Source organism: Bubalus bubalis, chromosome 18, assembly GCF_019923935.1.
Source record: "Bubalus bubalis isolate 160015118507 breed Murrah chromosome 18, NDDB_SH_1, whole genome shotgun sequence".
Taxonomy (NCBI): domain Eukaryota; kingdom Metazoa; phylum Chordata; class Mammalia; order Artiodactyla; family Bovidae; genus Bubalus; species Bubalus bubalis.
Genome location: NC_059174.1, coordinates 51,227,912 through 51,294,847, shown reverse-complemented (window position 1 = coordinate 51,294,847; position 66,936 = coordinate 51,227,912). Strand labels below are relative to the sequence as shown.

Genomic DNA, 66,936 nt, shown 5'->3' with positions numbered 1-66,936 from the left:
AAGGTGATGAGGCAGCGGGTGCACTGCAGGGCCCCCAGGTGGCCTGAGGACGTGGGGCAGAGGTTGGGAGAGGCCAGCAGGTGTGGCGAGGGCCTCTCCCAGCCCCAGAATCATGCCGACAACCAGCATGCAGGACTGGACTCACTCTGTGCCAGGTGCTATGCCAGGCCTGGACGGCAGCCTTACTGGACCTGTTTTGTGAATGAGCAGACCGAGGCTGCAAAAGGTTAGGCAACTTGCTGACTGTCATGAGGCTGGGAAGTGAAATGGTGGAGTTAGGGCTGGAACCCAGGCAGTCTGCCCTTCTGACAGCTGTATGATTAGGGCACAGCCTCTGGAGCCAGACTGCCTGGAACTGACTCCCCTGGCAAGTAAAAACTGTTTTCATCTGGAAAATGGGGTAATCACTATATTAGTATCCACCTCATAGGGTTGTTGGAAGGAATAAATGAATGAACTTATAAATAGTGTTTAGAATGGTGCTACACAATGGTTTGCAATCATTATTGTTGGGAAAGAAGAAACCCCACAGCCAGGGGCTGGCCTGGCACAGCTAGGCCTTGGCATTCTCCTGGCGAGCATAAACAGTTCCACAGAGCACTGTCAAACAAGGCCGTGCTGTGACTGGGGCGAATCAAGACCACGCCATGGTGCCGTTCTGAACACAGACAAAACGTGAACATTGTCTGGGCCATGAGAAATGGCCAGACAGCCCCTTGTCCTGGCTTACGTGAGTGCCTGCTGCTGCTTGGCCAGTCAGAGCTGGAGCGTTCCCTTGTTCCTCCCTCCTCCTAGGTCAGATTTATTAAGTGAGCCAGCCATCTAAGAACCCCTGCTTCCTGGCAGCCTCTATCCAGAGCAAAACCCTTCTTGAACCCTTCCCCAATGTACCTACCACAAGCCCAGATCCTATAATAAGTCCTTTCTTATGAGATGCCCCACAGTGTATGTGCTTCCTCAGCACGATGAGCAATAAGCCCGATTTGCTCAACTCCACGTGTGTTCCTGGTGGTCTCCAGCTAGAGTGCTGACACTGGCTTTCACTGTTATCAATACTTAACCTCTCTTTGCCTCAGTTCCCTCACTTCATATGAAAGTGATAATTATCAGTTTCATAGAGTCTGTTAGGAGGACAGACTGAGACAAGTGTTAAAATCTTAGAATGCACCTAACACATAATAAGCATTCAGTAGAAGCTGTTGCTGTTCTCTGTCAAATTGGCTATCTTCATTAATATTAAGCTTTCCCCTTTTCTGCCATTAATCCTCATACCAGCCAGCCCTGTGAGGTGAGGAGTGGCCACCCCTTTTGACAGACAGGGAAACTGAGGTCCAAGGCACACTGAAAGTCTGGGGCAGGGTTGGGACTGGGGCTCACTGCTCTTCCCAGTCATTTCTCCCACCCCAAGCCTCTCTGGATGCCACTCTGCCTCTGAAGTGCATCCCTTTCATATTTATGTGGACAGAGCAGAGAGCTCTGCTCCTTGTTACCTCTGAGGGTAACAAGGGTCGGGGTCCTGAGAGGCCAGATCAGGGACCATTAACAGTTCCTTCCTAACGAGTAAGTCCCCACAATGCTTTGAACACTGAGATGCTATAGAAATCCTTTTAGCATCACAGCTGCTGCAACCCACCCTCTGGTCAGCAGTACTCACAGATGTCACCTCCCGGACTTCGGGAACTTCTCTTCTTGGACGAATCCTGCTGCTCCATGGTCTGTTTGGAGTGCCGGTCCTCCATGGTGACTGGGACCCCTCTGGTCAAGAGAGGAGCACGCATGGCAGAATAGTAAATCAAGTGAAGTCGCTTATCTATAGCCAAATTTAGAGGGCCCGCTAATCCTGTGATCTTTGACAGGCTTACTTTGCCAGTCTTTGACTTCCATGACATAACATCTCTTTGAATTCTAACCTGACAGCTCTCACTAGAGAATTCAACCTTCCAAAAGATTCAACTCCTCAGCTTTGTGACTTCTCTTAGCGCCTTCTCACTTGCGTGAGACCTCTGACCTATGCCTGCTACATCAAACTAACTCCTTGAACACAGAGCCAGGGACCCCTGATCTTTGGACACCAGCCTCATCCCCTTCTCTCCCACCTGTCTTGAGGCAGGTAGTGGTACCCACTCTTTAGCCCGCCTCCTCCCGGGAGACATCTTTCTCTGACATCCCGAAACTCATTCCATCCTGAGACCCCGCTCCCCACGCGCGCTTTCAGCCGTTGTGACCCGCTGCCCCCAAGCACTGCCCTCGGCTCCCTCCCGAGGCCAGTAGCCCAGGTCTCTGCTTTTCTCCAAGACAGCAGAGGGGCTGCCTTTCGTTGCGCCTGTCAGTTGCTCGTCACAGCGCCGTCACCCGAAGGGAAACGGGGTAGGGCCCACCGAGTCTCAAAGTCCCGAGGCTTTCCACGGCCTTTCGCCTGATGAGCCTTTCGAAGCCCGGATCTTGGACTGCCATCCGACTGCAATGATGCAGTCCCACCAAGTCGGTCCTCAAAATAATGCGAGGGGTCCTTCCCTGCACTGGGGTGCGTAATGATGACGTTGCAAGCAACGCTTGCCTGACAGACCGGTGCTTACTGCGCAAGCGTGTTAGGCGCTTCTGGCGCGCACGCGCTTTGGCTCCCTCATTGTTCTAGGACCTGCGACCGCTGAGAGAGGGGGAGCGCCCATCGGTCGTTCTGCGCAGGCGCCGCACAGGGCCGTCTCCCCGAGGTCAGGCTTTCAAGACACACCTCCTCCTAAAGGGAATGACGTCAGGTTAGAACCCCTGGAAAGCGTCTGGACGTCCCCGAATCCCGGCGCTCTAGCCTCTTAGGCCTCCGTCCCCGGACCCCAGAGCGGGGGCTTCTCAGGGGCAGACCAGCTGCTACCAACTGCGCCGTCCCTTGTGCTGGCTGTTGGCTCGGTTTGTGATTTGGAAGGGAGGAGTGAGGGGTTAAAAACATCTGTATCCCAGAGGGGGTTGGGAGCTGGAGGCCAATTTCTGAGTTTTTGAAGCGGAAAAGGAAAGCCATCCAGAAGGAGAGCGGACGGGACTCCCGGGTCCCTGGGGAATAGAGGCTGAGCGCCAGATTTCTGGCTGCCTGGGAGTGGTACCCGAGAACGAAAGAAAGGGACGGAATAATCGGCTGAAATGTGAGACCGAAGTAGGGAAGCTAGAAAAGAATAAGGTTGGGTGCTCCGTGACCCAGGTCTTCCTCTCTCCTTGCTTCCCAGCTATGCCTCCGCCGCGAGGTGACGTGACCGTCTTATTCCTGGGGCCTCCGGGCTCCGGAAAATCTGCGCTGATTGCAGCGCTGTGCGACAGAGATGTGGAGACGGTCGAGATCCCCGACGGCCGGCCGGATTCCGGGCTCCCCAGCCTGCGAGCTGCAGGCCCAGGCCTTTTCCTGGGCGAGCTGAGCTGCCCACCCGCAGAGCCGGGACCCTGGGCGGCGGAGGCCAACGTGCTGGTACTGGTGGTGCCAGGCCCGGAGGGCAATGAGGAGCCCTTGGCCCCGGCGCTGGGGGAGGCAGCACGGGCCGCCCTGGCCCGAGGGACCCCGCTGCTGGCTGTGCGGAATCTCCGACCCGAGGAGTCACAGAATGAAGCCCAGGCCCGGGATCAGACCGCGGCCCTGCTGGACAGCGCCGGGTTGGGCGCCGCGGCTCTCTTCCTGCCACGGACCGACTGCCTCAGCACCGACGGCTGCGAGGAGCTGGAGCGCCTGCGAGCGGCGCTGCGGAGCCAGGCCGAGGCGCTGCAGAGGTAAGCGCAGAGCTTCTGGGAGGGTGGAAGAGGCTGGAGCTTTATTTACTCTATGCCTCCACCCTAAGGTGTTCTTTGAGTCAGCCCGCAGCTTGGGACCAACCTTAAAGCGATATCTGCTGAAAGCCCTGCTCCAGATCCTGCCCTTGAGTGCAGGTCATGAGCTCCACGAAGCCCCACCTCAAGCTAGCGCTCTGTGCTTTTGTCATCTAGCCCCCATCCAAGGATCAGCTGGAAGTCCCAACCTGTCATCCAGCCTGCTCCTGCTAGCACTCTGAGGTCAAAAGTCCCGCTACCCTGCCAGAATTCTGGGAGGGGCCCGGACCTAAAGCCCAAACACTGCCCCCAAGCCAAGGTGTGAAGGAGGGCTGCATCCAAACGTGATCCCCGTGAAATTTGTACCCGAAGACTCCACTCTCCAGTCTTCACTTTCCTCCTCACCATCTGCTTGGTTCTCAAGGGATCGCAGTCTCCGGAGAGCCACACCCTCAGTGAGCTTTGTCTCTTAGGGGGCCCTCCCCCATTTCGTTTCTCTAATCCCCTCCCTTTTCTTTCTGTACCCACCCGCTGGCTATCTCCTGTCTTTTCTCTCCTCCCCCCTCCCCCCGCCCCACCCTAAGCGGCCTGGTCTCCTTTTGTAGAGGTTGAAAGAGCCTCGGGGAGGGGCAGCAGCTCCAAGCCCACCACCCTTCTTTTTTCCTTAGCCCCACGCCCTTGCTAAGGCCCCACTATTAAATGAGGCTTCTCCCCTCATTGGACTTTACACTCCTGCCAACACCTCTGTTCAAGAAAGAGCGCCCTTGGTGACCTTGCCCACCTAGAGCATTTAGTCCACGATTTTCTTTTAGTCCCTCAATCCATTCGGGATTCTTTTGCCCTAAGGCTCACTCTCTGTGAGTTTTGCCCCACTCAGCATGGCCTTTTCTTAATCCTGCAGGTCCTTTGGAAAGCCCAGCTCCCAAAGAGTGTAACCCCCGGGGAGACTTAGCCGGTTCCCCATTTTCAGCTCTGTTGGAAGCCAGATTTCAACCCAGCAGTCCCTCCCTTACTTTAGGCAATGATGGAGACCTGGGTTCCGTCCCTGGGTTGGAAAATCCCCTGGAGAAGGAAATGGCAACCCACTCCAGTATTCTTGCCTGGAAAATTCCATGGACGAAGGAGGCTGGTAGGCTACAGTCCATGGAATCGCAGAGTCCACACGACTTAGCCACTTTACTTTCCTTCCTAGCATCGGTGCCGTTAATCTGGCCCCTCCCTTTCAAACTCCACCTTGTCATTTTAGTCTGGTCGGACCCCCTAGGCTAGCTCTCCAGCCCCTCTTCTGCCCTTGACCCTATCCCTCCCTGTCCCCGCAGGCTCCTTCCACCAGCTCAGGATGGCTTCGAGGTATTGGGCGCTGCAGAGTTGGAGGCTGTGCGGGAGGCCTTTGAGACTGGGGGCCTGGAGGCGGCCCTGTCGTGGGTTCGGGCCGGCCTGGAGCGACTGGGCAGCGCACGCCTGGACCTGGCCGTGGCCGGTAGGGCTGACGTGGGCCTTGTGTTGGACGTGCTCCTCGGGTTAGATCCTGAAGATCCGGGTGCAGTGCCTGCTGCAGCGCCTGCGGGGCCCACGCCCTACCCGACCCCAGAGCGCCCCAACGTGGTGCTCTGGAGCGTGCCTCTGAGCTCCGCGGACACCACCGTCGCCCCGTACCCGACCACCCACTACGACGCTCTCATCCTCGTCACCCCTGGGGCACCCACTGAGAAGGACTGGGCCCAGGTCCGGCCCTTGGTGCTACCGGATACACCATTGGTCTGTGTGCGAACAGATGGCGAGGGCGAGGACCCAGAGTCTCTGGAAGAAGAGGAAAAGGCAGAGAAGTCTGGCAGCGAGAGCTTAGAGAACGCAGACGGAGAGGGGTTTGAGAATGCCCGCAGTGATGGAAAGGAGAACCGCGGCCCCAGATTGCAAAAGGGAGGCGGTGGGGAAGGTTCAGAGGAAGCAGGCACGGAGAGTTTGCAGCCAGTGGGCGTCAGCACGAAGAAATCCGGCAGCGGGGACTCGGAGCGCGCGGCTGCCCTGAGCCCCGAGGACGAAACCTGGGAGGTGCTAGAGGAGGCGCCGCCGCCCGTGTTCCCGCTGAGGCCGGGCGGGCTCCCGGGGCTGTGCGAGTGGCTGCGGCGCGCGCTCCCCGCGGCCCAGGCGGGGGCGCTGCTGCTCGCGCTGCCGCCCGCATCTCCCCGCGCGGCCCGGACCAAGGCTGCTGCGCTGCGGGCCGGGGCGTGGCGGCCGGCCCTGCTGGCTAGCCTGGCGGCGGCGGCGGCCCCAGTCCCAGGTCTGGGCTGGGCGTGCGACGTGGCGCTCCTGCGGGGTCAGCTAGCAGAGTGGCGGCGGGCGCTGGGGCTCGAACCCGCGGCGCTGGCCCGACGCGAGCGCGCGCTGGGCCTGGCTCCCGGGGAGTTGGCCAAGCGGACGCGCTTCCCGGGCCCGGTGACGCGAGCCGAAGTGGAGGCGAGGCTGGGCTCGTGGGCAGGCGAGGGCACCGCCGGGGGCGCGGCGCTGGGCGCGCTCTCTTTCCTGTGGCCGGCGGGCGGCGCTGCGGCCACCGGGGGCCTGGGCTACCGCGCGGCGCACGGCGTCCTGCTGCAGGCGCTGGACGAGATGCGCGCGGACGCCGAGGCAGTGCTGGCGCCGCAGGTGCCTGCGCAGTGAGAGCTGAGCTGAGGGCCGGGGCTTCCGGGTGTGCCCTGGGCCCCAGCTGCCTGGCTCTGCCAGGGCCGGAGGACTCAAGACCCGGTGAGAGGGAGAGGGCACGGGGTCCAGACTCTAGCATGGGATGTCTGGGCTTGAGATATCGCAGAGGGAGGGGTCCGCCAGTCAGAATCCTGGGTGCTTGAAGGGAATGAGGGCTCTGACTAGGGGTTGGAGTCTGGTCACCAGGATTCCTGGGTCCTGAAGGGAAATAGAGTTCTGAGGACGGGACTCCTGATTTCTCTGGGGACCATCAAACTACGGAACTCCTCAAAGGAGTTCAGGGTTTGGACTCCTGGAAGGGGGCTATCTTGGTCTCTCAAGAGTAGAAACTAGATCTAATAGGTGTCTAGTCCCCCTGCGGAGGAGGAGGTGGACGCCCTGATTGCTGATGAAGGCGGTCTCCTTCACACTAGGGATTCTGACATGGAGGAGGGGTGGTCTGGGTTCCCCAGGGAGCTGAAATCTTGGGCTTCTGAGCCACAAAGGTATATAAGATCTAGGTTTCCGGGGGTGGGGGAAGGACGGTTCTCTGGACTCTCAGAATGCCTGGCTCCCCAGAGGGCTGAGGTCTTTGCTTTCTAATTCATGGGTGGTGGAAGGTATCCATGTAGAGGAGGGAATCGGGTGCTGTGTGAGAGAGCTGGAGACCCTGTGGTCTTGGGAAACGGAGGGGTGTAATATTTGCCCCTCCAGAAGTTTGGGGGCGCAGATTTCTTTCCCCACTGTTGGGAGGAGGATGGTACCACAAAACACGAGAGGAAGCAAGAGTGTTCTGGGCATGGTTGGGCTGGGGAGTAGCCAGAGACCAGGAATGAGGCTTTCTGACTGTGGAAGGGTGGGAACCCATCCCTCAGAGGGAACTCCCCAGAATCCCTAATGGATTTGGATTCTGGTGGCTCCCCTCCTCTGAGTTTGACTGGAAGGGGATGTGACTGACCCCATTTTCAGGTGCTGGGCAATTATGGGGCTCTCTGGGGACTATCCCGCTCTCCCTTAGGGGTTTCTATCATTCTTGGGTCTTGGTTTCTTCTGTCATTAAGCCTGAACCATTTCTGGCCTTGCTATTTTGTATACCCGCCTTTTAGGAAACACAGCCGTACTGCTGGACTAATCCAAACACTTCCGTGTGGCTACCTCAGGTGTCCCCAAGAGAGACACAGAGAAGGCCTCAGTGAGCCAGGGGCCCACAGAACAGCCGGGCAGGTGTTCCAGCCCATGGGAATGTGTTGCAGGGAGGCAAAGGCAGAAACCACAGTGCCTGGGATGTTCTAGGCTGCCAGCTACCAGTAGAGGAGAAGCGACAAGTCACAGAACTCTTTAATGCCAAAAAGAGAGAATGGGGCGGGGTGGTGGTTGGGGGGGTGGGGGGGAGCACAGCTGAGAGGCCATCCAGCAGAATCTCTGTTACGTTAGATGGGGAAAGCAAAGCACAGAGAGGGCAGGCTCTAGGCCCAACAGCACACGGCAAGGTTCCTCCCTGCCTCTTTTCATTTCCTGCCCCCTCTCATCCTCATCTTCCTTCTGATGCTTGAGTGGGCCACCTGGGGTCATGCCTCAGGACCTTTATAGTTTCCGTTATTTCTGCCCAGAATGCTCTGCTCCCAGATCTACTTGCCAATCAGATCTCAGCACAAATGTCCCCTCAAGAGGGACCTTTCCTGACCATTATAACCGAAGTAGCTCACATCCAACCCTTATTATTCATCTCCACTGAGGTTTTTTTTCTTTTCCTTGCAGCAATTATGATTTTAGAAAATTATTTATTTACCTGTGTATTGGCTGTTATCCCCATGCGGTACCCTCAGCCCCTCAAATAGCGCCTGACATACAGAAGGGGCTTAGTAAATATTTAATTCATTCATCAGTGGCAGAACTAGGGCTGGGATTTAGGTCGTCAGCCTCTTGCCCCGAGACAGGGAAAAGGTGGGAGATGGAGGAGAAACAAGCATCTCCTAGGAGAGGAGACACCTGTCAGAGGTCAGGGGGCCCGGGCAGCCAGCACGGCTTTGCCATGTCACTCTGGGTGACCTGAGCCAGTGCCTTGTGTTCCCATCCGTGAAAGGAAAGGGCTGGAGAATGAGCATAAACACTTGCGAGACCCTATTTCCTTTGACAGCTGAAGACAAGCGTAACCAGTCTGAGGGGCAGGTAGCTAAGGGGTGGTACCCCCAGGTCTAACTAGAATTCTCACCACTGGCACAATTTGTCCCATCGAAGTTGAGGTAGCCCAGATAGGGGGAAAGCACTTTGCACTATACTGAATGGCTCCAGGCACTGTCCTCAAAGCTCTTTCAGCCTTAGGAAAATGTTCCTCATCCATCTCTATGATACCCAGCACAACACTGTCTCCCCACCTCAACTGTGGTTCAAGCCTCTGCATCAAGCCTGCATGCCATGGGCAGAAGCAGGAACACACAGAACAGCCAGTCCAGTAGAAACAGAACATCAGCCACATGTTTCATCACTCAGTTGTCTGACTCTGCAACCCCAGGGACTGCGGCCAACCAGACCCCTCTGTCCATGGAATTTTCCAGACAAGAATACTGGAGTGGGTCTCCATTTCCTTCTCCAGGGGATCTTCCCGACCCAGGGATCGAACCTGCGTCTCATGCATTGGCAGGTAGATTCTTGGCCCCTAAGCCACCTGGGAAGCTCATGAGCCACACAGGTAGCTTCAAGTATTCTAGTAGCCACATTGAAAAAGGAAAAGGGAACAGATACAGATGACACCAATTCTAACGTCTCACGTCAATATATCCAAAATATTATTTCAACATGTAATCAATATAGGAAAACACTTTTTTATGCTACGTCTTTGAAATCTGGTGTGTATTTCTGTTGCACATCTCAATTCAGATCAGAAATACTCGACCTCTATTTAGATTTCATGAAACTTACATTTGAAGAAGTCGATTCCTATACCCACGCTGTCCCAGTGATGTTGAATAGTTTTCCAATAATGAAGATGAGAAGCATTTTCTAAATTAATGAGAAGTAAGTTGCAGGTAAACTTTTCCCCCGTTGCACCACAAACATGGTGAGTAGACACAGCACTGGAGAAAAAAAACAACAACCTTAGTATCACCAGGAATTCTGTCTGCATTGCCCAAGGGCCAGACAGCCCTTTGACTATAAGGGTGGCCTTTTGCAAGTGAGTCATCAAGTGGAATCTACCCGCAGGGTTGTCCTGAGCATTCCATGTAGACATGTTTGTATCCTGTTCTCTCTTGTGTACAGTAATAGACTTGCAGCCCCTCCTGGAAGCCCTCAAACATTAGTCTCATTCCTGTGCCTTTGCTCAGGGTGCCCACCTCTCTTACACCATCTCTGACTTGGCCCTGTCTGACATCTCTACCCTATGCTTCTCTGCCCTCCCGCCAAGAGGACTCCTGCCTGAGATTGACTCTGAGAAAGCAAGACCCAGTTTTGTTTTCTTGTGTCACTGTCCCTCGTAGAGTGTGCTGATTGTGTTTAAGTAGTTGTATTTTGGCACCCTTGGGGGTCAACGACTGTCTTTTGGGAGTGGTTGCCTTTTAAATCATGACTTTTAAAGGGATTGAACTTTAGGCTCTGGAAGCAGTAAGCTGCCAGCGAGGCATCGGTCTCTGGGCGCATCCAAACAGAAAAGACTGAAGACTCACTTGTGGAGGGACAACTGGCTGCCTTCAGGGTGAGCCTACATGGCATCTGCAGGCTGGACGGCCCTTGAAGGCAGAAATTCTAGGAAACCTATGATGAATCTTGGTGTTGCCATCGCCAGAAGCAGAGGAGGAACAGAGCCTCATCAACTTAGATGAATTTCCTACTTGTCTGGATAATGATAGACTTGTGTCCATTGAGATGAGGAGCCATGAAGCCGGGAGACTCAAGGGTGGGTTGACCTGTGTGTGGTGCTTTTTGGAGGAGTGAATAAAAAAGTAGAAATTCCATTGTGTGTCTGTTCATTGCTGGTTTCAGAGGAGGGGGAAGATGCTTGGGATTCTGACTGTCAACTGGAAGCCTAGACCCCTGTGTCTGATGGAGGAGGGGTCCAACAGTGAGGCCTCCTGGGTCCCTGGAGAGGAGGGATGGTGAGGATGTGTGCAGGACAGAATTCCCTGGGCTGCAGTCCAGTGACTTTAAGAGTTTTGCCACCCTGGAGGAGGTGGGGTGGCCTAATAATTGTTTAACCTTGGGGGCTGTGATAGTAAACTTCTTAACTCTAGAACTAGCGTGGCCCATTAATGCCCCCAGTCTGTTCAGCATTTCTGCAGCCATGGCCTTGGATAGACCCTTCTGACTTTAGACCTGGTCTTTGGATCTGCTTGACTACTGGACTCACAGCAAATGTGATGCAAGCAGAAGCTTGACAAGTGCTCATGGATTGGGATGATCTCTCTTGCTGCCCTGGGGACCCCTGCCACCATGACCACATGGGGAAGTCCAGGCTAACCTGCACGGCGATTAGATAACATGTGGCCCAGTCAGCCAGGACACCCCAATTAGTGTTGGCCCTCTGAAAGAGAGCTGCCTAGCTGACCGGCAGCTGAGCCATCCTCCAGCTGATCCTAGACCAAATTGCCTACCCATGGAATGAGGTAAATACAAGACAGTTATTCTAGAGGCTTCTCTGGTGGTCCAGTGGTTATGAATCTGCCTTGCGATGCAGAGGATTGAAGTTCAATCCCTGGGGGGTAACAAGTTCCCAGATGCCACTGATCATCTGATCCTGGGAACTACAACTAGAGCGTCCATGTGCCACAAAAGGGGTCCTGCATGGCTGTGCTGCCAGTGCAGGGGGCCCAGATTTGATCCCTGGTCAAGGAACTAGATCCTACAATCCACAACTGAGGGTTCACATGCTACAGCTAAAGGTTTCCAATACCATCACTAAAGACTCCACATGCCAGAACTAACACCTGGTACAGCCAAACAAATTTTCTTTAAAAAGTAATCAAATTTATGTAATCCAAATAAATAAGTTTTCTTTTTAAAAAAAAGAAAAAGAATCTGCCTTGCAATGCAGGGAATTCAAGTTCAATCCCTAGTGGGGGAACTAAGATCCCACATGGCGCAGAGCAACTGAGCCTGTGAGCTGCAGCTACAGAGTCCATGCTCTGCAAGGAAGATCCTGCAAGAGTCGATGGAGGCCTTGTGAGCTGCAACTAAGACCCAATACAACCAAGTAAATAAAACTATATAAATATGTTTATATAGGCAATTATTCTAAGTGAGGTTTGGAGGGGCTTGTTATATAGCAAAGGATGGATAACTGATACAGGCGTGTCCCCTCTCTGAGATGTGGTCTCTTTCTCCCTCTCAACAGGACCCAGTGATTAAAATCTTAACCTCTGTCACTTTTTAGCTGCATGGGGATGTCCAATGTGATGTTCCTTCTCTGAACCTCAGGTTTTTCTGAAAACAGGGTTGAGAATAATAGTGCCTATCACAAGGAGTGGTTGTGAAGATAAAGTGGATCATTTTCAGTTCATGACCCTAAGAGATCATGTTGGTTACGAAACTTGTCTGGCAGGGGTGGGGGTGGGGCCAAAGGGGGCCAGACTGCTCTTCTTCCGCCTCTCCCCCTGGGGTTCACTAGGGCCATGGAAGGAGGAGCATCCTTCCCTACTCTACTGAGGTTGGCTTTAAACCATATGATTTACTTTACTCCATGGAATGTTAGCATCCCCAACCTCCTCAGGGACCTTTGGTGCACTTGGGCTTTCTGTCCCTGTCATCTGCCATGAGAAAGATATTAGCCAGGGAGCCACAGATCCCAGAAGACTGAAACCCCATGGAGGAGAACTAGAGTCCCTCTCCCAAACTGGAGCGAAACCCACAAGTTCATAACCTGAAACAGAGCCGCCCCAGATACCTACAAACCAGAAGAAGCAGAACGCATTTTGTTACAAGTCTCAATTTGGGGATGGTTTGTTATACAACATTATCATAGCGTTAATTGACTAATGTTCTTGTTCAGTCGCTCAGTTGTATCCAACTCTTTGCATCATCGTGGACTGCAGCACTCCAGACATCCCTGTCCTTCACCATCTCCAGGAGCTTGCTCAACTCATGTCCATTGAGTCATTGATGCCATCAAACCATCTCAGCCACTGTTGTCCCTTTCTCATCGTGCCTTCAATCTTTCCCTGCATCAGTCTTTTCTAGTGAGTCAGTTCTTCACATCAGGTGACCAGTGTATTGGAACTTCAGCATCAGTACTTCCAATGAATATTCAGGGTTGATTACCTTTAGGATTGACCGGTCTGATCTCCTTGCAGTCAAGAGACTCTGAAGAGATTTTTCCAATCAGATCAGATCAGATCAGTCGCTCAGTCGTGTCCGACTCTTTGCGACCCCATGAATCACAGCACTCCAGGCCTCCCTGTCCATCACCAACTCCCGGAGTTCACTCAGACTCATGTCCATCGAGTCAGTGATGCCATCCAGCCATCTCATCCTCTGTCGTCCCCTTCTCCTCCAGCCCCCAATCCCTTCCAGCATCAGAGTCTTTTCCAATGAGCCAACTCTTCAAATGAGGTGGCCAAAGTACTGGAGTTTCAGCTTTAGCATCATTCCTTCCAAAGAAATCCCAGGGCTGATCTCCTTCAGAATGGACTGGTTGGATCTCTTTGCAGTCCAAGGGACTCTCAAGAGTCTTCTCCAACACCACAGTTCAAAAGCATCAATTCTTCAGCACTCAGCCTTCTTCACAGTCCAACTCTCACATCCATACATGACCACTGGAAAAACCACAGCCTTGACTAGATGAACCTTTGTTGGCAAAGTAATGTCTCTGCTTTTGAATATACTATCTAGGTTGGTCATAACTTTCCTTCCAAGGAGTAAGCATCTTTTAATTTCATGGCTGCAGTCACCATCTGTAGTGATTTTGGAGCCCATAAAAATAAAGTCTGACACTGTTTCCACTGTTTCCACATCTATTTCCCATGAAGTGATGGGACCGGATGCCATGATCTTCATTTTCTGAATGTTGAGCTTTAAGCCAACTTTTTCACTCTCCACTTTCACTTTCATCAAGAGGCTTTTTAGTTCCTCTTCACTTTCTGCCATAAGGGTGGTGTCATCTGCATATCTGAGGTTATTGATATTTCTCCCGGCAATCTTGATTCCAGCTTGTGTTTCTTCCAATAGCACACTCCAAAAGGATCAGTTCTTTGGCACTCAGCATTCTTTGTGATCCAATTCTCACATCCATACATGGCTACTGGAAAAACCATAGCTTTGACTATATAGACCTTTGTCAGTAACACAACATTGTTGTTTTAAACCACTGAGTTTGGGGACTTCTTTGTTACCTTAGCATAATTCAGTCTATCCTGATAGATGCCAAGGTCTGCTGCTGCTGCTGCTGCTAAGTCGCTTCAGTCGTGTCTGACTCTGTGCGACCCCATAGATGGCAGCCCACCAGGCTTCCCTGTACCCGGGATTCTCCAGGCAAGAACACTGGAGTGGATTGCCACCTCCTTCTCCAATGCATGAAAGTGAGAAGTAAAAGTGAAGTTGCTCAGTCATGTCCGACTCTTAGCGACCCCATGGACTGCAGCCCACCAGGCTCCTCCGTCCATGGGATTTTCTAGGCAAAAGTACTGGAGTGGGGTGCCATTGCCTTCTCCGCCAAGGTCTAGCACCTGCCAACTAATGCCTACTCAGCTATTAAGTAAGTAAGTGGCAGCTATTAGGATAGTAGCTTTTGGCCAGACACATTGTCTCCAGAACCAACACTGTCTTAAAGGTGCTAGTGCCTCTACTCAGTCACTCAGTTGTGTTCAACTCTTTGTGACCCCATGGACTGCAGTCCGCGAGGCTCCTCTGCCCATGGGATTCTCCAGGCAAGAATGCTGGGGCCGCCATGCCCTCCTCCAGGGATCATCCCAACCCAGGGATCAAACCTGCCTCTCCTGCATTATTAGGCAGATTCTTTCCCATCTGAGCAACCAGGAGAGCCCCCTTTAAGGTGCTAGGCACTGCACTAAGTCCTTTTTTAGTTTTCTTTCATTTGACCATTCAAATAGCTCTGTGAGGTTATAAATATTAATATCCACCACTTACAAACATGAAACTGAGGCAAAAAGAGGTTAACCGGGAGAGGTGATCATGCACTCTGGAGTCTGACGCTCCCAACTGTTTGACCAAAGGCAAGTGACACCACAATCCGTGCCTCAGTTTGTTCCTCTGTAAAATGGGGACAATACTTTCAACCTCACAGAGTTGTGATTATGAAATGAGCTCTCTCGTGGAAAACACTTAGCATAGGGACCCAGCAGGAAGTAATCCCTTAACAAAAGGTAGCATCTTCCCTCTCCTCATTCCAAAGAGGGGGTTCGACAGGGTTGAGACCCCTGCTTTTTGCATCCCATCTCCCTGAAATGCATCACAGCACAAAGACTCAGCCTTGTTCTGTTGATTCGTTTAATTTATAGACACGTGGGAAGCTATAGCTGAGAAGGAATGGAGACCAAACACTACATGGGCCTCAGTTCTTCACTCAGCTTTGCCAGAAGCCTGGGGGCTTGGAAGACAGCTGATCTTGTTGATGGTCAGCAAATGAGAGCCTGAGGGCACCAGGGTCCCAGGCTTGATGTGGCAGGCGTTCTCCATAGCACATCCCTGGGAAGCAAATTTGACATCTGCTGGAGAGGATTTCAGACTAGAATCAGGATCTCCAATGCCTCCCCGCTCCCAATCCAGGGGTCATGCCCCAGCCACCTTCCTCCATTTCTCTGGAGCCACTTTCTCCCTAAGAATCTGGAATAATGAGGCTCCAGTTCTGGGACCCTCTGGGAACCCTGTGCCCTCCTCCTGAAATCCAGGTGCCCCTCACCAGGGTGCCTGAGGCCAGTCATGGTGACACAGCGGGTTTCTTCACCCAAACAGAACGTTTCCTCAGTCGGGGTACATGTTTCCTTGAGGAAGGTGGAGCAGGAAGGACACTGAAGGCCATTCTCTGTCAGATTTCTCCTGAATGCTGGGGAGGAGGGTGGAGGGTAAGGTGCACGGGGACATTAAGTCCTTTCCAACTTCACAACCAGCACGGGGACACCGGTCACTAACTGGCACTGCATTTTTAGAAAATAATATTTATTTGACTGGATCTTAGTTGCGCCCTGTGGAATCGAGTTCCCTGACCAGGGATCCAACCCCTGCATAGGGAGCATGGAGTCTTAGTCACTGCAGTTTACGGGAGAAGAAACCAAGGCTCAGCGCAAGGAAGACGCTTGCCTGGTGACAGCGCAGGTCAGTGACAGGTGCTCACAGATGGCTCTGGTGGGGGAGGGGTGGGCAGGGAGGGACTCTAGCCGTGGGGCTCAGCTGGGGCTTACCAGGCAGGGGATTGTGGTTGCAGCCATCGCTCTGGCAGCAGCACGTGTTGGACCCCATGTGTTCTCCGGAGCCACAGTGATGGAGAGGAATCCCGGGTCACACTCGCTGGATTTTGAGCACCCCTTGTAGCTGGTCACGTCCACGGAGCCCTCTGCATCATGAGGGTGGACAGAGGACTCAGGAGTCCTGGTCTGGACCCTGGTCCTGGGGTATTTCCATCACCTTACAGCTTCCCCAGCCCACTGCTGTCTAGAGAGGCCTCTTCCATCTCCCCAAAGTCATATACCCTTATCTGTCTGGGGCAAGGCCTGGAGGGTTGAGTATTGAACCCAACCCTTCCTCCCTTCGCCCCCGGCTGTGTTGGTCTCTCCTGAGTGGTCCCTTCAGCTCCACAGCCACCTCACTGCCATTCTCTAAAGGTCACACCTGGAGAGGTCTTTTCTAGGTAGGCCACCTATGACTACCCCCAGACCTGTGTGAAATGGTCTCTTCCAGCCTTCAGCCCTTCCCTGCCCCCTGGAATTCCTTCCACCATATCCTAGGATGCAGCCCTCAGCCACCACCCTGTAACACCCGTCTCCTTCTTCGTCTAAGATTTCCCAGGGTCACTCCCCAGACTTCCTACTTATGATCTCTTGCTGCCTTTCTTGGCTACTCTCAGGTCTTGCCTGAAATGGTCTCTTCCAGTCTCCCTGGCCTTCCCCCTCCCACCAAAGTTGGTCTCCTCCAGCCCTAGGGTTTCTGCTCTGTACCCCAAGAGCTTGGGTGGGTGGGTGCTCAGTCCTGTCTGTCTCTTTGCAAACTCATGGACTGAGTCCTTGGATTATCTGTCCTTATCTCTCTCTGTCTCTCTCTCTGTTCCAATGCTGGGGCTTCCCAGGTGGTGCAGTGGTAAAAACCCCCACTGCCAATGTAGGAGACACAAAATGCTGGTTCAATCCCTGGGTTGGAAAGATCCCCTGGAGGAGGAAATGGCAAGCCACTCCAGTATTCTTGCCTGGAAAATCCCACGGACAGAGGAGCCTGGTGGGCTATGCCTGATTACAGAGTCAACCTAATCACATTCTTTGCAACTCACCCGTCTTCTCTACACCCACCCCTACACCTTTTGCATATTAGATTCCCGCCCCCCACCAGGGATTTCACTCTTCCCCTGTGTCCTTTCCTAATCCCTTCTTGCCTAAGAAATTCTCTATATCTGCCCCTCCCCCATCATGTCTTTGGAGTCTCATTTTCAGAAATCCTTGGCAACAGTGGTTTCTGTCATTCCACTGGATTCTCTTTCCTCCTTTCCCTCTTTCTCGCCCCTTCTTCACTCAAAGGTTCCTCCCAGAGCATGGTAGTATCTGATACCCTGAAAGCACCCCCCACCTCCCCAGGATCTGACGCTATTCCCTACCCTCTTACTATTGTTAGTCTCAGTTGTGATGACGATGCAGGTGTCCTCGTCCTGGGCGCATGTCTTCGTTTCTCCAATGCATATGGCTCCATCCCTGATACACACCTCACGGCTTAGTGGGTACCCTGAGGTATAGAGAGAGAGGCTCTAGTCCAAGTGGTGTGGTCCCTGGGCCATGACTTCTGAGTCCAGAAGGGGATGGGGCGGAGGGTCTGAAGGAAGAGGGAAAGGTGTCTCCCTGGTTATTCACAAGAGGGACATTAGCCGCTGAACAGGGAACTATCTGAAGTTCCATCAGATACACTAGATTGCCGCCAGCAAGGCTGCTTCAAGGGGTGGACAGCAACTCCATCAAGGAGCAAGTTTACCTACTTACAGGGTTGGGGAATTTGGACACTAGGGCCCTCTGAGAAAGCTGGAGAATAGTAAGGAGTCCTGCTGAAGGTTTCCATGCGTTTTTTTTTTTTTTTTTATCCTTTAATTTTCTTTTTTCTATTTTAGGCTATTTTGGGTTGTCCTTGCTTCCTGTGGGTGTTTCTCCAGTTGTAGTGAGTGGGGGCTACTCTCTCATTGCGGTGCTTGGGCTTCTCATTTGTGGTGGCTCCTCCTGTTGCAGAGCACAGGCTCTAGAGCATGGGCTCAGTAGCTGTGGCACGAGGGCTTAGTTTGCCCAAGGCATGTGGAATATTCCTGGACCAGGGATCGAACCCATGTCACCTGCATTGGCAGGCAGATTCTCAACCACTGGACCACTGAGGAAGTCCTTCATGGACTTCTGTGAACCTTCAGGTCCAGCTGATTCTCAGAAGTGGGACCCTCTTCCTTGTGGGTACATTTAAGTCTGGTAGACAGCATAGTCACTCAGGCAGGGGTACCTGAGGCTGGGATCTGCAACCCAGGTCAAGAAGGAAGATCGAGGACTAGGAGGACAAGGGCCTGGCTCCTTGGTCCTGAGAGAGGAGGCAACTGGGGCCCAGACACAGGGGAACTGGGTCCTGGGGAAAGTGGAGTTGCCTGAATTGCATCTAAGGAAAGAAGACACTGGGGACCTGAACTCCTGAGAGTCCTGGGAGAAAGGAAATCTCTCCCCCTCACCTCACTTTTCTTTTTTCTAATCATACTCTTATCTGAATTCCTAGAATTCAGGTATTTTATTTTGAGACACTGTCAGAGGGGAGGGGAGCAGAGCCCATCCAAACCCTTCCTTTCTCAGAGATTTAAACCCACATGTTTTTGAACTCTTCCTCCCATGGGAACCCAGGCTTTCTCTTTTACCCTCTGCCTTTTCCATGAATCTGAATTCCCAGGACACCTCCTCTTTCCCCCTCACCCTCAAGGACCTGGCTAAATGCTCTCCCATTAGTCTTCATTTCAGGATTCCAGGAGTCCAGACCCCTAGTCACTTACCCAGACTCAGGAGGGTGCAGAGCAGCATGGGGGCTAGCAGGAAACTCTCAGGTTTTGTGTAAGGCTTCATGATGGTTGGATGAGTGAAGATGCAGTCCCAGGTCCCGAGCTCATCTTATAAGAAGGTGAGAAGGGGAGGGTCTGGATTTACCTTGCCCCCTGGCTAAGAAAGATGATGTAAGATCTGAGGGTAGGTCTCTGTAGCTCTGAGTGGGGGAGGTGGAACAAGAATCCAAAAGGAACATGGGCATCTTGTGCTCAGCCCCCTTCTCCATGGGGACCCCAGGAGTCTGGGCTTCCAAGCCTCTCTCCATCTTGTCTCATCCCCTTCATCCCCCTGTGCCCCCCCTCCCTCCTTTTTTTTTCTTACCTGAAGCCCAAGATCAGAATCAGGTCATTTTGTTTCCTGCAGGATAGAACAGTGCTAGGACTCAGATTCCCTCTCCCTTGTCTCTCTTCCCAAGGAGGTGCCCAGTGTGGTTGAGGCCCTACCAGGGAGCGCCCAGCAAGTCCAGGCTTGTTCTGCCGCAGCATGCTTGGCTCAATACCCCCTTTTCTGTGTTTGTTCTGTCTGCAGCTCCAACCCCACCCCAAGATGCATTTCTGGGTCTCTCAGAGACTGAACAGAGGGGTGCTTGTCAATGGGCCAGGATGCGCAAGGTACCAGAGGCCCAGAAACCGCATTGGAAAGCTGAGGCACAGTTGGAAGCACTCAAGGTTGGGTGTGTGTCTGTTTTGGAAACATACTTTGTGTTTTATTGAGATCCTTTACCTCAGGCACATGATCTTGAGACATCAGAGATTTTGTGTCGGTGTGTGTATTTTTTCATGTGTGTATGTATATTTTTTCGTGTGTGTGTGTGTATTTTTGGGGGTGTAATTTTATGTGTGTGTGGGGGGATGGGGGTGGCTGTGGGGAGGGTAGCCAGCCATAGGTAGAGGGGATCCTGTTGCGGTAGGCCCCTCAGTTCAGTTCAGTCACTCAGTCGTGTCCGACTCTTTGCGACCCCATGAATCGCAGCACGCCAAGCCTCCCTGTCCATCACCAACTCCCGGAGTTCACTCAAACTCACGTCCATTGAGTCAGTGATGCCATCCAGCCATCTCATCCTCTGTCGTCCCCTTCTCCTCCTGCCCCCTCCCAGCAGCAGAGTCTTTTCCAATGAGTCAACTCTTCACATGAGGTGGCCAAAGTACTGGAGTTTCAGCTTTAGCATCATTCCTTCCAAAGAAATCCCAGAGCTGATCTCCTTCAGAATGGACTGGTTGGATCTCCTTGCAGTCCAAGGGAACTCTCGAGTCTTTTCAAACACCACAGTTCAAAAGCATCAATTCTTTGTTGCTCAGCTTTCTTCACAGTCCAACTCTCACATCCATACATGACCACTGGAAAAACCATAGCCTCGACTAGACGGACCTTTGTTGGCAAAGTAATGTCTCTGCTTTTCAATATGCTATCTGCTGCTAAGTCACTTCAGTCGTGTCCGACTCTGTGCGACCCCATAGATGGCAGCCCACCAGGCTCCCCGTCCCTGGGATTCTCCAGGCAAGAACACTGGAGTGGGTTGCCATTTCCTTCTCCAATGCATGAAAGTGAAAAATGAAAGTGAAGTCGCTCAGTCGTGTCCAACCCTCAGCGACCCCATGGACTGCAGCCCACCTGGGATTTTCTAGGCAAGAGTACTGGAGTGGGGTGCCACTGCGTTCTCCAATATGCTATCTAGGTTGGTCATAACTTTTCTTCCAAGGAGTAAGTGTCTTTTAATTTTATGGCTGTAGTCACCATCTGCAGTGATTTTGGAGCCCCCAAAAAAGAAAGTCTGACACTGTTTCCACTGTTTCCCCATCTATTTCCCAGGAAGTGATGGGACCGGATGCCATGATCTTTGTTTTCTGAATGTTGGGTTTTAAGCCAACTTTTTCACTCTCCTCTTTCACTTTCATCAAGAGGCTTTTTAGTTCCTCTTCACTTTCTGCCATAAGGGTGGTGTTATCTGCATATCTGAGGTTACTGATATTTCTCCCGGCAATCTTGATTCTAGCTTGTGCTTCTTCCAGCTCAGCATTTCTCATAATGTACTCTGCATATAAGTTAAATAAGCAGGGTGACAATATACAGCCTTGACGTACTCCTTTTCCTATTTGGACCCAGTCTGTTGTTCCATGTCCAGTTCTAACTGTTGCTTCCTGACCTGCATACAAATTTCTCAAGAGGCACCTTGCAAAAATCCACTCAAGTTTTCTGTCCTCTTGCTTTCCAGGCTTCAGTTGGGGCGCCGAGGTTGGCGAATTTCTTCTGGGGACCAATCTTGAAGGCCGCATGGGTTGCTAGGATACCCTGGTGTGAAAGTTATCAGGAGAAAGGGGTAGAGAGCTGTTCGGAGAGAGGGAGGCGGGAAAAGATCATTGCTAGGGAACTCCGCGCCTCTCGCAGCTCTCCGGAGAGACACACTAGGCATGCGCAGTGGTGATGTGGCCCCTTGTGCGCTGCGGTTCGAAAGGCCTGGGCCTCGTGCGCTTGCGCAGTGAAGGCCTCCCAGGGCGCACCCGCTCTGAGCACCCTAAACTCAGCCCTTCTTGCATCTTGGTCAGGCGAAGCCCACACGACGGTGACATGCCCGAGATCGGCCTCTGCAATGTGGTGTCCGGCAGTAGCCAGGACTTAGTGAGAGACTGGCGTGGAGGAGATTGGAAGAAGTGAAGGAGGTCGTGAAGGGGCTCTGTGAAAACTTGTGGAATCTCAAAGGTGTTGAAAAAGAATCTGTATCTGGGCTGCCAAGAAAAAAAGAGTTTATTGGGGTTCTTAGGAATTAGAATTTGGGAGACACAAATTCCCGTAAAATTTAACAGTGTTGGCAGAGGGAGTCAGGGGCTTATGAGTACTGTGGTCAGCAGGTTATTAAAATTGTGTGGAGAGAATTATAATTGACAGTGACACATGTAATATTTGATACAAAGAAATGTTTGGCTTTAAAGAAGCTGTCATGAGTTACTGGAGGGTAAGGGTCTGATAGGCATCTTGAGTTTCTGGCATATAGTCCAGATGCCTGTGTGAATACAGTAAGTAGTCAAAAGGTCAGATTCCTTTGTGGCAGAGACCTGATTGGTCAGAAATGGCTACTCAGTAAGTGTCAGCTATTACAAATGTAAATATTTGGCCAAACACATCCTCTCTGGAACCACCACTGTCTTAATAGTGTGTTTGCTCAGTCACTCAGTTGGCTTTGATTCTTTATGACCCCGTGGACTGTAGCCCACCAGGCTCCTCTGTCCATGGGATTCTCCAGGCAAAAATAGAGTGGGTTGCCATGACCTACTCCAGGGGCTCTTCCCCAGCCCAGGGATTGAACCCCCATCTCCCGCATTGGCAGGCAGATTCTTTCCCATCTGAGCCACCAGGGAAGCCCCCTTCAAAATGCAAGTTACACCACAATCTGGGCCTCAGTTTGTTCCTCTGTAAAACGGGGGCAATACTTTCATCCTCACAGAGTTGTGATTATGAAATGAGGTACTGCATGGAAAACACTTAGCATGGGGACCAGGGAGGAAGTAACCCCTTAACAAAAGGTAGCATCTTCCCTCTTTTCCTTCCAAAGAGGGGGTTCCCCAGGGTGGAGATCCCAGCTTTTTCCATTCCATCTCCCAGAAATGCATCACATCATGAGGACTTACACTTGTTGTTTTAACTGGTTTAATTTATAGACACCTGGGAACCTGTCTGAGAACGAATGGAGACCAAACACCACATGGGCCTCAGTTCTTCACTCAGCCTTGCCAGAAGCCTGGGGGCTTCAAAGACAGCTGGTCTTCTTGATGGTAAACAAACGAGAGCCTGAGGGCACCAGTGTCCCAGGCTTGGTGTGGCAGGCGGTCTTGGTACCACAGCCCTGGACTGCAAGTTTGTCACTTGCTGGAGGGGATTTTAGACTAGAGTCAGGATCGCCAATGCCTCCCCACTCCTAGTCCAGGGTCATATGCCCCAGCCACCTTCTCCCCCAGATCTTTGGAGCCACTCTCTCCCTTAGAATCTGGAAGCATGAGGCTCCAGTTCTGGGCCTGTCTGGAACCCCTGTGCCCTCCTCCCGAATTCCAGGTGCCCCTTACCAGGCCGCACGAGGCCAGACACGGCGACACAGTGGGTTTCCTCGCCAACGCAGAGCGCTTCCGCAGTCGCAGTGCATGTTTCCATAAAGGCAGCGATGCAGGAAGGACACCGAAGGCCATTCTCTGTATGGTTTCTCACGAACGCTGAAGAGGAGGGTGGAGGGTAAGGCAATCGGAGACGAGAGTCCCTTTCCCAACCTTCCAACCACTCAGGGGACAGCAGTTGGTAAAGGACACTGCATTTTCAGAAAACAATCTTTATTTGGCTGTGTTGGATCTTAATTGCGGCCTGTGGAATCGAGTTCCCTGACCAGGGATCCAACCCCTGCATAGGAACCATGGAGGCTTAGTCAGTGGACCACCAGGGAAGTCCCTGGACACTGCAGTTTACAGGAGAAGAAACCGAGGCTCAGTGCAAGGAAGACGCTTGCCCCGGTGACAGCGCAGGTCAGTGACAGGTGCTCACAGTTGGCTCTGGCGGAGGAGGGGTGGGCAGGGAGGGACTCCAGCTGTGGGGCTCAGCTGGGGCTTACCGGGCAGGGGGTCCTGGTTGCAGCCATCCTTCTGGCAGCAGCGCCTCTTGGAGCCCATGTAGTTCTCAGGGTTCATGGTGATGCCGAAGAATCCGGACTCATACTGGCTGGATTTCGCACACCCCTTGTAGCTGGTCACCACCAAGGAGGCCTCTGCAGGATGGCCGTGGGCCGGGGGCTCAGTGGCCCCTGGTCTGGACCCTTGCCCTGCGGTGTCTCCCCCACCTTAGAGTTGCCCCAGCCCACTGCTGTCTAGAGCGGTCTCTTCCAGCTCCCCAATGTCAGACCCCCTTATTTGCCTGGGGTGTCGTCTAAATGGTTTATTAAGTACAGAACCCCTTTTCACACTGCCCCCGGCTGTGTTGGTCTCTCCTGAGTGGCCCCTTCAGCCCCATGGCCACCCCACTGCCATCCTGCAGGGGTTGCACCTGGAGTGGTCTTTTCCAGACCACCTATGATTAACCCCATGCCTGTGCGAAATGGTCATTTCCAGCTTTCAGCCCTCCCCTGACCCCTGGAATTCCTGCCACCAAATGCTGGGATGCGGCTGCCATCCCCACCCCCTGTAACACCTATTTCCTTCTGCATCTAAAGTGGTCTCTTCCAGGTTTCCCAGGGTCACTCCCCAGACCTCCTACAAATGGTCTCTTGTTGCCCTCCTTCGCTACTCTCAGGTCTTGCCTGAAGTGGTCTCTTCTGGTCTCGCTGGACTTCCCCCTCCCCAGCACAGAGTGATATCTTCCAGCCCTAGGGTTTCCACTCTTCACCCCACACTCGTGTGGGTGCAAGTGTGCTCAGTCATGTCTGACTCTTTGGGACCTCATAGATTGAGTCCAGGGGTCATCTGTCCTTATATACTCTCTCTGTATGCCAATATTGGGGCTTCCCAGGTGGTGCAGTGGTAAAGAACCCTCCTGCCAATGCAGGAGATGAAAGAGACGTGGGTCCATCCCTGGGTGGGAAGATGCCCTGGAGGAGGAAATTGTAAGCCAGTCCAGTATTCTTGCCTGGAAAATCCCATTGACAGAGGAGCCTGGCAGGCTATAGTCTATGGGGTTGCAAAGAGTCAGACATGACTGAGCATACACCCAACTCAACCAGCCCCTGTATCTCCCTCTTTCTCCTGTCAGGAAAGGTCTGTTGCAGCCTGCATTCCTTGGAGATCACTTGTGCCCCCAGAGAGTCAAATTGATCACCTTCCTTGCAACTCACCCTAGCCTCTTAGAGGGGTAGCCTCTACACCTACCCCTCCACCTTTTGGATATTAGATTTCCCCCCTCTCTGAATTTCTCTCTTCCCCCGTGTCCTTTCCTAATTCCTTCTTTTGTAAGAAAGTCTCTATATCTGCCCCTCCCCTATCCTCTCTTGGCGTTTCATCTTCAGAAATCCTTGGTAACAGTGGTTTCTGTCATTCCATCGGATTCTCTGTCCACCATCCACCTTGAGATTGCCTTTCCCTCTTTCCTGATGTATCATCACTCAAAGGTCCCTCCCAGCGCCTGGCGATACCTGCCACCCTGAAGGCACCCCCCCCACCCCGCCCCGCCACCTCCCCAGGATCTGATACCAGCCCCTGCCCTCTTCTGTTGGTCTCAGTCACGACAACTATGCAGGAGTCCTCATCCGGGGCGCAAGTCTGCAGTTTTCCTCTGCAACTGGGACGGTCACCGACACACACCTCACAGCTTAGTGAGTACCCTGTGGTATAGAGAGCAGGGGTCTAGTGAAAGCTATAGTCTTTGGGCCACAGCTTCCTGGTCCAGAGGGGAATGGGGCGGAGGGGGGATGTGAAGGAAGAGGGACAGCTGTCTCCCTGGCTATTCATGGGCAGGACATTGGTTGCTGAACAGGGATCTGTCTGAAGCTTGGCAGGGATGCCATGGTGCTGTGAGCAAAGCTGCTTTCAGGTTGGGGGCGGAAGCAGTTCCGACCAGGGAGCAAATTTACCTAATTACAAGGCTGGGGACTTTGGATGCTAGACCCCCTGAGCAAGCTTGGGGACAGTGAGGGGTCCTGCTGAAGATTACCATGGACTTAAAACACTTTTCTCATCTTTTAATTTTTTTTCTATTTTTGATTTGCTGGATCTTCTTGCTTCCTGTGGGTTTTTCTCTAATTGTAGCGATTATGGTCTAATTAGACTAGGCATTAGTGTCTACTTGCTGAGCTTTGGCTTCTCATTGGTGGTGGTTTCTGCTGCAGAGCATGGGCTCAGCAGTTGTGGTAAAACGTCTTAGTTGCCCCAGGGCATGGGGAATCTTCCTGGACCAGGGATGGAACCCATGTCCCCCATTTTGGCAGGCAGATTCTCAACCACTGGACCACTGGGGAAGTCCTTCATGGAGTTTTGTGAACCTTTAGGTCCAGCTGGTTCTCAGAAGCAGAACCCACTTCCTAGTGGATACCACGCTTGAGCCTTGTAGACAGTGGAAATTCAGGCAGGAGTACCTGAGGCTGAGTTCTGCATCCCAGATAAAAAAAGATCAATGACGATGAGGAGAAGGGCCTGGCTCCTTAGTCCTGAGAGAGGAGGAAACTGGGGACGCAGACGCAAGGCAACTGGGTCCTGCGGAAAATGGAGTTGCCTGAAATGCATCTAAGGGAGGACACTGGGAAGCTGAACTGCTTAGAGTTCTGGAAGCAAGGAAACTTCTCCCCCTCGCCTCACTTTTCTTTTCTCTAATCATACTCTCATCTGATATTCTAGAATAAAGGTGTCTTATTTTGAGACACTGCTGGAGAGGAGAGGAGCAGAGCCCATCCAAACCCATCCGGTTTCAAAGATTCAAAACCACACATTTTTTAGCTCTTCCTCCCTTGTGGACTTAGGCTTTGTCTCCTCCTTTACCCTCTGCCTTTCTCCAAGAATCTAAGTTCCTGGGACACCTCCTCTTTCCCTTCTTCCTCGAGGATCTGGCACAGTGCTCTATCAATTCAGTTCAGTTCAGTCACTCAGTCGTGTCCGACTCTTTGTGACCCCATGAATCGCAGCACGCCAGGCCTCCCTGTCCATCACCAACTCCTGGAGTTCACTCAAACTCACATCCATTGAGTCAGTAATGCCATCCAGCCATCTCATCTTCTGTTGTCCCCTTCTCCTCCTGCCCCCAATCCCTCCCAGCATCAGAGTCTTTTCCAATGAGTCAACTCTTCTCATGAGGTGGCCAAAGTACTGGAGTTTCAGCTTTAGCATCATTCCTTCCAAAGAATACCCAGAGAGTCTTCTCCAACACCACAGTTCAAAAGCATCAATTCTTTGGCGCTCAGCTTTCTTCACAGTCCAACTCTCACATCCATACATGACTACTGGAAAAACCAGTACTCTATAACAGTGTCAGAAAACAGTGCTCTATAATAGTCCTCATATCGAGTGTCCCAGGAGTCCAGACCCCTAGTCACTTACCCAGACCCAGGAGGGTGCAGAGCAGCGCCATGGCCAGCAGGAAGGTCTCAGGTTTTGCAGATGGCTTCATGATGGATTGGTGAGTGACCCTTCAGTTCCAGGTCTCCAGCACTTCTTATAGGAAGCTGAGAAGGGGCGGGTCTGGACCCACCTTACCCCTAGGCTAAGAAATTGTGTTTGAAGACCTAGGGGTTGGTCTCTACGGTTCTGAGTGGGGGAGGCAGAACCAGAATCCAAAAGGAACATGGGCATCTTGCGCCCAGCCCCCTCCTCCATGGGAACCCCAGGAGTCTGGGCTTCCAACCCTCTGTCAGGTCTCACCCACTGTGTCCCCTTTTTTTCTGACCTAAAGCCCAAAATCAGAATCAAGTCATTTTGTTTCCTGTAGGTAGAGTAGCTGCTGGGACTCAGATACGGTCTCCCTTCTCTCCCTTCCCAAGGAGATGCCCAGTGTGGTTGAGGCCCTACCCCTATAGGAGTGCCCAGAAAGTCCAGGCTTGTTCTGCGGGGGCATGCTTGGCTCATACTCCCTTTTCTGTCTACAGCTTCGCCTCCACTCCAGGATGCACCTGGGTCTTTCGGAGACTGAACAGAGAGGGGTTCTTGTCATTAGACCAGGATGGGCGTGGTAGGAGACAGATGCCCAGAAGTCTCATTGGAAAAGTGAGACATGGTTGAAAGCAGTCAAGGCTGGGTGTGTGTCTGGTTCAGGCACATACTTTTGTGTTCTATTGAGGTCCTTTACACACTCTATCTCAGGCATGATCTCCAGAGGTCAAAGATTTTTTTCGTGTGTTTGTGTGTGTTTGTGTCTGCGTGTGTGGTAGACATGTGTGGTAGTTATGAGAGTAGCCAGCCATCGGTGGAGGGGATCCTGTTGTGATAGGCTCCCGGCTTCCTGAAAAAATCCACTCAAGTTTGCTGGCCTCTTGCTTTCCAGGCTTCAGCTGGGGTGCTGAGGATGGTGAACTTCTGCTGGGGACCAATCCTGCAGGCCAAGCCCGCTGCTAGGAAAGCCTGCCCTGAAAGTGACCGGAAGGAGGGGCTAGAGAGCGGTTTGGCCACAGCGAGGTGGGAAAAGCGCGTTGCTAGGGTATTCAGTTCCTCTAGCTCTCCCTTGGACTGCAAGGAGATCCAACCAGTCCATTCTGAAGGATATCAGTCCTGGGTGTTCTTTGGAAGGAATGATGCTAAAGCAGAAACTCCAGTACTTTGGCCACCTCATGCAAAGAGTTGACTCATTGGAAAAGACTCTGATGCTGGGAGGGATTGGGGGCAGGAGGAGAAGGGGACAACAGAGGATGAGATGGCTGGATGGCATCACCGACTCAATGGATGTGAATTTGAGTGAACTCCGGGAGATGGTGATGGACAGGGAGGCCTGGTGTGCTGCGATTCATGGGGTCGCAGAGAGTCGGACACGACTGAGCGACTGAACTGAACTGAAGTGAGCAGCTCTCCGGAGAGACGCACTAGGCATGCGCAGTGGTGACATAACCGCAGGTGTGCCGCAGTTTGAGAGGCCCAGCCTCCTGCGCTTGCGCAGTGAAGCCCGCGTGGGGCGCACCAGCTGAGCCTCCTAAACTCACGCTTTCCTGCGTCGTCTTTGTCAGGCGAAGCCCAAACGATGTTGACATGCCAGAGATCCGCCTCCGCCATGTGGTGTCCTGCAGTAGCCAAGACTCCTTAAGTGACTGGCGTGGGGGAGGGTGGAAGAATAAAGGAACTCGTGAGGGGCCTCTAGGAGAACTTTTGGAGTCTCAAAACTAAAATAATCCGTATCCGGGGTGCCAAGAAGAAAGAGATTGATTGGGGTTTTTGAGAATTGCGGTTCGGGAGACACAGATTCCGGTAAACTCTTTTGAGTGTTGGCAGAGCCAGTCAGGGGCTTATGAGGACATAGGTCAGCACGTTGTTAAAGTCGTGTGGAGAGAATTCCAATTGACTGTGATACACGTAAAGGAATATTTGGCTTTAAAGAAGGAGCTGTCATGAATTTCTGTAGTGTAAAGGTCTGATCAGTATCTTGAGTTTCTGGCATATATTCTGGATGCCTGTGTGAATACAGTGAGTGGTCAAATGATCAGATCCCATTGTGGCCTAGACCTCCAAGGTCAGAATTCCTCATCCCGCCCGCCCCCCCCGCCCCCCCCCAACCCCTGCAGGTCCATCTTAGAGAACACTTTTAGCAATGCGGACTTCATTTTGGTTTTCCTTTCATGAAGGAGACTGTGGAATTCTAAGGAGGGTCATGAGAGAATTTCTGGGAGGCCATAAGAGTACTCTGGAGAGATGTGGAATAGAGGATTTTCCAGAGAGAAAAGGAGGGAGGGGGCGCTTCCTGGGAAGGATCAGAGGTGAATTTCCAGAGGAAAATGTTGTAGGGGACTCCAGACAGAGTGTGGGGGGATTTATTTTTTTTTCATGAAAAAAAATTGTTTATTTAGCTTAATTAAACTGAAAGAAAATTAAAAGTTCAGTTCCAGTTAATTAGCGACATTTCAAGTGTCCAGGAGCCACATGTGCTTAGAGGTTACCATATGGAACAGTGCAGCTTTAAAAAATTTGTTCGTAAGGTAGAGAAACTCCACATAATGGAAAGAGTTTTAAAGTGTTCCCAATATATTGTTTATGCTCTATGAACCCACTATTTATGCATCCCCTTTACACTTTTCAAAGCACAATAGTAATGGTGAGGGTGAGGTGAGTGTTAAGCACTCAGTCATTTCAGTCATGTCCCACTCTCTGTGACCCCATGGATTGGGGCCCACCAGGCTCCTCTGTTCATGGGATTTTCCAGGCAAGAATACTGGAATGGGTTGCCATTTCCTTCTCCAATTATTATTTTAACACTAAAAACATTTTGTGTTCGGGTACAGTCAATTAACAATGCTGTGATAATTTCTGATGCGTAGCGAAGGAACGTAGCTATTGTATACATATATACAAGTATCCATTCTTCCTCAAACCCCAGAGTGTGTGGGGATTAATAGGGAAACTTAAACCTGGGGAATATCAGAGGTTTTGAGAGCACTCTTAGATTAATCTGAGAGCTGGGGACCTAGCTCTCATCTCTGAACCCTAACATTCCCTTTCCCACTCTTTCCTCCAGACTTCTGTGTAGAAAACCTGAAGGCAGACACTTACTGTAAATGGCGGGCAGCCAAGGCAGGCAAGAAGACCGTCTCTATGGTGCTCCAGGTGATTCTGCGCACCCCCCCATCTTTTTTTTTGGCCTCTCTGCTATGTGGCTTGCAGGGTGTTAGTTCTCCAACCAGGTACGGCACCCGTACCCCAAGCAGTGGAAGCTCCGAGTCTTAATCACTGGACCTGCCCAGAGCAGTCTCCCTGCCCCCATTCCTTAATAGAAGTCTGAAAGTCCAGGGTCCAGACTCTGCTCTGGAGTTAACTGGAAGTGAGCTGAGGCAGTTTTCCCTTTGGGCCTCAGCATACTCAGTGAGCAGTGTGGTCCCTATACCCTTCAGTTCAGTTCAGTTCAGTCGCTCAGTCGTGTCCGACTCTTTGTGACCCCATGAATCGCAGCACGCCAGGCCTCCCTGTCCAGCACCAACTCCCGGAGTTCATTCAGACTCACATCCATCGAGTCAGTGATGCCATCCAGCCATCTCATCCTCTGTCGTCCCCTTCTCCTCCTGCCCCCAGTCCCTCTCAGCATCAGAGTCTTTTCCAATGAGTCAACTCTTCGCATGAGTTGGCCAAAGTACTGGAGTTTCAGCTTTAGCATCATTCCTTCCAAAGAAATCCCAGGGCTCATCTCCTTTAGAATGGACTGGTTGGATCCCCTTGCAGTCCAAGGGACTCTCAAGAGTCTTCTCCAACACCACAGTTCAAAAGCATTAATTCTTCAGCGCTCAGCCTTCTTCTGTACCCTTAGCAGAGGAGAAAGGTGATGCAAGGCTAGGCCAGGGATGAATCGGTGTGTGGCCTGTGTAGGTTGCTGCTCCTTTCAGGGCCTTAGTATCCTCAGTTGGAACAGAGTAAATCATTGGCACGCATCCTGCTTTCTGAAGTCCCTGGGCTTAGTACTGGAAGGTCCTTATCATGTAAACCAATCAAGCTCATTTTAAAGATGGGGAAACAGGCCTAGGAAGGGCCAAAGTGAAGTGGCCAGTCTTAGTGACCATTGTGGAATGCAGAGTGCTTTGGTACATGCTTGGTGAAGTTGGAGGGAGCAAAGGGAAAAGGGGAGCTTGACCCAGGAGGGTGACAGACTTCCCAACAGGCTGTTCCCCTCAGGCATGAGGAAGTGGTGGGAGAAGCGAGCTGGCGTGTTCCCAGGGGCTGCCTGGGTGTTGCCCTGCGGGATCTGCGCTCCAGGGAGTCGGGTGGTGGTGGGGCTGTAATCACCCCTCATACACGGCGGTGCTGAGAGCTGAACCCAGTGTGGGTGCTCTAGCCACCTTTTTCTTGCTTTGTTGTGTTCCTATGTTGACTTTCTTTCCTTTTTATATTTATTTACATTTGGCTGTGTTGGGTCTTAAATTGTGGCAGGTGGGACCTGGTTTTCTAGCCAGGGATTGGATCCCGGGGCCCCTTTCATTGGGAGCATGGAGTCTTAACTACTGGACCACCTGGGAAGTCTCTGTCTAAAAAAAAAAAAATAAGTTATTTACAATTTTTTGTCACACCACATGACATGTTGGGACCTTCATTCCTTGTCCAGGGAGTGATCCTGGGCCCCTCTTCCCTCCTGTGCCCACTGCCCCCCACTGTCCAGTCCCCTATTGGCAACATGGATTCTGAACCACTGGACTACCAAAGAAGGCCTGTCTTTCTCAATTTTGGTCACATTCCTCCCTTCTGAATGTTTGGGTGTTTGGGGAGGGATGCTGGATGCAAGGCTAACGGAATTGGGCTAAATATATTATTGTCTGTCTTACCCAGTGGTTCTGAAAACGTTTTGGTTCATAGACCATTTTGAGAATTAGAAAGAAGCTGAGAATTCTCCTACCAGGAATAATACACAAGCCCACAACATTTACTGAATGACCTTAGGTGTTTAAATATCTCATAGTTCCCTAACATGGTACAGTAAGAATAATGAGAGATAATTTATTCAGCATTACAACTATCTGGGAATACCCTAGTTGTCCATTGGTTAGGACTCTATTCTCCAAGGGCCCAGGTGGGAAACTGCAACTAAAAAAAAAACCTGCCAGTCACCATTCTAAGCACCTCCTATGGGTTAATTCATTGAATTCTCATAAAAATCCCATAGCCTCAATTCTATTCATTATCCCCTTACATGATGAAGAAACTAGACCCAGAGAGGCTATACAATTTGCCTAGAGCCAGTATTTTAAACCGAGAGAGATCCAGGTGGCTGACAAGTTAATCTCCCGTACCTGGATTCAAGTCCACATCTCTCCCTCTTACTCCCTCTGTGACCTCAGGCAAATGGATTCGTCTTGCAGAACCTGTCTTCTCATCTGTCCATTGGGAGTAACGTGATCTGAGCCCAGGGTTATCGTGAAAATCCGGTGACATAATGTTTGCAATAGTGTGCTGTCACCACGCAAGTGTTTGTGTGAAGAGGGGGATTCACATGTGTATTGCTGGATGATCCTGCTGGGCTCTTTTATGACCAGGAACTTCCCATTTAATTGCGCACTGTAGCTGCAGTGGGAGCAAGAAGAGACAGAATGTGGGGAGTGAGGGAGCCAGAGGACTGAAGCGACTTAGCAGCAGCAGTATACAGGGTGACTCCACACTCTCTGAATCTAGTCTTGGTTCTTTTCAAGTAAGTGATAAGCGGTAAATTCAGGACACATAGACTGATCTGTAGGTTTTCCTTCTACTCTGCATTTTTTGCCTCAAATAATAGCTCACAGCATCTGTGTATTACCATCTGGGTTTCAGCTCGTGAAAGCCCCACACAGGTTTTTGGTTTGCAGTGACCAAAAGAGTCTCTATCGCCAACCCATCACCTTCTCCCTGGCTGGCAGTTCCAGCCTCTTGGCTAACCGCTCATGGGCCAGAGGGGTGGCTCGAGTCTCCTGCTGGAGGTACATTCTTAGAGGAATTGTTCAGTAGCAAGTGAACATGTTCCATTTATGTATTTCAGTGTTTTCTCATCACCCTTTTTCCCATCATGGTGTTTGAAATTTCTTGCCTGCTTCTGACATGACACGTGTGTACAGCAGGCACACAGTCCAGTAAATCAACACACGCGCAGCCCACGTCCTCTGCACCGGATCAAGGAACGGAACACACCTCCCCCACCCACGTCTCCTTGGGCTCCTTCCTGTCACTGCCCCCCACAAGGGGAACCGCAACCCCGATTTCTAACAGCTCCAATGAACTTTGCCTGTGTGTAAATAGAGTCACACAGTTTCTAGTGGGCATCTAGTACTTTCGCCCCCGGCTGGTCTGCTCTTTGCCAGCATTGTGTGTTGGGTTCATTCTGGTAGTTCTTCTTCCTCGCTGGGTGTGGCTCCAGAGGGTTCATTCTCATTTCTGCATAGGAGTCCATTGTCGGAGATAAGTACTGTGGTTTTATTAGCTTTACTTTTCAAATGGGTGTTATGCGAATATAGTGCTTAACTCAGAAAGGCACAGAAGGGAGGGCATACACTGAACAGAAAGTCCTTATCTCAGGCCGCCTGCTTCAGTCCCCTCCTGCCCTTCCCCTCCCTTCCCTGCGACCCAGGTCCTCACAGTGGCGATCACTGTGAGCAGCTTCTCAGCTGGTTCCTCAAGTCACTCTGTCCACAGGGAAGCATATATATTCACCCCTACCGCACTTTGGAAAGTACATTGTACGTACATGGTCCTCTCCCTTGCTTTTTCCCAAGTAACCTTATCTTAGAGGTCTATTGTTATGGCATCAGGGTCTACCTTATTCTTTCAAATGATTCATATCATTGCCTTTCATGGATGTGGAACCTTTTTATATTGTTTTAATTTTTTGGCTGCGCTGCAAGGCATGTAGGATCTTAGTTGCCCGACCAGGGATCGAACCTGTGCCCACCCCAGTGGAAGCTCAGAGTTTTAACTGCTGGACCGCCAGGGAGGTCCCTTTAATTTTTATTTTGTGTTGGAGTAGAGTTGATTCAACAGTGTTGTGTTCATTTCAAGTGTACAGCAGTGATTCGTTTATGTATACCTTATATGTGTTTATATGTATTCTTTTTCAGATTCTCTTCCCAAACAGGTTAGTACAAAATATTGAGTATACTTTGTAAGGTGAGCACAGAGAAAAAGAGAGTGAGCTGGGCATTCAGGAAGAGAAAGATTTATTATAGGAAGAGAGAAAATGACTGGCTTTAGAGAGAAACCAGTGCTCTCCCTTTACAGCCAACACTTCTTACACCCTATTGTTGGGAAATTGTGCCCTGAAGTGGGGGGGGGGGGTGTCTTAGTTTATCTTTACCTGCAACTGGAGTCTTGTGATCCTGTAGTCGGAGGGGTCTCATGGTCAGGTAGTCAGGTGGTCTTGACAAACTGGCACCAGCAGGGAAAAACAGGATGCTACCTGGGCAATGTGGCCACTGTGACTTCATCCCTTGTTTGCCAGGTCATCACGATGGGACATTTGTAAGTAATACGCTCTGAGCCCTTGTGGACCCTAACAAGTTCCCTGCGCTATACAGCAGTTCCTTTTGATTGTCTACTTTGTATACTAGTGTGTGTATGGACCACTGATGGACTTTTTTGTCTTCTCTATGAATTTGTCTGTCCTGGACATTTCATATAAATAAGATCATACAGGAGCTTCCCTGGTGGTTCAGAGGGTAAAGCGTCTGCCTGCAATGCAGGAGACCCGGGTTCGATTCCTGGGTTGGGAAGATCCCCTGGAGAAGGAAATGGCAACCCACTCCAGTACCCTTGCCTGGAAAATCCCACGGATGGAGAAGCCTGGTAGGCTACAGTCCATGGGGTCACAAAGAGTCGGACACGACTGAGCGACTTCACTCAAGATCATGCAATATGCCGTCTTTTGTGTCTGGCTCCTTTCATTTAGCATCGGGTTTTCAGGGTTCCTCCACATTGAAACTTGAATCAGTCTTTCATTGCTTTTTACAGCTGACTACTGTTCCATTGTCTCAGATGGGAAAGGATGTGCCTGCAGTGGGGGAGACCTGGGTTCTGTCCCTAGGTCTGGAAGATCCCCTGGAGAATGGAATAGCAACCCACTCCAGCATTGTTGTTGGGAGAATTCCATGGACAGAGGAGCCTGGCTGGCTACAGTCCATGGGGTCACAAAGAGTTGGACAGGCCTGAGCAACTAGCACTTTCACCGTTCCATTGTAGTATAAATATCATACAATATGTATCCATTCGTATGGACATTTGGGTTGTTTCCATGTTTTTAATCAGAAATTTTCTGTTTATCAAAAAGGAAGACAAGGGAGCCCATATGTGAAATAAGAAACAGTCATTAAAATATAAATGTGTACATCCTACTGGATGAAGGGCCCCATGCTTTATAATGTGGGAGAGGCAGAGGTGTTGAGTCTTGTTTTTTTTTTTTAGGCCATGCCACGTAGCAGTGAGATCTTAGTACCCTATCCAGGGATTCAACCTGGGCCCCCACAGTAGAAGCTTGGAGTCCTAAGCATTGTACCACCGGGAAAGTTCCAAGATGTTGAGATTTTACCAAAGGATTGAAATTGTGGAGTTAGAAAGCAGTGTTGGTTTGTACTCAAGCAGTTGGGTCTGAACTTCTCTGCCAGTCATTAGCTGTGTGTGACGTGCGAGCCATTGATTTTCCTGTCTTGGCCTTAGTTTCCCCATCTGTAAAGCCGGGAGGGTTACTGAGCCTTCCTCCCAGTGTGGTCGTGAGGATTGAGTGATGCCTATCTGAGGAAGAACTTGCAAAGCATGGTAGACAGAATAAAGAAGGCAATAGCACCCCACTCCAGTACTCTTGCCTGGAAAATTCCATGGATGGAGGAGCCTGGTGGGCTGCAGTCCATGGGGTCCCTAAGAGTCGGACACGACTGAGTGACTTCACTTTGACTTTTCACTTTCATGCATTGGAGAAGGAAATGGCAACCCACTCCAGTGTTCTTGCCTAGAGAATCCCAGGGATGGGGGAGCCTGGTGGGCTGCCGTCTATGGGGTCGCACAGAGTCGGACACTGACTGAAGCGACTTAGCAGCAGCAGCAGCAAAGGTGTCACAGGCTTCCCTTGTGGCTCAACAGTAAGGAATCCACTTACCATTGCAGGAGACAGTGGACTCGATCTCTGGGTTGGGAAGATCCCCTGGAGTAGTAGGAAATGGCAACCCATCCAGTAGTCTTGCCTCAGAAATCCCATGGACGGAGGAGGCTGGTGGACTACAGTCCGAGGGGTCGCAAACAGTTGGACACAACTGAGCCACCACAACATACACACACACACAAAAGTTGTCCACATCCCCAGAACCTGTACATGTGTCCTTTACATGCAGAAAAGGACTTTTGAGGATTTTTTTTTAAATACTTATTTATTTTTATTTATTTATTTCACCACACTGAGTCCTAGTGGTGGCATGTGGGATCTTTTGTTGTTGCGTGCAGACTCTTAGGTGCAGATTGTGGGATCTAGTTCCCCGACCAGGGATCGAACTCAGACTGCTTCCACTGGGATGGCGGAGTCTTAGCCACTGCACCACCAGGGAAGTCCCTGGAAGGGTCTCGAGGAGGGGGATGGGCCTGGATGAACTGGGGGAAGCAGTGTCCTCACAAGGGTCCTTATCAGGGAAGGAGGGCGACAGGAGAACCGGAGAGGAGCTGTGGGGATGGAAGCAGAGGCTGGAGCGATGCCACTGCTGGCTCTGGAGCTGGAGGAAGGGGCCGCCACCGAGGAGGGCAGGGGGCTCTAGAAGCTCAGACAAGAGGAGGAAACGATTCTCCCCAGAACGTCTAGAAGGAACGCAGCCCAGCTGTCACTGGCTTTAGCCCAGCCTCGTGACCTCTGGGAAGTTACACAGCTGCCTCCTGTCTCAGTGGCTCGCCTGTGAAATGGAGATCAAGATAGATCCTGGCTCCAGAGGTGTCGGCGGTCTTACAGGTACTGCAGGGCTGCCACACTGTTCACACTTAGGTGCCGCCACAGTGGCTGTGCGTTGTGATGGTTAGCATTCTGTGTCCCCTCAACTCCTTTCAGAAGTGGGGAGGCCCCCTTCACTCATGAGGAAACCGCGGCTCAGAGAGGTTTTATGTTACCCAGGGCTGCACAGCTTGGCAGTGGCAGGGCTAGATTTGAACTCGGGCTGGCTTCCCCACAAGCCCAGGCTGCTTGCTCCAATATAGGGACGTTCCTGTCTGTAGCAGGGTGCCAGCAGAGTCTCCAGGCCACCTCCCAGCTGGGAGGTGACATTGCAGATTGGGTCATAGGATGTTCCTGCTGTGTGGGGTGGCAGACTAGGAGGAACCTTTGGAGGTCATAGTCACTTGTCATTCTGTGAGCCAAATAAAAGAGTCCTAGAGAATTTCCCAGGTGGTCCAGTGGTTAAGAATCCTTCTTGCAATGCAGGGGACATGGATTTGATCCCTGGTCAGGGAAATAAGATCCCACATGCCTGGGATCAACTAAGCCCAATCACCCAAATGAAAGATTCTGCAACAAAGATCCCGAGTATTGCAACTGAGATCCAAGGCAGCCAAATAAATAAATTTAGAAAAAGAGCCCCAGAGTGCTTCGGGCCCTGTAACTGGCTTCCACCCCCATGTGGCCTTCTGTGCCTTTATTCAGGCAGAATGCGGAAGCTTGGGCAGAAGCCTTCCTACAGTCATCCCTTTACTTACTTTTGTCTGTGCTGGGTCTTCATTGCTTTTATATCTGCTTTCTCTGGTTGCCGGGAGTGGGGGCTACTCTCTAGTTACATGCATAGGCTTCTCTTGTTGCAGAGCATGGGACATGGTCTTCAGTAGCTATGGCACGTGCACTAAGTCGTTGCAGCTCAAGGGCTCTGGAGAACAAGCGTAGTAGTTTTGGCTCATGGGCTGAGTTGCTCTGTAGCATGTGAAATCTTCCCAGACCAGGGATCAAACCATTGTCCCCTGCACTGGCAGGTAGATTCTAATCCACCTCTCCATCAGGGGAGTCCAGCTCTTTTCTTCTTTCAACACATATATTGAGCAGTGACCTCCTGACTGGCAGTGACAGGATGCCCTCCATGAGCTGTGCCCTGTGGCCCTGGTATTTATGTGCATAAATCTTACATAGGGTGATCATCCCCAATTTACAGATGAGGAAACTGAGGATCCAAAAGCTGAGCCGATAAGGTGCTAAAGCTAATGTGGAGCAGAGCTGGGCACAAGCTCAGGAACCGGTACTGAACAAAACCAAACCAGGCCCACCCTCAGGAAGCATCCACAGAGTCCTATGTGATTGCAGGCAGGGGTGACAGATAGGCAATTTGTCACAGCGCCATCAAGGAGAGCTTGTGGGGCCAGGTTAGAAGCCCATCCAGCAGAGTCTGGTGGAGCCAGGAACACGGGGTCTAACATATTGTGTGTAGGTTAGCGGTCTGTTCCACCTTATTGCTGAGAAGTTTCACTGGAAGCGGAGATCTCAACGTGTTCCTCCATTCTCTTGTTGATGGGCCTCTGGACTGTGGCCACTTTTTTGTGGCTGTTTTTGTCCACACCTCGCCGCTTTCAGGATCTTAGTTCTCCAAGCAAGGACTGAACCCAGACCCCAGCAATGAAAGGGAAAAGCTCTCACCACTAGACTGCCAGAGAACTGCCCACCACTTTTTGACTATTACGAACATAACTGCTATGAACCTTCTTGTACAAGCCTCTGTATAGAGCTATCTTTGGGGTAACTATCTAAAAGAGTCAAATTGCAGGATCTTCAGTCCTTAGATCTAGGACTTGCCTGTTGGCTCAGTGGTAAAGAATCTGCCTGCATTGCAGGAGACACAGGAGAGGCGGGTTCACTCCCTGGGTTGGAAAGATGCCCTGGCAGAGGGCATGGCAACCCACTCCAGTATTACTGCCTTGAGAGCCCCATGGACAGAGGAGCCTGGTGGGCTACAGTCCATAGGGTCACAAAGAGCTGGACACGACTGAAGTGACTTAGCATGCAGGCAGATTTGTTTTACCTATTAGAAATGGACTGGTTTCCAAAGTGGTTGTTCCTCTTTACGTTTCCTTCAGCAGCATGTGCGCTTCACACCTCCACTGATGCTTGACATCGCCAGTCTTCATTTATTCATTTCGCGGGGCCAGGCCTTAGTTGCAGCTGCACACGGCAGCAGGGTCTAGTTCACTGACCAGGGATCGGACCCCGGCCCCCTACACTGGAAGTGCGGAGTCCTAGCCACTGGACCGCCATGGAAGACCCGCGAGTCTTTTAACTGACGTGCACTGAATTTTAAATGGTGCTTGTTCCACCTTACAAAGTACATTCTAACCAATGAGGTTTTCCTTGAACACACATTCTTATTCTAAAGGTCCTAGGGAATTCCCTGGCGGTGCAGTAGTTAGGATGCCACTCTCTTATTGCCAGGGGCCCAGATTCAATCAGTCCCTGGTTGGGGAACTAAAATCCCACAAGCTGTGCAGTGTAACCAAAAAGATTGATAATAATCATAAAATAAAGGTCCTATCAGTTTTAAAAGGTAAACTGCGGCACGTTATAGTTTGAAGAATTTATGTAAGCAGACAATTCAAATCAGACAGCCAAAACTGAAAAATGATTAGAGGTGCTTTGTGGGTAGGCTAGGACAGAGGATTTTAGGAGAAAACACGGAAGCAGAGCAATTATCTAATTGGCTTGAGTGTGAACTTTTTAAATTAATCAGTTTTATTGGGCTATATAGTTCCTTTACAATGTTGTGTTAATCTCCACTGTGCAGCAAAGTGAATCAGCTGCACGTACACACAGATCCCCTCCCTCCTGGATTTCCTTCCCATTGAGGTCAGCACAGAGCCCTGAGTGCAGCGCCCCGTGCTGTACAGAAGGATCTCATCAGCCGTCTCTGCTGGACAGGGTATCAGGCATATCCACGTGTCAGTCCCAATGTCCCAGTCCACCTCACCTCCCTGGAGCTTAATGGGTTTTCTTACTTGGGAAAATCGAGGGGCTTGGCTGTTCATGATTAGTTGATTTCATTTTCTTAGATTGGAGTTCATCAACTCTGGCTTAAATTTTGATTGGTTTACTGCAGCTACCTAAGGCGTTAGAGTCACCCAGTCTAATGGCCTCCTTGATTAAAATTTTACATAAAATCAACCATCTTGGGGCAATTAAAAAAAAAAAACTTGGCAAACAGATTCAGATCAAAATTCCACCTTTAAATTATGAGAAGAGTCAATGCATTTTTCACTAAAACTGTATCTAATCTGGTATGTGGATCTTTATTATTCACCTCTTATCTACCTAGAAAAGTGGAATGGTCAGCTCAGGACTTTGTTTGCAGAAGCTGGAAATGCTTATGTCAGTAATCTCCCATTCCCTTGAGGTTTTTTAAAATTATTATTCAGTTCCCTTCAGTTCAGTCGCTCAGTCGTGTCCGACTCTCTGCGACCCCATGAATCACAGCACGCCAGGCCTCCCTGTCCATCACCAACTCCCAGAGTTCACTCAAACTCACATCCATCGAGTCGGTGATGCCATCCAGCCATCTCATCCTCTGTCGTCCCCTTCTCCTCCTGCCCCCAGTCCCTCTCAGCATCAGTCTTTTCCAGTGAGTCAACTCTTCACATGAGGTGGCCAAAGTACTGGAGCTTCAGCTTTAGCATCATTCCCTCCAAAGAACACCCAGGGCTGATCTCCTTCAGAATGGACTGGTTGGATCTCCTTACAGTCCAAGGGACTCTTAGGAGTCTTCTCCAACACCACAGTTCAAAAGCATCAGTTCTTTGTTGCTTAGCTTTCTTCACAGTCCAACTAGAGCCACCCTAGATATCTACAAACCCTTAGGAAGAAGAATGTTTCTTTTTACAAGTCTCAATTTGGGCATGGTTTGTTACACAACATTACTACAGCCTGAACAGACTAATATGTCAGGGAGTGTTTAACAGGAGGATTAGTATGTGCTGTTTCTCACAAGTCCTTTGTTTCTTTTTAAGCGGAACAGCTGCTCCCAGGCACTGAGGTCATCATGGGAGACAGGCTTGAATCTCCTTTAGTAAACATTCTCTTTACAACAAAACCGCTTAGTCTCCATCCCCTTTCTTGAGATATGGATTGTCTCCTGACCTTGTGACCATTATTAATCCCTTGTTCCCTTGGTGGCAGTTGCTGTACTTTTGGTTTTCTGACTTTATCATTGTCGAAAGAAACTTCCTGTACCACAGCCTCTATATACTCACAGAGAAATGATTAAAGCACCTTTGCTCCATCAGAGCTTGGGTCCCCATGTCTTTCTTTCTTTCTCTCTCTCTCTCTCACTCTCCTAGGCTGATTCCTTGGAGCGCAGAGACCATTAAGGCTCACTCTCCTGCCAGGGCTTCTAAGACTCTCTCCACTGTTCCTTCATCCCCCCTCGAGAGGGCGCCTGGTGCCTTCATGAGAGATGCAAGTCCTGTGTCAAGGATTTTATTGGTTTTCTTTGTAAACCAGGGAGTATCAGCCTCCTTCTCTCTTTAACTTTTTTATCATCGTCTCCAGACTGCCAGGTCCCGGTCCATTAAAGGCCCCAACACTAATACAACTTTGTTGTTTTCAACCACTGAGTTTAGGGATTTGTTTGTTACTGTAGCATAATCCAGACTATCCTGATAGATGCCAAAGTCTAGCATCTGCCAAACATGGAAACTGAGTAAGTAGTAGCTACTAGGATGGTAAGTATTGGCCAGACACATTGTGTGCAGAGCCCACAGTGTCTTAAAGGTGCTAGTGCAGCGTGCTCAGCCACCCAGTGGGGTCTGACTCTTTCTGACTCCATAGACTGTAGGCTGTCAGACTCCTCTGTCCGTGGGATTCTCCAGGCAAAAATAATGGAGTGGGTTGCTAGGCCCTTCTCCAGAGGACTTACAGAACCAGGCATTGAACCCACGTCTCCCACATTCGCAGGCAGATTCTTTCCCATCTGAGCCACCAGGGAAGCCCCTGAAAGGAGCCAGGCACTGAAATAAGTCCTTTTTGCGTTTTCTTTCATTTGGCTCTTAAGACAGCCCTTTGAGGTTATAGCTATTAAATCCATATTTTACAAACATGAACTCGGGGGCAAAAACAGGTTAACTAGGAGAGGTGATCATGGACTCTGGAGCCTGACCCTCCCAGCTCTGACCGAAGGCAAGTGACACCACAATCCGTGCCTCAGTGTGTTCCTCTGTAAAATGGGGGCAATACTTTCAGTGTCACTGAGCTGTGATTATGAAATGAGGTACTGCATGGAAAGCACTTAGCATAGGGACCAGGCAGAAAGTAATCCCTTAAAAAAGGTAGCATCTTCCCTTTCTTTCTTCCAAAGAGAGGGTTCCCAAGGGTTCAGACCCCTGCTTTTTGCATCCCATCTCCCCAAACCATAGCACATCACAGACTCAGGACTGATATGTTAACTTGTTTAATTTACAGACACATGGAAACTGTAGGAATTTCTAGAACCATAGCTGAGAAGGAATGGAGGCCAAACACCACATGGGCCTCAGTTCTTCACTCAGCCTTGCCAGAAGCCTGGGGGCTTCAAAGACAGCTGGTCTTCTTGATGGTGAACAAACGAGCGCCTGAGGGCACCAGGGTCCCGGGCTTGGTGTGGCAGGCGGTCTTCATACCACAGCCCCGGGCAGCAAATTTGATACCTACTGGAGGGGATTTTAGACTACAGTCAGGATCCCCAGCCTCCCTCCTCCTAGACCAGGGTCATATGCCCCAGCCACCTTCTCCCCCAGATCTTTGGAGCCACTCTCTCCCTTAGAATCTGGAAGCATGAGGCTCCAGTTCTGGGCCTGTCTGGAACCCATGTGCTCTCCTCCCGAATTCCAGGTGCCCCTTACCAGGCCGCACGAGGCCAGACACGGCGACACAGTGGGTTTCCTCGCCAACGCAGAGCGCTTCCGCAGTCGCAGTGCATGTTTCCGTAAAGGCAGCGATGCAGGAAGGACACCGAAGGCCATTCTCTGTATGGTTTCTCACGAACGCTGAAGAGGAGGGTGGAGGGTAAGGCAATCGGAGACAAGAGTCCCTTTCCCAACCTCCCAACCACTCAGGGGACAGCAGTTGGTAAAGGACACTGCATTTTCAGAAAACAATCTTTATTTGGCTGTGTTGGATCTTAATTGCGGCCTGTGGAATCAAGTTCCCTGACCAGGGATCCAACCCCTGCACAGGAACCATGGAGGCTTAGTCAGTGGACCACCAGGGAAGTCCCTGGACACTGCAGTTTACAGGAGAAGAACCCAAGGCTCAGCGCAAGGAAGACGCTTGCCCTGGTGACAGCGCAGGTCAGTGACAGGTGCTCACAGCTGGCTCTGGCAGAGGAGGGGTGGGCAGGGAGGGACTCTAGCCGTGGGGCTCAGCTGGGGCTTACCGGGCAGGGGGTCCTGGTTGCAGCCATCCTTCTGGCAGCAGCGCCTCTTGGAGCCCATGTAGTTCTCATGGTTCACAGTGAAGCTGAAGAGTCCTGATTCACACTGGCTGGATTTCGCACACCCCTTGTAGCTGGTCACCGCCAAGGAGGCCTCTGCAGGATGGCCGTGGGCAGGGGGCTCAGTGGCCCCTGGTCTGGACCCTTGCCCTGGGGTGTCTCCCCCACCTTAGAGTTTCCCCAGCCCACTGCTGTCTAGAGAGGTCTCTTCCAGCTCCCCAAATTCAGACCCCTTTTCTGCCTGGGGCATCGTCTGAATGGTTCATTCGGTATGCAACCCATCCTCCCCCAGCCCCCAGGCTGTGCTGGACTCTCCAGGGTAGCCCTTTCAGCCCCAAGGCCACCCCAGTGTCATCCTGCAGGGGTCGCACCTGGAGTGGTCTTTTCCAGACCACCTGTGACTACCCCCATGCCTGTGTGAATGGTCTGTTCCAGTCTTCAGCCTTCCCCTGACCCCTGGAATTCCTTCCACCAAATGCTGGGATGGGGCTGCCATCCCCACCTGCTGTAACACCCATTTCCTTCTCCATCTAAGGTAGACGCTTCCAGATTTCCCAGGGTCACTCCACAGACTTCCTATCTATGGTCTCTTGCTGCCCTTCTTGGCTTCTCTCAGGTCTTGCCTTAAGTGGTTTCTTCCAGTCTCCCTGGCCTTCCTCTTCCCCACCATAGACGGGGTGGGCTCCTCCAGGCCTAGGGTTTCTGCTCTACCCCCCATGCTTGGGTGTGTGGGTACTCAGTTGTGCCTGATTCTTTGAGACTTCATGGACTGCACCCAGGGATCATCTGTCTTTATACGTATCTCTCCCTATGACAATATTGGGACTTCCCTGGTGGTGCAGTGGTAAAGAACCCCCCTTGCCAATGTAGGAGATGTGAGAGACACGGCTTCCATCCCCGGGTGGGGAAGATCCCCTGGAGGAGGAAATGGCAAGCTTCTCCAGTATTCTTGCCTGGAAAATCCCAAGGACAGAGGAGCCTGGCGGGTTACACTCCAGGGGGTCACAAAGAGTCAGACACAACTGAGCTTGCACCCAACTCAACCAGCCCCAGTAGCACCCGCTTTCTCTTGTCAGGAACAGTCTCTTCCAGCCCGCATCTCTGGGAGACCCCTTGCAGCCCCAGAGAATCAACCTGATCACATTCTTTCCAACTCACCCAAGTCTCTTTTACATCTATCCCTTCACCTTTTACATATTAGACTTCCCCCTTCTCTGGATTTCACTCTTCCCCCATGTCCTTTGCTTTCCTAATTCCTTCTTTGGTAAGAAAGTCTGTATCTGCCCTTTCCCATCCTCTCTTTGGAGTCTCATCTTCAGAAATCCTTGGCAACAGTAGTCTCTGTCATTCCACCGGATTCTCTGTCCACCACCCACCTCGAGATTGCCTTTCCTTCTTTCCTGATAATCATCACTCAAAGGTCCCTCCCAGCCCATGGCGGTATCTGCCACCATAAAGGCAGCCCCCAACCCCCCAGCATGTGATAGCAGCCCCTGCCCTCTTACTTCTGTTGGTCTCAGTCACAACAACTATGCAGGAGTCCTCATCCGGGGCGCAAGTCTGCAGTTTTCCTCTGCAATTGGGACTGTCACCAACACACACCTCACAGCTCAGTGGGTACCCTGCAATTAGAGAGCGGGGCTCTAGTGAAAGGTGCCGTAGTCTGTGGGCCATGACTCCCGAATCCAGACGGGGATGGGGTGGAGGGGTCTGAAGGAAGAAGGACCTGTGTCTCCCTGGTTTTCATGGTCGGACACTGGCCACTGAACTGGGATGTGTCTGAAGCTCTGCACGGATGCCATGGTGCTGGGACCAAAGCTGCTCTCTGGCGCAGGGCAGAAAGCAACTCCCCTCATGGAGCAAGTTTATCTAATTACAAGGCTGGGGACTTTGGATGCTAGACCCCCTGATAAAGCTTTGGACCTTGAGTGGTCCTGCTGAAGCTTTCCATGGATCTTAAAAAGTTTTTTATAGTTATAATTTTCTTTTTTCTATTGTTGGGTCTGCTGGGTGCCGGCTTCCTGTTGGTTTTTCTCTAGCTGTAGTGAGTAGACGCTACTCCCTCGTTGCAGTTTGGGGTTTCTCATTTGTGCTGGTTTCTCCGGTTGCAGAGCACAGGCTCTAGAGCATGAGCTCAGGAGTTGTGGTGAAGAGTCTTATTTGCCCCAGTGCACGTGGAAGCTTCCTGGACCAGGGATCGCACCCATGTCCCCCACGTTGGCAGGCAGAATGTGCCCTGAACCAGTGGGCAAGTCCTTCATGGACTTTTGTGAACCTTCAGGTGCAGCTGGTTCTCGGAAGTGGGATCACCTTCCTTGTGGGGACCAGGCTGTCTACGTCTGGTAGGCAGTGGGCGCTCAGGCAGGGGTACCTGAGAGGAGATCTGCATCCCAGGTCAAGAAGAAAGATCGAGGACTAAGAGGATAAGGGCCTGGACTCCTTGGTCCTGAGACAGGAGGCAACTGGGGGCCCAGACACAAGGCATCTGGGTCCTGGGGAAAGTGGAGCTGCCTGAACTCCTAGAGCTAAGGGAGGACGACACCAGGGACCTGAACTGCTTAGAGTCCTGGGAGAAAGGATATCTCTCGACCTCGCCTCATTTTTTTTCATACTAGTGAAAAATACTAATCATACTTTCATATGATTTTCTAGAATTCAGGTGTCTTATTTTGAGACACTACCTGGGAGACAGGGAGCAGAGCCCATCCAAACCCCTCCTTTCTCCAAGATTTAAACCCACACATTTTTTAGCTCTTCCTCCCTTGGGGACCCAGGCTTTCTCTCGTTTACCCTTTGCCTTCTCCATGAATTTCAATTCCCAGCACACCTCCTCTTTCGCTTCTTCCTTGAGGACCTGGCAGAATGTTCTCTCATACTCCTTGTTTTGAGGGTCCCAGGATTCCAGAGCCCTAGTCACTTACCCAGACCCAGGAGGGTGCAGAGCAGCGTGGTGGCCAGCAAGAAGGTCTCGGGTTTCATGGAAGGCTTCATGATGGCTAGATGAGTGACCCTGCAGGCCCGGGTCCCCAGCTGTTCTTATAGGAAGCTGAGAAGGGGCGGGTCTGGACCTCCCTTACCCCTAGGCTAAGAAAGGATGATGTAAGACCTGGGGTAGGTCTCTGCAGCTCTGAGTGGGGGAGACGGAACCAGAATCCAAAAGGAGTAGTGGCATCTTGTGCCCAGCCCCTCCTCCATGCAGCCCCAGGCGTCTGGGCTTCCTAAACTCTCTTCCATCAGGTCCCACCGCCCTGGACCTCATCGCCTTTTTTTTCTAAGGTGAAGCCCAAGATCAGAATCAGGTCATTTTGTTTTCTGTAGAGTAGAGCAGCTGTTAGGACTCAGGTACGCTCCCCCTTCTCTCCTTCCCCAAGGAGGTGCCCAGTGTGGGTGAGGCCCTACCTGTGAGTACCCAGCAAATCCAGGCTTGTTTTCCGGGCATGCTTGGCTCATACTCCTTTTTCTGTGTTTGGTCTGTCTCCATTTCCGACCCCACCCCACGATTCACTTGGGTCTCTCGGAGACTGAACAGAGGGGTGCTTGTTCAGGGCATGGGGATGGTAGGGGACAGATGCCCAGAGTTCACATTGGAAAAGGAAGGCTGGGTGTGTGTCTGGTTCGGGCACATACTTTGTGTGTTTTATTGAGGTCCTTTACATACTCTCTTGGAGAAGGCAATGGCAAGCCACTCCAGTACTCTTGCCTAGAAAATCCCATGGATGGAAGAGCCTGGTGGGCTACAGTCCATGGGGTCGCCACGAGTTGGTCACAACTGAGCGACTTCACTTTCACTTTTCACTTTCACGCAATGGAGAAGGAAATGGCAACCCACTCCAGTGTTCTTGCCTGGAGAATCCCAGGGACGGCAGAGCCTGGTGGGCTGCCGTCTATGGGGTCGCACAGAGTCGGACACGACTGAAGCGACGCAGCAGCACATACTCTCTCTGCCTCAGGCTTGATCTTCAGGGATCAGAGATTTTGTCGTGTGTGTGTGTCAGTGTGTGTATCTGTGTATGTCTGTGTGTTGGGCGTGGGGAGGGTAGCCAGCCAGCCAGTCATGGAGGGGATCCTGTTGCGGTAGGCTCCCGGCTTCCTGAAAAAATCCACTCAAGATTACTGGTCTCTTGCTTTCCAGGCTTCAGTTGAGGCGCTGAGGATGGTGAATTTCTGCTGGGGACCAATTCTGCAGGCCAAGCCGGTTGTTGGAGAGCCTGGTGTGAAAGTGACCGGGAGGAGGGGCGAGAGAGTGGTTGCCTAGAGCGAGGCGGGAAAAGCTCGTTGCTAGGGAACTCGGGGGCCTCTGGCCACTCTCCGGAGAGACGCACTAGGCATGCGCAGTCCGGAAGTAACTGTCGGCGCGCCGCGGTTGGAAAGGCCCGAGCCTCGTGCGCTTGCGCAGTAAAGGCCTCCCGGGGCGCACCCCCTATGAGCTCCCCAAACTCAGCCCGTCGTGCATCTTTTGGGTCAGGCGAAGCCCACACGACGTTGACAGGCCGGAGATCCGCCTCCGTCATGTGGTGTCCTGCAGTAGACAGGACTCGGTGAGGGACTGGCGTGGGGGAGGGTGGAAGAAGTAAAGGAATTCGTCAGCGGGCACTAGAACTTCTGGAGTCTCAAAGGCGTTGAAGGATAATCCGTATGCGGGGTGCCAAGAAAGAGCTTTATTAGTGTTATTATGAATTGCAGTTTGGGAGACACAGATTTCGGTAAACGGAGTGTTGGCAGAGGGAATCAGGAGTTTATAAGAGGACAGAGGTCGCAGGATGTTACAGTTGTGTGGAGAGAATTCTAATTGACTGTGATACACGGAAAGAAATACTTGGCTTTAAAGAAGAAGCTGTCCTGAGTTACCAGAGGGTAAGGGTCTGTTAAGTACCTTGAGTTTCTGGCACATATTCTGGATGCCTGTGTGGATACAATATGTGGTCCAAAGGTCAGATTCCACTGTCAGAATTCCTCAGTGGCCCCCCGGTCAATCTTAGAGCACACTTTTAGCAATGCGGACTTCATTTTGGTTTTCCTTTCACAAACGGGACTTTGTGGAATTCTAAGGAGGTTCATGGGAGAATTTCTGGGAGGCCATAGGTTATTCTGGAGAGATGTAAGATAGAGGAATTTGCTTTGAGAAAAGGAGGATGTTTTGCTTCCTGGGAAGGAGCAGAGGTGAATTTCCAGGGGAGAATGTTGGAGGGGACTCCAGGTAGAGTGGGGGGGTTTATTATTTTAAAACTAGAAGGTTTTTGAATTGGGTTATAGTCAGATAGGAGAAGGCAATGGCAACCCACTCCAGTGTTCTTGCCTTGAGAATCCCAAGGACGGGGGAGCCTGATGGGCTGCCGTCTATGGGGTCACACAGAGTCGGACACGACTGAAGGGACTTAGCAGCAGCAGCAGCATAGCCAGATTAACAACGTTGGGAAACTTTCAGGTGAACAGCAAAGGGACTCAGACATACCTATACATGTATCCATTCTTCCCCACACCCCAGAGTTTGGGGGGATTATAAGGAAACTGAAACCTGGGTGATGTCAGAGGGCTTGAGAGAACTCTCAGACTAATCTGAGAGCTGGGGACATAGCTCTCATCTCAACCCTAACGTTCCCTTTTCTACTCTTCTCTCCAGACCTACTGTGCAGAAAACCTTCTCAAGGCAGACACTTACCGTAAATGGCGGGCAGCCTCTAAGACCATCTCTGTGGTGCTCCAGGTGATTCTGCCAGCCGCCCCACCATCTTTCTTTTTTTTCCCCTCTGGGTGGCATGAGGGATCTTAGTTCTCTCACCAGGAATGGAACTGGAGCCCCCTGCCCTGGAAGCTCAGAATCTTAACTACTGGACCCCCAGAGAAGTCTCCCTCCCTCCATCTCCTTAATAGAAATCTGTAGGTCCAGGGTCCAGACTCTACTCTGGAGTTAACTGGCAGTGAGCTGAGGCACTTTCTCTTTGGTCCCCACCACCTCACCTGGACAATGAGCAGTGTGGTCCCTGTGCCCTTAGCAGAGGAGATGGGTGATGCAAGGACTAGGCCAGGAATGAATCTGTGTGTGGTCCAGGTAGGTTGCTGCTCTTTTCAAAGCCTTATCATCCTCAGTTGGAAGACAGTAAACCATTGCCACACATTCTGCCTTCTCACGGCCCTGGGCTTAGGACTGGAAGGTGTCTCATATCATCTAAGGCAATCAAGCTCATTTTAAAGATGGGGAAACTGAGGCCTAGGACGGGCCAAAGTGAAGTGGCCAGTCTTAGTGACCATTGTGGAATGCAGAGTGCTTTGGTACATGCTTGGTGAAGTTGGAAGGAGCAAAGGGAAAAGGGCAGCTTGACCCAGGATGGTGCCAGACTTCCCAACAGGCTGTTCCCATCAGGCATGAGGAAGTGGTGGGAGAAGCGAGCTGGCGTGTTCCCAGGGGCTGCCTGGGTGTTGCCCTGCGTGATCTGCGCTCCAGGGAGTCGGAAGGTGGTGGGGCTGTCATCACCCCTCATACATGGCGGTGCTGAGAGCTGAACCCAGTGTGGGCGCTCTAGCCACCTTTTTCTTCTTTCTTTGTGTCCGAATGTTGAATTCTTTTCTTTTTTAAATTTATTCATATTTGGCTGCATTGGGTCTTAGTTACAGCATGTGGGATCTAGTTAGCTGGCCAGGGTTGGGAACCTGGGCGCCCTGCATTGGGAGCATGGTGTTGTAGCTCCTGGATCTCCTGAGAAGTCTCTGTCTTTTTTTTTTCTTAATTTTTGGCCACACCACATGACAGTCTGGGGTATTAGTTCCTCAGTCACAGATTGAACCTGCCCCCAGCCCCCAGCGCCGTTGAAGGCACGGATTCTTAAGCACTGGATCACCTGGGAAGTCCTCCACTTCTTGATTTTGGCCACATTCATCCCTCCAATGTAAGGGTGTTTGGGGAAGGATTCTGGGGGCAAGGCCTACCGGATTGTGTTGAATATATTATTGTCTGTCTTACCCAGTGGTTCTGAAAATGTTTTGGTTCATAGAACTTTTTGCAAATGAGAGAAGCTGAGAATTCTCCCCGCAGGAATTATACACAAAGCCACAAGGTTTTGTGAATGATTTTTGGACTTTACATATCTCATAGTTCCCTAAGGTAGTACAGTCAGAATAATGAGAGCTAACAGTTTATTCAGAGTTACTACTGTTTGGGAATAGCCTGGTGGCCAGTGCTTAGGATTCCACTCCATGCCACGAGGCCCAGGTTCAATGCCCAACTTGGGAAAATGCCCCCCACCCCAGAATAAAAAACCCTGCCAGTTACCATTCCAAATGCCTCCTATGGGTTAGTTCATTGAATCCTTAGAAAAATCCCATCACCTCCAATGTATTATTATCCCCTTGTATGATGAAGAAGCTAGGCCCAGAGAGATTATACAATTTGCCTAGAGCCAGTATTTTCAACTGAGAGAGATGCAGGTGGCTGACAAGTTAATCTCAGGTGGAATTCAAGTCCCCATCTCTCCCTCTTACTCTCCCTGTGACCTCAGGCAAATAGTTTCATTTCTCAGAAGCTGTTTTCTCATCTGTCCATGGAAGATAATGTGATGGGAGCCCAGGGTTACCATGAAAATCCGGTGACATAATGTTTGCAAAAGTGCCGTGTCACCACGCAGGTGTTTGTGTAAAGTGGGGGATTCACATGTGTGTATTCCTGGATGATCTTGCTGAGCTCATTTATGATGAGGAGCATCCCATTTAATTCTGCACCGCTGTTGGAGTGGGAGCAAGAAGAGACCGGAAGTGGGGAGTGAGAGAGCCAGAGGAGCCAGCCGGGGCTCATGTGGTCCATACCTGAAAAAAGCACAAGAGGGAGGCTATACACTGAAAAGGAGTCCTCATCACAGGCCACCTGCTTCAGTCCCCTCCTGCCCCATCACCCCGTTCCTGCTGCCCAGGTCTTCCTTCCTGGGCAGTCATTGTGAGCAGCTTCTGATGTGGTTCCCCAGGTCCCTCTGTCCACATACAAGCATGTATATTCACCCGAACCCCCTTTTTTAAAGTAGAAAATATGTACATGTACCCTTGCTTTTTCCAAGAAACCGTATCTTAGAGGTCCACTGTCATGGCATCAAGTTCTCCCTTATTCTTTTGAATGGTGCATAACATTGCCTTTCATGGATGTGGAACCTTGTTTTAAAATTTTAATTCAATTTTTAAATTTTTTGGCCACAGTGGGCAACACGCAGGATCTTAGTTCCCCAACCAGGGATCAAACCTGTGCCTCTGGCACTGGAAGCTCAGAGTCTTAACCACTGGATCACCCGGGAAGTCCCTTTAATTTTTATTTTATGTTGAAGTAGAGTTAGAGTTGATTAACAATGTTGTGTTAATTTCAAATGTACAGCAAAGTCTTTCAGCTGTGCATATACATGTATCTATGCTTTGTCAAAGTTATTTCCCACTCAGGTTCTCACAGAGTACTGAGTAGAGTTCCCTGTGTTGTACAGTAGGTTCTTGTTGGTTATCTATTTTAAATATAACTGTGTTCATGTCAATCCTAAGCTCCTTATCTGTCCCTCCCCCTCCTCTACATTTGCCCTGATAACCATGAATTCATTCTCTTGAGTCCGTGTGTCTGTTTCTGTTTTGTAGATAAGGTTTTTTGAATATTTTTTTTTAGATTTCGCATAGAGACAATATCATATGATATTTATCTTGGAACAGTTTTTTTTAACAAGATGTCTCAGTGTTTGCAGACCTTCCATGTCTCATTTATGCCACTGTCATGAATCCTGTCTTCCTGAGACAGGTGCACGCAGACCTGGGCCCCAGATGAGTCAGGGTGCGCTTAAGCCTTTCTCCTAACGACTGATACGTACCGAATACTCTCTTCTTTCTTCTTGAGATAAAATTCATGTAACGTAAGTTCATTACGTTAACCATTGAAAGTGTGTAATTCAGGGGATTTGGTATATTTACAGCGTGCAGCATTCATTGCAGCGACTAATCCAGAACATTTTCATCACCCCTGCCCCCCAAAAAACCCCAGAACCATTAAGTGGTCATTCCCTATTACCGTCTTCCCACAGTTTCCCTTAGCAACTGCTGATGTACGTTTTTAAAAAAGTATAAAATGTGAAATTCAGTTGTTAATTTTTTATTTTTTACTCAAACGAATTTATTGAATTAATCTGAATTTAGCTTTGCTGCTGTATATTTAAATCAACATTTGATATTAACCTTTTTAATATTTAAATCCTAATATTTACATCCTATATGTAAAAAACTATATGATTAGTTTAGTCTAGACTTCTTTTTCTGATTTTTTTAAAAGCTTGAGGTAGGGTTGATTTACAGTGTCGTGGTACTTTCAGGTGTATAGCAGTGATTCATTTATTTATACATGTGTGTGTATATATGTTGTTTTTCCAATTCTCTCCCCTTATACGTTATTACAAAATATTGAGTGTCATTCTCTGTGCTATACAGCTGGTCCTTTTGGTTATTTACTTTATACTAGTGTGTATATGTCGGAGAAGGCGGTGGCACCCCACTCCAGTACTCTTGCCTGGAAAATCCCAAGGACGGAGGAGCCTGGTAGGCTGCAGTCCATGGGGTCTCGAAGAGTCGGACACGACTGAGCGACTTCACTCTCACTTTTCACTTTCATGCATTGGAGAAGGAAATGGCAACCCACTCCAATGTTCTTGCCTGGAGAATCCCAGGAACCGGGGAGCCTGGTGGGCTGCTGTCTCTGGGGTCGCACAGAGTCGGACACGACTGAAGCGACTTAGCAGCAGCAGCAGTCTGTATATGTACCACTGATGTACTTTCTGTCTCTCCCAATTTCTCTGTCCTGAATGTTTCCTATAAATAAGATTGTGCAATATGCCACCTTTCATGTATGGTTCCTTTCACGTAGTTTTCAGGTTTCCTCCATGTTGCAACTTGCATCAGACCTTCATTCCTGTTTACAGCAGAATACTGTTCGATTAGCTCATATGGTTGGAGAAGGCAATGGCACCCCACTCCAGTACTCTTGCCTGGAAAATCCCATGGATGGAGGGGCTGGTGGGCTGCAGTCCATGGGGTCGCTAAGAGTCGGACATGACTGAGTGACTTCACTTTCACTTTTTCACTTTCATACATTGGAGATGAAATGGCAACCCACTCCAGTGTTCTTGCCTGGATAATCCCAGGGACGGGGAGCCTGATGGGCTGCCGTCTATGGGGTCACACAGAGTCGGACACGACTGAAGTGACTTAGCAGCAGCTCATATGGTGCCTGGAGAATCCCAGGGACGGTGGAGCCTGATGGGCTGCCATCTATGGGGTCGCACAGAGTCGGACACAACTGAAGCGACTTAGCAGCAGCAGCAGCAGCTCATATGGTGACGAATCTGCCTGCAATGCAGGAGACCAGGGTTCATTCCCTGGGTCAGGAAGATTCCCTGGGCAAGGGAATAGCACCCCATTCCAGTATTCTTGCCTGAAGAATCCCATGAATGGAGGGGCCTGGCAGGCTACAGTCCCTGGGGGTCACAAAGCGTGGGACCTGACTGAGTGACTGATACTTACCTTTTCACTGTTCCATTGTAGGGAATCATGCACTGTATGTCCATTCATATGGACATTTGGGTTGTTACCATATTTTTTAATCAGAAATTTTTTGTTTGTCATAAGAAAGACAAGACAAGGGAGTATCAGTGTGTGTTAAAAGTAGAAGTAGCTGTATGTGAAATCAGAATTAGTCATTAAAATACAAAGGAATATGTCCTACTGGATGGAGGGTCCCATGCTTTTGATGTGGCCAAAGCAGACGTGTTGAGTCTTGGTTTTTTTTTTGGACGTGCCATGTGGCAGTGGGATCTTAGTCCCCTGACCAGGGGTTGAACGCAGACCCCCTGCGGTGGAAGCTGGGAGTCCTAACCCCTGGACCGCCAGGGAAGTGCCAAGATGTTGAGGTTTTACCACAAGGATTGAAATTGTGGAGTTGGAGAGCGCTCTTGGCTTGTAGTCCGGCAGTTGGTCTGAATTTCTCTGCCAGTCCTTAACTGTGTGTGACACGTGAGCCATTGATTTTCCTGTCTACATCTCGGTTCCCCATCTGTAAAGCATAAATCCTATATAGGGTGATCATCCCCAATTTACAGACGAAGAAACTGAGGCTCCAAAAGCTGAGCCGACAAGGTGCTATAGCTAGTGTGCAGCAGAGCTGGGCCCAAGCTCAGGAATCAGTAGTGAACAAAACCAAACCAGGCCTCGACCCTCAGGGAGCATCCACAGAGTCATATGTGATTGCAGGCAGGTGTGACAGATAGGCAATTTGTCACAGCGCCATCAAGGAGAGCTTGTGGGGCCAGGTTAGAAGCCCATCCAGCAGAGTCTGGTGGAGCCAGGAACACGGGTCTAACATATTGTGTGTAGGTTAGCGGTCTGTTCCACCTTATTGCTGAGAAGTTTCACTGGAAGCGGAGATCTCAACGTGTTCCTCCATTCTCTTGTTGACGGGCCTCTGGACTGTGGCCACTTTTTGGTGGCTGTTTTTTCCGCACCTCGTGGCTTTCAGAATGTTAGTTCTCCAGGCAGGGATTGAACCCAGACCCCAGCAGTGAAAGTGAAAAGCCCTCACCACTAGACTGCCAGGGAACTCCCCACCACTTTTTGACTACTATGAACACAGCTGTTGTGAACCTTCTTATAAAGGCTCTGTACAGAGGTCTCTTGGGGTAACTATCTAAAAGAGTCAAATTGCAGGATCTTCAGTCCTTAGATCCAGGACTTGCCTGTTGGCTCAGTGATAAAGAATCTGCCTGCAATGCAGGAGACACAGGATAGGCAGGTTCGATCCCTGGGTTGGGAAGATGCAGATGCCCTGGAGGAAGGTATGACAACCCACTCCAGTATTCTTGCCTTGAGAGCCCCATGGACAGAGGAGCCTGGCAGGCTATAGTCCATAGGGTCACAAAGAGCTGGACACCACTGAAGTGACCAGACATGCAGGCAGATTTGTTTTACCTATTAGAAATGGACTGGTTTCCAAAGTGGTTGTTCCTCTTTACGTTTCCTTCAGCAGCATGTGCACTTCACACCTCCACTGATGCTTGACATCGCCAGTCTTCATTTATTCATTTCACTGGGCCAGGTCTTAGTTGCAGCTGCACATGGCAGCAGGGTCTAGTTCACTGACCAGGGATCGGACCCGGGCCCCCTACATTGGAAGTGCGGAGTCCTAGCCACTGGACCGCCATGGAAGATCCATGAGTCTTTTAACTGACATGCATTGAATTTTAAACAGTGCTTGTTCCACCTTACAAAGGACATTCTAACCAATGAGGTTTTCCTTGAACGCACATTCTTATTCTAAAGGTCTTACGGAATTCCCTGGCGGTGCAGTGGTTAGGATGCCACTCTCTTATTGCCAGGGCCCAGATTCAATCAGTCCCCGGTTAGGGAACTAAAATCCCACAAGCTGTGCAGTGTGACCAAAAAGATTGATGATAATCATAAAACAAAGGTCCTATCAGTGTAAAAGGTAAACTGAGGCACATTATAGTTTGAAGACTTCATTTAAGCAGACACTTCAAATCAGACAGCCAAAACTGAAAAATGATTAGAGGTACTTTGTGGGTAGGCTAGGACAGAGGATTTTAGAGAGGAAACATGGAAGCAAAGCAATTATTTAATTGGCTTGAGTGTGAACTTTTTAAATTAGTTTTATTGGGCTATAGTTCCTTTACAATGTTGTGTTCGTCTCCACTGTGCAGCAAAGTAAATCAGCTGCACATACACACAGATCCCCTCACTCCTGGATTTCCTCCCCATTGAGGTCAGCACAGAGCCCTGAGTGCAGCGCCCTGTGCTGTACAGAAGGATCTCATCAGCCGTCTCTGCTGGACAGGGTATCAGGAGGATACCCATGTCAGTCCCAGTGTCCCAGTCCACCCCACCTCCCTGGAGCTTAAACGATTTTCTTACTTGGGAAAATCGAGGGGCTTGGCTGTTCACGATTAGTTGATTTCATTTTCTTAGATTGGAGTTCCAACTCTGGCTTAAATTTTGATTGGTTTACTGCAGCTACCTAAGGCGTTAGAGTCACCCAGTCTAATGGCCTCCTTGATTAAAATTTTACATAAAATCAACCATCTTGGGAAAATTAAAAAGAAAAAAACTTCTTGGCAAACAGATTCAGATCAAAATTCCACCTTTTAATTATGAGAAGAGTCAATGCATTTTTCGCTAAAACTATCTAATCTGGTATGTGGATCTTTATTATTCACCTCTTATCTACCTAGAAAACTGGAATGGTCAGCTCAGGACTTTATGTTTGCAGAGGCTGGAAATGCTTATGTCAGTAGTCTCCCATTCCCTTGAGGTTTTTTAAAATTATTTTTCATTTCAGTTCAGTTCAGTTCAGTCGCTTAGTCGCAAGCCCATGAATCGCAGCACGCCAGGCCTCCCTGTCGATCACCAACTCCCAGAGTTCACTCAAACTCACGTCCATCGAGTCAGTGGTGCCATCCAGCCATCTCATCCTCTGTCGTCCGCTTTTCCTCCTGCCCCCAATCCCTCCCAGCATCAGAGTCTTTTCCAATGAGTCAACTCTTTGCATGAGGTGGCCAAAGATCGGGGTTTCAGCTTTAGCATCATTCCCTCCAATTACTACAATTTATTTATCAGTTTTGCCGCACCAGGTCTTCACTGCTGAGCGTGCGCTTTCTCTAGTGTCAGCGAGTGGAATTTACTCTTGTTGCAGTGTGCGGGCTTCTCATACAAAGGCTTTGCTTACTGCGGAGCACAGGCTTTGGTGCCTGGAGTCTGTAGTTGTGGTGCTCGGTCTCAGTTGCCCTGAGGCATGTGGGATCTTCCCAGACCTGGGGTGGAAACTGAGAGCCCCGCACTGGCAGGTGGGTTCTTACCCACTTACTTGTATACTGTGTGTTTCCTAATAGCAGTTTGTTGTAGTTCAGTTTCTTAGTCGTGCCCGGCTCTTTGCAACCCCATGGAGCGCAGCACGACAGGCTTCCCTGTCCTTCATCGGCTCCTGGAGTTTGCTCAGACTCGTGCCCATTGAGTCAGTGAGTCCACGATGCCACCTAAACTCTCACCCTCTGCTGCCCTGTTCGCGTTTTGCCATCACTCTTTCCCAGCATCAGTGAAAGTGGAAGTCACTCAGTTGTGTCTGACGCTTTCCAAGCCTATTGACTGTTTGTGGAATTCTCCAGGCTGGAATACTGGAGTGGGCAGCCATTCCCTTCTGCAGGTGATCTTCCCACCCCAGGGATCAAACCCAGGTCTCCCGCATTGCAGGTGGATACTTTATCATCTGACCACCAAGGAAACCTTCCTAACATCAGAGTCTTCTCCAATGAGTCAGCTCTTCACATCAAGTGGCCACAGTATTGGGGCTTCAGCATTAGTCCTTCCAATGAATATTCAGGGTTGATTTACTTTAGGATTGACTGGACTGATCTCCTTACAGTCCAAGGGACTCTCAAGAGTCTTCCCCAGCACGACAGTTTGAAAGCATCAGCTCCTTGGTGCTCAGCTTTCTTTATGGTCAAAACCTCAAGTCCGTACATGACTACTGGAAAACCCATAGCTTTCACTATATGGACCTTTGTCAGCAAAGTGATGTCTCTGCTTTTGAGTATGATGTGTAGGTTTGTCATAGCTTTTCTTCCAAGGAGCAAGCGTCTTTTAATTTCATGGCTGCAGTCACCATCCCCGCAATTTTGAAGTCCAATAAAATACAGTCTGTCACACTTTACAGTTTTTCACAATCAATATATACAATCTTTGTGTGTCTGAGTCTGCAGTTTGTGGTTTCTACCAACCCTTAAACATGGCAGCCTATTTCCTGATGCCTAATGGTGTGTGTGTGTGTGTGTGTGTGTTAATTCCACTTTGGGTAATACATTGGTGGAAATTCTTTGAGGGGCTGGTTTGAAGTACATTCCTCCAAAGACGATCTGCCCCGGCACCAGGTGATACTACATATATGGCACCACTTAAGAGTTTTCAACTTGGGTCTTTCCGCACTGACAACTAGTTAGGATTTTTGCTCCAAATCGTTGACAGTAGAGATCATGGATGAGAATACTGCAGTGGGTTGCTATTCCCTTCTCCAGGGGGGTCTTCTGGACCTAGGGATCAAATCCAGGTCTCCTGCATTGCAGGCAGATTCTTTACCATCAGAGCCCCGAGGGAAGGCATTATTGGCTAGGAGTCTGCAGAGAGGCAGAGAGAAGTTTTCATGTTTTGTCTCTTGTCCCCGCAGAGCTAAGGCCGCCCACGGACTCCCCCCACAAGGCACATTTCTCCTTCATTTACCCACAGCAGGAGAGCTCAGCTCTCTGCACTCCTGAGAGTTCAGGGGTGTCTCCTGAGAGGCCTGTCTTCCTGAGTGGGCGCTCAGGCTTTGTTTCCCGTCCTCTCCTGCTCCCGCCACATTGTCGTTCAGTTGCTAAGTCCTATCCGCCTCTTTGAGACCCCATGGACTGGAGTGCGCCATGCTTCCCTCTTCTTCACTATATCCCAGAGACTGGTCAAATTCATGTCTGTTGAGTCGGTGATTCCATCTAACCATCTCATCCTCTGTCACCCCCTTTTCCTCCTGCCCTCAACCTTTCCCAGCATCAGGGACTCTCCCAGTGAGTCAGCTCTTCACATCCGATGGCCAAAGTATTCCCACCACCTAGAGCCCTTTGAAAATCAAGCTCTGTGCCACTTGAATCAGTGACAAGGCAGACACCAACTCAGTGCCACCCATTGTATCAGTCAGGGTCCCAGCAGGAGGCTGAAACCACAGCAGTTAGTTTACCAGAGAATTAATATAAAGAATTAGTCAGGAGGTGGCTCAGTCAGTGAGAATCTGCCTTCAATGTAGGGGACACAAGTTGGATTCCTGGTGTGGGAAGATCTCCTGGAGGAGGAAAGGGCAGCCCAGTCCAGTATAAGTGTGTGGAGAATTCCATGGACTGAGGAGCCTGGCGGGCTACATTCCATGGGGTCGCAAAGAGTCGGACACGACTTCGTGACTAAAGCACCACCATTGACTAAAGAGGACAGAAGACGCAGGTAGAACACAGAAGCAAGTGCTGGGAGCAGCCACCACTCTCAGGGTTGGAGGAAGAAAAGGAAGAGGCTGCCATTACAGAAATGTGGGTGTTTTGAAGCTTGGAGGTGAACCCCTGGGGCTGAAACTCAGATCCTGAGGAGAGGGTGATCCCCAGCTGATTCTGGTCTTACCCTGAGAACGTGCGGTGAGGCTAGTTCTGCAGGTCCTGGGACACTGCAAACTGGATTCACCTGCGCGACCCCGCCCCGACCCTTCCCCCCCGCCCCCCCGCTGCCCCCACTACCAAAGTGGCCTCAAGCACACCTGGGGTGCTGAACACGTGACCTGCATGATCCTGCCTCACTCCACCAGCCTCGCAGCAGCTGAGGCTCTCTCTCTCTCTGGCTCCCCCTGCTGGCCGAGCCTGTCGAGGGGCAGCTGGAGATTAGAGTTGTGCCAGCATCCCAAGCATCCAGGGCGCGCGGCGCTCGCTGTCCTGGTGCAGGCTGGTCGAGATGCACGCGGACGCCAAGGCAGTGCTGGCGCTGCAGGTGCCCGTGCAGTGAGAGGTGGGCTGAGGGCCTGGGCTTCCGTGTGTGCCCAGGGCCCTAGGTGCCTGGCTCTGCCAGGGGCTGAGGACTCAAAATCCGGTGAGAGGGAGAGGGCACGGGGTCCAGACTCTAGCATGGGAAGTTTGGGCCTGAGAAATCGCAGAGTGAAGGCTTGGCTGTCAGAATCCTGGGTGCTTGAAGGGAATGAGGGCTCTGACTAGGGGCTGGAGTGCATGACATCTGGTCACCAGGGTTCCTGGGTCCTGAAGGGAAATAGAGTTTTACGGACAGGATTCCTTATTTCTCTGGGGACCACCATCAGACTATGGAACTCCTCAAGGGAGTTGAGGGTTTGGACTCCTGGAAGGGGGCTATCTTGGTCTCTCAAGAGTAGAAAGTATATCTAATAGGTGTCTAGTCCCCCTGAGGAGGAGGAGGTGGACGCCCTAATTGCTGATGAAGGCGGTCTCCTTCACACTGGGGATTCTGACATGAAGGAGGGGGCTCTGGGTTCCCCAGGGAGCTGGAATCCTTGGGCTTCTGAGCCACAAAGGGTATACGATGTAGGTTTCTGGGGTTGGGGGATAGGCCTGTATCCAAAGAGGGCTTTAAGTCTTCTTTAGGGGAAGGACAGTTCTCAGAACTCCTGGCTCCCCAGAAGGCTGTGGTCCTTGCTTCGTAATTCATGGCTGGTGAAAGGTCTCCATGGATAGGAGGGAATTGGGATCTGTGTGAGAGAAATGGGGACCCTTTGGTCCCTCTTGGGGAATAGGAATTCCATCTGCAAGTTGGTAGCGAGGCATCTCTCTCTGGGAGCACCCAAACAGAAAAGACTGAAGACTCCCTTGTGGAGGGATCACTAGCTGACCTCAGGGTGAGTCTACGCAGCACCTGCAGGCTGGCAGGCCCTTGAAGGCAGAAATTCAAGGAAAGAAATTCAGCGTTGCCACTGGCAGAAGCAGAGGAGGTCCAAAAGCCTCATCAGCTTAGCTGAATTTCCTCCTTCTCTGGATAACGATAAATGTGTGTCCATTGAGGTAGGGAACCATGAAGCCCGGAGAATCAAGGGGGTGCTTTGCCTGTGGTGTTTGAAGGAGTGAATAAAAAAGTAGAAATTCTGTTGTGGGTCTGTCTTTGGGGTTTCAGGGGGTGGAAGATACTTGGGATTCTGTGAGCTAGAAGCCTAGACTTCTGGGTCTGAGGGAGGAGGGATCCAGGGTGAGGACTCCTGAGTCCCTGGAGAGGAGGGATGCTGGGGTTGTGTGCAGGATAGAACTCCTGTTCACCCCCAACCTCCGCAGGGACCTTTGGTGCACTTGGGTTCTGTGCCCCTGTCATCTGCCATGAGAAGGACGTTAACCAGGGAGTCACAATCCCAGAGGGCTCTGGAACCCACGGAGGAGAACTAGAGTCTCCCTCCCAAACTGAAGCCAAACCCACCAGCCCACAGCCAGAAACAGAGCCACCCCAGATACCTACAAACCCTTAGGAAGAAGAATGTTTCTTTTTACAAGTCTCAGTTTGGGCATGGTTTGTTACACACATTAGTACAGCATGAACAGACTAATAGAACTTTGTTGTTTGAAACCACTGAGTTTAGGGACTTGTTTGTTCCTGTAGCATAATCCAGACTATCCTGATAGATGCCAAGGTCTGGCAGCTGCCAAACATGGCTACTGAGTAAGTAGTGGCTATTAGGGTCGTTAAGTATTGGCCAGACACGTTGTCTCCAGAGCCCAGTGTCTTAAAGGTGCTAGTGCAGCGTGCTCAGCCACCCAGTGGGGTCTGACTCTTTGTGACTCCACGGACTGGAGCCCGTCAGACTCCTCTGTCCATGGGATTTTCCAGTCAAAAATAATGGAGTGGGTTCCCAGGCCCTTCTCCAGAGGATCTTACACACCCAGGCATGGAACCCACGTCTCCCACATTGGCAGGCAGATTCTTTCCTGTCTGAGCCACCAGGGAAGCCCCTGAAAGGTGCTAGGCACTGAACTAGTCCTTTTTGCTTTTTCTTTCATTTGACTCTTAAGACAGCCCTTTGAGGTTATAGCTATTATATCCATATTTTACGAACGAGAACTCTGGGGCAAAAACAGGTTAACTAGGAGAGCTGATCATGGACTCTGGAGTCTGACCCTCCCAGCTCTTTGACCGAAGGCAAGTGACACAACAGTCCGTGCCTCAGTGTGTTCCTCTGTAAAATGGGGGCAATACTTTCAGTGTCATAGAGTTGTGATTATGAAATGAGGTACCGCATGGAAAACACTTAGCAGGGGACCAGGCAGGAAGTAACCCCTTAAGAAAAGGCAGCATCTTCCCTTTCTTTCTTCCAAAGAGAGGGTTCCCAAGGGTTCAGACTCCTGCTTTTTGCATCCCATCTCCCCGAAACACAGCACATCACAAAGACAGGATTGTTCTGTTAACTTGTTTAGTTTATAGACACATGGGAACCGTAGGAATTTCTAGAACCGTAGCTGAGAAGGAATGGAGGCCAAACAACGCATGGGCCTCAGTTCTTCACTCAGCCTTGGCAGAAGCCTGGGGGCTTCAAAGACAGCTGGTCTTGTTGATGGTGAACAAACGAGCGCCTGAGGGCACCAGGGTCCCGGGCTTGGTGTGGCAGGCGGTCTTGGTACCACAGCCCTGGACGGCAAATTTGTCACCTGCTGGAGGGGATTTTAGACTACAGTCAGGATCGCCAATGCCTCCCCACTCCTAGTCCAGGGTCATATGGCCCAGCCACCTTCTCCCCCAGATCTTTGGAGCCACTCTCTCCCTTAGAATCTGGAAGCATGAGGCTCCAGTTCTGGGCCTGTCTGGAACCCCTGTGCCCTCCTCCCGAATTCCAGGTGCCCCTTACCAGGCCGCACGAGGCCAGACACGGCGACACAGTGGGTTTCCTCGCCAACGCAGAGCGCTTCCGCAGTCGCAGTGCATGTTTCCGTAAAGGCAGCGATGCAGGAAGGACACCGAAGGCCATTCTCTGTATGGTTTCTCACGAACGCTGAAGAGGAGGGTGGAGGGTAAGGCAATCGGAGACGAGAGTCCCTTTCCCAACCTCCCAACCACTCAGGGGACAGCAGTTGGTAACGGACACTGCATTTTCAGAAAACAGTCTTTATTTGGCTGTGTTGGATCTTAATTGTGGCCTGTGGAATCGAGTTCCCTGACCAGGGATCCAACCCCTGCATAGGGACCATGGAGGCTTAGTCAGTGGACCACCAGGGAAGTCCCTGGACACTGCAGTTTACAGGAGAAGAACCCAAGGCTCAGCGCAAGGAAGACGCTTGCCCCGGTGACAGCGCAGGTCAGTGACAGGTGCTCACAGCTGGCTCTGGTGGGGGAGGGGTGGGCAGGGAGGGACTCCAGCATGGGGCTCAGCTGGGGCTTACCGGGCAGGGGGTCCTGGTTGCAGCCATCCTTCTGGCAGCAGCGCCTCTTGGAGCCCATGTAGTTCTCAGGGTTCATGGTGATGCCGAAGAATCCGGACTCACACTGGCTGGATTTCGCACACCCCTTGTAGCTGGTCACCGCCAAGGTGGCCTCTGCAGGATGGCCGTGGGCCGGGGGCTCAGTGGCCCCTGGTCTGGACCCTTGCCCTGGGGTGTCTCCCCCACCTTAGAATTGCCCCAGCCCACTGCTGTCTAGAGAAGTCTCTTCCACCTCCCCAAATTCAAGCCCCTTTTCTGCCTGGGGCATCATCTGAATGGTTCATTACATATGTAGCCTATCCTCCTCCTTCCAGGCTGTGCTGGAGTCTCCAGGGTGGCCCTTTCAGCCCCAGGGCCACCCCACTGCCATCCTTCAGAGGTCACACCTGGAGTGGTCTTTTCCAGACCACCTGTGACTACCCCCATGCCTGTGTGAATGGTCTCTTCGAGTCTTCAGCCTTCCCCTGACCCCTGGAAATCCTTCCACCAAATCCTGGGATGGGGCTGCCATCCCCACCTGCTGTAACACCCATTTCCTTCTCCATCTAAGGTAGACACTTCCAGATTTCCCAGGGTCACTCCCCAGACTTCCTGGCTATGATCTCTTGCTGCCCTCATTGGCTACTCTCAGGTCTTCCTAAAGTGGTCTCTTCCAGTCTCCCTGGCCTTCCCCTTCCCCACCATAGACAGGATCGGCTCCTCCAGGCCTAGGGTTTCTGCTCTTTAGCCCCCGTGCTTGGGTGTGTGGGTGCTCAGTTGTGCCTGATTCTTTGAGACTTCATGAAGTGCGCCCAGGGATCATCTGTCCTTATACATCTCTCTCTCTATGACAATATTGGGACTTCCCTGGTGGTGCAGTGGTAAAGAACCCCCCTTGCCAATGTAGGAGATGCGAGAGACACAGGTTCCATCCCCGGGTGGGGAAGATCCCCTGGAGAAGGAAATGGCAAGCCTCTCCAGTATTCTTGCCTGGAAAATCCCAAGGACAGAGGAGCCTGGCAGGTTACACTCCATGGGGTCACAAAGAGTCAGACACAACTGAGCTTGCACCCAACTCAACCAGCCCCAGTAGCACCCGCTTTCTCTTGTCAGGAACAGTCTCTTCCGGCCCGCATCTCTGGGAGACCCCTCGCAGCCCCAGAGAATCAACCTGTCGCATTCTTTCCAACTCACCCAAGTCTCTTTTACACCCATCCCTTCACCTTTGACATATTAGATTTCCCCCTTCTCTGGATTTCACTCTTCTCCCATGTCCTTTGCTTTCCTAATTCCTTCTTTGGTAAGAAAGTCTGTATCTGCACTTCCCCATCCTCTCTTTGGAGTCTCGTCTTCAGAAATCCTTGGCAACAGTGGTTTCTGTCATTCCACCGGATTCTCTGTCCACCACCCACCTCGAGATTGCCTTTCCCTCTTTCCTGATAATCATCACTCAAGGTTCCTCTCAGCGCAAGGTGATATCTGCCACTGTGAAGGCACCCCCCCCCACACACACACCTCCCCAGCATGTGATACCAGCCCCTGCCCTCTTACTTCTGTTGGTCTCAGTCTGGACAACTATGCAGGAGTCCTCATCTGGGGCGCAAGTCTGCAGTTTTCCTCTGCAATTGGGACTGTCACCGACACACACCTCACAGCTCAGTGGGTACCCTGCGATTAGAGAGCGGGGCTCTAGTGAAAGGTGCCGTAGTCTGTGGGCCATGACTCCCGGATCCGGATTGGGATGGGGTGGAGGGGTCTGAAGGAAGAAGGACTGCTGTCTCCCTGGTTTTCATGGGTGGGACACTGGCCGCTGAACAGGGATCTGTCTGAAGCTCGGCAGGGATGTCCAGCTGCTGGGAGCAAAGCTGCTCTCTGGCGCAGGGCAGAAAGCAACTCCGATCAGGGAGCAAGTTTATCTAATTACAAGGCTGGGGACTTTGGGTGCTAGACCCCCTGATAAAGCTTTGGGACCTTGAGTGGTCCTGCTGAAGCTTTCCATGGATCTTAAAAAGTTTTTTTATAGTTATAATTTTCTTTTTTCTATTGTTGGGTCTGCTGGGTGCCGGCTTCCTGTTGGTTTTTCTCTAGCTGTAGTGAGTAGACGCTACTCCCTCGTTGCAGTTTGGGGTTTCTCATTTGTGCTGGTTTCTCCGGTTGCAGAGCACAGGCTCTAGAGCATGAGCTCAGGAGTTGTGGTGAAGGGTCTTAGTGCACTGTGGAAGCTTCCTGGACCAGGAATTGCCCCAGTGCATGTGGAAGCTTCCTGGACCAGGGATCGCACCCCTGTCCCCCGCGTTGGCAGGCAGATTGTGCCCTGAACCAGTGGGCAAGTCCTTCATGGACTTTTGTGAACCTTCAGGTGCAGCTGGTTCTTGGAAGTGGGATCACCTTCCTTGTGGGGACCAGGCTGTCTACGTCTGGTAGGCAGTGGGCGCTCAGGAAAGGGTACCTGAGAGGAGATCTGCATCCCAGGTCAAGAAGAAAGATCGAGGATTACAGGGATAAGGGCCTGGACTCCTTGGTCCTGAGACAGGAGGCAACTGGGGGCCCAGACACAAGGCATCTGGGTCCTGGGGAAAGTGGAGCTGCCTGAACTCCTAGAGCTGAGGGAGGAGGACACCGGGGACCTGAACTGCTTAGAGTCCTGGGAGAAAGGAAATCTCTCGACCTCGCCTCATTTTTTTTCATACTAATTAAAAATCCTAATCATACTCTCATCTGATTTTCTAGAATTCAGTATCTTATTTTGAGACACTGCCTGGGATACAGGGAGCAGAGCCCATCCAAACCCCTCCTTTCTCCGAGATTTAAACCCATACGTTTTTTAGCTCTTCCTCCCTTGGGGACCCAGGCTTTCTCTCCTTTACCCTCTGCCTTCTCCATGAACTTCAATTCCCAGGACACCTCCTCTTTTGCTTTTCCCTTGAGAAAAGGCATTTTCCCTGGCAGAATATTCTCTCATACTCCTTGTATTGAGGGTCCCAGGAGTCTAGAGCCCTAGTCACTTACCCAGACCCAGGAGGGTGCAGAGCAGCGTGGAGGCCAGCAGGAAGGTCTCAGGTTTCATGGAAGGCTTCATGATGGATGGATGAGTGACCCTGCAGGCCTGGGTCCCCAGCTGTTCTTATAGGAAGCTGAGAAGGGGCGGGTCTGGACCTACCTTACCCCTAGGCTAAGAAATGATGATGTAAGCCCTGGGGGGTAGGTCTCTGCAGCTCTGAGTGGGGGAGAGGGAACCAGAATCCAAAAGGAGTAGTGGCATCTTGTGCCCAGCCCCCTCCTCCATGCAGCCCCAGGCTTCTGGGCTTCCAACCCTGTCTTCCATTAGGTCCCACCGCCCCGGCCCTCACCCTCTTTTTTTCTAAGGTGATGCCCAAGATGAGAATCAGGTCATTTTTTTTTCTGTAGGGTACAGCAGCTGCTAGGACTCAGGTACCCTCCCCCTTCGCTCCTTCCCCAAGAGTTGCCCAGTGCGGTGAGGCCCTACCTGTGAGCACCCAGCAAATCCAGGCTTGTTTTGCTGGGGCATGCTTGGCTCATACTCCCTTTTCTGTGTTTGGTCTGTCTCCATCTCTGACCCCACCCCAGGATGCACTTGGGTCTCACGGAGACTGAACAGAGGGGTGTTTGTTCAGGGTAGGGGGATGGTAGGGGACAGATGCCCAGAGTTCACATTGGAAAAGGAAGGATGGGTGTGTGTCTGGTTCGGGCACATACTCTGTGTTTTATTGAGGTCCTTTACATACTCTCTCTGCTTCAGGCCTGATCTTCAGGGATCAGTGATTTTCTCGTGTGTGTGTGTCCGTGTGTCTGTGTGTGTTGGGAG

General features: G+C 51.0%; 5 protein-coding genes across 14 annotated transcripts in view; 1 reads left to right on the top strand and 4 right to left on the bottom strand.

Annotated features, from left to right (window-relative positions):
• Nucleotides 1-2,715, bottom strand: part of ZNF576 (zinc finger protein 576) — a 3,398-nt gene extending 683 nt beyond the window's left edge. Inside the window, exons 1-3 of one of the 5 annotated variants that reach the window (XM_044931343.2) lie at nt 2,577-2,715; nt 1,655-1,755; nt 1-43 (exon numbers count right to left, since the gene is read on the bottom strand). The exon at nt 1-43 is cut by the window's left edge and continues 683 nt beyond it. In XM_044931343.2, coding sequence (XP_044787278.2) covers nt 1-43; nt 1,655-1,739 — 128 coding nt within the window. In that variant the 5' untranslated portion in view covers nt 1,740-1,755; nt 2,577-2,715. The other 4 variants (XM_006052417.4, XM_006052416.4, XM_006052418.4 and 1 more) reach the window with 4 other exon arrangements.
• On the top strand, nt 2,576-10,412 carry IRGQ (immunity related GTPase Q). Of its 3 annotated transcripts, none has more exons than XM_025269227.3 (3): nt 2,576-2,711; nt 3,216-3,747; nt 5,103-10,412. In XM_025269227.3, exons 2-3 carry the CDS (start codon nt 3,218-3,220, stop codon nt 6,439-6,441), a joined length of 1,869 nt encoding a protein of 622 aa, XP_025125012.2. In that variant the 5' UTR covers nt 2,576-2,711; nt 3,216-3,217; the 3' UTR covers nt 6,442-10,412. The 3 variants fall into 3 exon arrangements, with proteins under 3 accessions (XP_025125012.2, XP_006052489.3, XP_025125011.2); XM_006052427.4 differs by having other exon boundaries at nt 2,619-2,756; XM_025269226.3 differs by lacking the exon at nt 2,576-2,711 and adding an exon at nt 2,763-2,904.
• Nucleotides 10,413-14,881: 4,469 nt separating this feature from the next.
• Nucleotides 14,882-26,723, bottom strand: LOC102406233 (phospholipase A2 inhibitor and Ly6/PLAUR domain-containing protein). The gene is made up of 8 exons (XM_045163220.1): nt 26,654-26,723; nt 25,699-25,770; nt 24,832-24,948; nt 23,251-23,403; nt 22,718-22,861; nt 22,413-22,523; nt 15,308-15,451; nt 14,882-15,116 (listed from the first exon to the last, which is right to left on the bottom strand). The coding sequence occupies exons 1-8, from the start codon at nt 26,721-26,723 to the stop codon at nt 14,968-14,970; spliced, it is 960 nt and encodes a 319-aa protein (XP_045019155.1). The 3' UTR covers nt 14,882-14,967.
• A 15,384-nt stretch (nt 26,724-42,107) lies between these two features.
• Nucleotides 42,108-46,494, bottom strand: LOC123464559 (phospholipase A2 inhibitor and Ly6/PLAUR domain-containing protein-like). 2 transcript variants are annotated; one of them, XM_045163266.1, is made up of 5 exons: nt 46,065-46,494; nt 44,649-44,765; nt 43,087-43,239; nt 42,554-42,697; nt 42,108-42,358 (listed from the first exon to the last, which is right to left on the bottom strand). In XM_045163266.1, the coding sequence occupies exons 1-5, from the start codon at nt 46,132-46,134 to the stop codon at nt 42,243-42,245; spliced, it is 600 nt and encodes a 199-aa protein (XP_045019201.1). In that variant the 5' UTR covers nt 46,135-46,494; the 3' UTR covers nt 42,108-42,242. The 2 variants fall into 2 exon arrangements, with proteins under 2 accessions (XP_045019201.1, XP_045019200.1); XM_045163265.1 differs by having other exon boundaries at nt 42,108-42,361; nt 46,065-46,479.
• A 15,617-nt stretch (nt 46,495-62,111) lies between these two features.
• LOC112580317 (phospholipase A2 inhibitor and Ly6/PLAUR domain-containing protein-like) lies at nt 62,112-66,681 on the bottom strand. Of its 3 annotated transcripts, none has more exons than XM_044931339.2 (6): nt 66,598-66,681; nt 66,120-66,282; nt 64,662-64,778; nt 63,093-63,245; nt 62,561-62,704; nt 62,112-62,366 (listed from the first exon to the last, which is right to left on the bottom strand). In XM_044931339.2, the coding sequence occupies exons 2-6, from the start codon at nt 66,187-66,189 to the stop codon at nt 62,248-62,250; spliced, it is 603 nt and encodes a 200-aa protein (XP_044787274.1). In that variant the 5' UTR covers nt 66,190-66,282; nt 66,598-66,681; the 3' UTR covers nt 62,112-62,247. The 3 variants fall into 3 exon arrangements, with proteins under 3 accessions (XP_044787274.1, XP_044787276.1, XP_044787275.1); XM_044931341.2 differs by having other exon boundaries at nt 62,112-62,363; XM_044931340.2 differs by having other exon boundaries at nt 66,120-66,277; nt 66,598-66,656.
• Nucleotides 66,682-66,936: the final 255 nt, after the last annotated feature.

What these genes read in the sequence shown, in the direction of transcription:
- IRGQ (XM_006052427.4), top strand. An exon ending in CAGGCCGAGGCGCTGCAGAG is followed by an intron (nt 3,748 to 5,102) that starts GTAAGCGCAGAG and finishes CTGTCCCCGCAG; the next exon opens with GCTCCTTCCACCAGCTCAGG.
- LOC102406233 (XM_045163220.1), bottom strand. Translation starts at nt 26,723, where the DNA reads ATGAAGCCATCTGCAAAACCTGAGACCTTCCTGCTGGCCATGGCGCTG. An exon ending in CTGCACCCTCCTGGGTCTGG is followed by an intron (nt 25,771 to 26,653) that starts GTAAGTGACTAG and finishes CTCCTCTCTCAG; the next exon opens with GACTAAGGAGCCAGGCCCTT. An exon ending in TACCATCAAGAAGACCAGCT is followed by an intron (nt 15,452 to 22,412) that starts GTCTTTGAAGCC and finishes CCTCCTCCCCAG; the next exon opens with CATTCAGGAGAAATCTGACA.
- LOC123464559 (XM_045163265.1), bottom strand. Translation starts at nt 46,134, where the DNA reads ATGAAGCCTTCCATGAAACCCGAGACCTTCTTGCTGGCCACCACGCTG. An exon ending in TGTGACTGAGACCAACAGAA is followed by an intron (nt 43,240 to 44,648) that starts GTAAGAGGGCAG and finishes GCCATCCTGCAG; the next exon opens with AGGCCTCCTTGGCGGTGACC. An exon ending in CAACCAGGACCCCCTGCCCG is followed by an intron (nt 42,698 to 43,086) that starts GTAAGCCCCAGC and finishes CCTCCTCTTCAG; the next exon opens with CGTTCGTGAGAAACCATACA.
- LOC112580317 (XM_044931339.2), bottom strand. Translation starts at nt 66,189, where the DNA reads ATGAAGCCTTCCATGAAACCTGAGACCTTCCTGCTGGCCTCCACGCTG. An exon ending in CTGCACCCTCCTGGGTCTGG is followed by an intron (nt 64,779 to 66,119) that starts GTAAGTGACTAG and finishes CTCTAATCGCAG; the next exon opens with GGTACCCACTGAGCTGTGAG. An exon ending in CCAGACTGAGACCAACAGAA is followed by an intron (nt 63,246 to 64,661) that starts GTAAGAGGGCAG and finishes GCCATCCTGCAG; the next exon opens with AGGCCACCTTGGCGGTGACC.